Source organism: Loxodonta africana, unplaced genomic scaffold, assembly GCF_030014295.1.
Source record: "Loxodonta africana isolate mLoxAfr1 unplaced genomic scaffold, mLoxAfr1.hap2 scaffold_167, whole genome shotgun sequence".
In the NCBI taxonomy this organism is placed as follows: domain Eukaryota; kingdom Metazoa; phylum Chordata; class Mammalia; order Proboscidea; family Elephantidae; genus Loxodonta; species Loxodonta africana.
This window is the reverse complement of record NW_026974915.1, coordinates 362,607-434,695: the sequence shown is the minus strand read 5'-3', so window position 1 is coordinate 434,695 and position 72,089 is coordinate 362,607. Positions and strand designations below refer to the sequence as shown.

The 72,089-nt window shown below is 41.4% G+C and overlaps 1 long non-coding RNA gene across 1 annotated transcript; it reads left to right on the top strand.

The window, feature by feature from the left end:
• The first annotated feature begins 14,133 nt into the window (after positions 1–14,133).
• On the top strand, positions 14,134–69,544 carry LOC135229216 (uncharacterized). The gene is made up of 5 exons (XR_010319999.1): positions 14,134–14,213; positions 57,559–57,706; positions 64,739–64,913; positions 68,973–69,090; positions 69,269–69,544. It is a non-coding gene; the product is annotated as an uncharacterized LOC135229216 (long non-coding RNA).
• Positions 69,545–72,089: the final 2,545 nt, after the last annotated feature.

Below are 72,089 nucleotides of genomic sequence, written 5' to 3'. Positions count from 1 at the left end.
GGATACAAGGTGAGAGTTGAAAGGACTTTGCATTCAGACTTGCCCTTTTGTTGCTCTTAAAGCCTGAGAACCCATGGGAACGGACCCAGGCCAGCCTGCTGGATGATGGGAGACCATTGGAGAGAGGATCCAGCAGTTTCACTGAGTTGATTTTAGATGAAATGGCTCCTAGCTGACCTGGAAGCGAATTGTAGACACATGAGGAAGGCCTGCTGCGAGTCACTGTGCCTGGCCCAGATAGGAAGATCCCCAAATTGACAACCAGAATAACTCTGAGCTTAGTAAGTGGTTGTTCTTTTAAGTGCTACATTTTGGGGTCATTTGTTACACAGCAATACACAACTGATACAACGGTTAACTTGGCTCTTTCTCTGATCAGGCAATGAGGGACCTTCTCTGAGTTATCTTATCATCAAGAGTACATGGCATAGGGTCTGACATGTAGTCAGTATACAGTGAATCTTTGTTGACTTAATGGATAAATGAATAATATGAATCATAAGTGTGAATCTGCATAAAATCCTGTGTGAAAAAAAGCATGATATTTCTTTAAATAAACTGAATTCCAGCTCAGAGCAGCCTGCTTACCAAATTGGGGGGTGGGGGGGGGACGGGGTGGTGGATTTTCACCTTACTTATTTTTAGATTTCCTCCTCATCCAGATATGCAATAATTCCTGGGGTCTAATGAAGGACCAAGGTTTGGAGACAGGCTTCAAAACACCCATTGCCCCAGCCTACGTGGGTGATTTCTCTAGAAGTATTGGCTCTGCTCCTTCCATTCCTAGCTGGAGCAGGAGAACCTTGGCAGGGCTGCGAACACCATGATGGGGTTTGTGTACCTATGTGCCTGCATTATCCTTTGAGGTGCTGCCGTCTACCCCAGGCACTGTCAAGAAGCAGGGCCAACCCCTTTCCTATTTCTAGGACTCTGCTATCCGACTCTCACTCCTCCCCTGGGTTTCAATTCACGCAGTGTGATTACTCCAGTGAGCTGAGGCTTTTACAACAGGCTCTTCAGGGTCTCAAAGTTTCAGAGGTTCAACCCTGTGAGTCCAACTACCTCCTTGAAATAAGATAGAGAAGGAAGAAAAATATAGGAAAATTTCATTTTGAATTTAATGTTTCAATAAATTTTCTTGCCATGTGTTTTGAAAGCGTCCTGCCTAAAAATTCCCCCTGTTCTCTTACAATTTGCAAGACAGTGAAAAGGGAATGTTTGATTGTGTCATAATCTGCAGAAGATGTAAAGCACACATGGGGAATACTATCTCTCTATGTCACACTAGAGCACCCCACCCACTTGGAAATTTCTGCAAGTATTTCGGAGTCCCTCACACATCCACAATGAACAGCTTTCAAATTCTCCTAAGCAGGAATTATTACTGTCACAGCCTGTGACCCAATAAGCAAGGTTATGCATGGGTCCAGTTGTGCCTTCCCACTAATCTACAGCGCACCATTTCACCTGTCAACCACCACATCAAAGACGTAGTGAAACCCATGTGAAATTGCTCGCCGTACATTGTTGCTGTTGTGTTGTTGTTGTTAGGTGGGTCTAATCAGTTCCAGCTCATACTGACCTTATGGACCACAGATGGAAACACTGCCCAGTCCTGCGCCATCCTCACAGTTGTCACCATGTTGGAGACCACTGTTGCAGTCACTGTGTTAATCCATCTCATTGAGGAACTTCCTCTTTTTTGCTGAGCTTCTACTTTATCAAGCACGATGTCTTTGTCCAGGGACTGGTTCCTCCTGATAACATGTCCAAAGTACGTGAGACAGAGCCTCATCATCCTCGCTTCTAAGGAGCACTGTGGTCATACTTCTTCCAAAACAGATTTGTTTCTACTTCTGGTAGCCCATGGTATATTCAATATTTTTTTGCCAACACCATAATTCGAAGGTGTCAATACTTCTTCGGCCTTCCTTATTTATTGTCCCAGCTTTTGCATGCATGTAAAAAAAAAATGCATATAAGGTGATGGAAAATACCATGGCTTGGGTCAGGCCCACCTTAGACCTCAGAGTGTCATATTTGCTTTTGAACACTTTAAAGAACTCTTTTGCAGCCAATCTGCCCAATACAATAAGACATTTGATTTTTTTGACAGCTGCTTTCCTGGGTGTTGATTGTGGATCCAAGCAAAACGAAATCCTCTACAACTTCAGTCTTTTCTCTGTTTATCATGATGCTGCTTATTGGTTCACTTTTGATGATTTTTGTTTTCTCTATTTTCACCATACTTATTCAATCTGTACGCTGACCAAGTAACCTGAGAAGCCAGACTGTATAGAAGAATTTGGCATCAGGATTAGAGGAAGACTCATTAACAATCTATGATATGCAGATGACAAGACGATGCTTACTGAAAGTGAAGAGGACTTGAAGCACTTAGTGATAAAGATCAAAAACCACAGCCTTCATTATAGACTACACCTCAACATAAAGAGAACAGAAATGCTCACAACCAGGCCGGTAAGAAATGTCATGATAAAAGGAGAAAATATTGAACTTGTCAAGGATTTCATTTTACTTGGAGTGACAATCAAAGCAGCATTCAAGAAATCAAATGACGTGTTACTTTAGGCAAATCTGCTGCAAAAGCTTTCCTTAAAGTGTTAAAAAGCAAAGATGTCACTTTAAGGACCACGGAGTGCCTGATCCAAGCCATGGTGTTTTCAACAGCCTTATATGTGTGTGAAAGCTGGACAAGGAGTAAGGAAGACCAAAGAAGAGTTGGTGCCTTTGAATAATGGTTTTAGTGAAGAATATTTAATGTACCGTGGACTGCCAAAAGGAGAAAAAAATCTGTCTTGGAAGAAGTACAGCAAGAATGTCCTACTGAGCAGTTACATCTCTCTTATAGGGTTGCTGTAAGTTGGAATCAACTCAATAACACTGGGTTTCATTTGGTTTAAGTGGCGTTCAAGGCAAAAATGTTTTATATAAATATCACAAAATACATTTCCTAAATCTAAATTGATAATTTATATTTAGGAAATGTATAAATTTTGTTGCATTTTTGATTTTATAAGAAAATAAAATTTATAACTCTTCAGGGTTATACTTTATCTATATTAATGGGGTGCCAATTATACTTTCTGAGCATTCTTTTTAGTTTATATGATTTTTCAGTTGAGTCTAATAGTGTTTCAGGTTGATTATATCATACGTAAATACCATTCATTTTTGCTAGCTTTTCAAAGGTAAGATATTTTTAGTTCCAGTGTTGATATCAGATCTACGATTTCCAAGAAAAATGTTGAGTATTGGATCCTTAATGTTTGATTCTAACATTGATGGAAAACATTAACAGTGTTTTATTTTCCATTTAAAATATGTATGCATTTTATCATATTACAGATTTTTTTTCTGCCTCTTCTAGACTATTAAAAAAAATTAGTATGTTTGTATTTAGTGTTCTATGGGAATTTGTATTATTTTTTACTCAAAATGTTTCTCCTCCACTGATGTGATGTCAGGGTTTTTCTCTAATCTGGAGTATTCATGGACTTCTCTCTTTCTCTAACATCTTATATACAACACTTTCTGTTGGTTGTATCTTCAGAATAGATTCCATATCTGCCCACTTCTAAATTACTCCCTTGCCAACACCCTGGGCCTGGCTGCCATTACAGCTTGCTCAGACACTGTAAGGGCCTCCTAACTGCTCTCCCAACCTTCAATTTTTCCCTCTAGAGTCTAATCAGACAACAACCAGGTGGAAGTTCTCAAAACATTACTCAGGGGACATGTCTCTCTGATCAAATCTTTTCAAAGATTTTAAATAAATCCAAGTCCTTTAGGCTGCCATGATAATCTTTTGGACATATCTCTCACCTCACTACAGAGCACCCCTCTCTCCCTTGATTTCTGCTGTGCATCCTCCTTGTTTTGTTTCATTGCCTCCAGGCCTTTGGACTGGGGTTGGTTCTCTCTCCTAGTATTTTTTTTTTTTTTTTTTTTTGCATATTTTCCTGTTGGTTGTCTCTCCCCTTTCATTCAGATCTCTGCTCAGATATCACTCTTAAGAAAGGACTTTGCTGACCAACTAATTTAACCTATAAATTAACATTCTACTTCAATGCCTTGCTCATTTTGTAAGCATTAGCATTACTTTGAATTTTACTGTATCTCTATTTGTATATGCATTTTTTGTGTATTTCTACATTGGAATGTAAGTTTCTGATGGGCAGAGAATTTGTCTGATGGTTTACTTCCATTTCTATGGGACCTGAAACAGCAGTTGACAAACAATATGCACTTACTTAATATTTTTTAATGAATGGATGATTGTACTGGTCCTATTGTAGGACCATCTTAGGAATTTTGTGATTACAAATATATGTTTAAAATACAGTATCTTTTTATTTACTGATAGCACACATTTTCTGGGATTTTATTTATGATATTAAATAATATGCATAAGTGAGACTTGTCCAACTTTATATTTTTGTTCTCTTTGTTATCAAATGTTTCAGTGATAATGCCATAAATATTCATGATATATTGATAACAATTAAGTAGCAACTACAATATACCAAGCAGTGTTCTACACATTTTGTTTATAATAAGTCACTTAACTTTCACAGGGAGTCCCTAGTTGCACAAATTATTAAGCTCTTTGCTGTTAACCAAAATATTTGTGGTTTCAATCTGCCCAGAGGCACCTCAGAAGAAAGACCTAGTGATCTACCTCCAAAAGGCCACAGCAATTGAAAGCCCTACAGAGTACAGTTCTGCTCTGACAGACATGGGTTTGCCATGAGATGAAATTAGTTGGATGGCAACTCGTTAATCCTCACAACGTCAAGACCTATTACTTCTATTGAATCTGTTACTGTTATTACTGCCATTGTACAGATGACAAAGTTGAGGCTCAGAGAGATTAAGTAACTTGTTCTTGGTCATGCAACTAGAATTTGTATGATTATTATTAATCACAGGGTTTTGTTCTATTTTATATTCTCCATTGTCTAAACAGAAGCATAGCAAAAGGGGGGCAGAGGAGGGCACATGCACCAGGGTCCAAGTCCAAGGGTGCAGCAGACAAGGTACAGAATGCTTTTAGGTGCCACAAATATGAAAGCCAGACAAGAGGGGGAGACATTTCTGCTGACTCATCAACATCTATTTGTCTTGAAATTTGGGATAGGGAAAGGCTGAACTTAGAGATTGGCCCTGGAAACTCCTTACCCTCACTATGCCCTGTGTCTGAAATTTATTACAAAGTATAAGAATTGCAAGTTTCTTGCTATTTTGATAAAAGTAACATAAAAATTATATGACAGTGATTTGCTTTGGATTTTAATGGTTCAGTAGCTTTCTAGTTTAGGTATTTTCTATTCAGTATTTTTTTGGTATTTTATTGATTATATTTTGTTAATGTATATCTTTGAACAGACTTACACGCATGTATATGAACACACACATGCATGCACACACTCCTACACTCATGAACACACATATCCACTCAAGGATTTCATGGATAAAATTATAATATTGACATGAAGGTAGACCTCAATAATTCTTGAGATATAGAAAGTTAATGGTTAAGAAGACCAAATTCAACCAATACTGTTTATATATTCTATGCAAATCTAATAAAAATCACAACAAAATTTGTAAAGAAAATGACAACCTAATTCTAAAACTTATGTAGGTATGTAAAGGCCCAATAGTAGCTAGAGTAGTACTAAAAAATAAGTAACAGCCCCTACCAGATACCTGACATTTTGTAATAAATGAACAGTGCTGTGTCCTTACCTAAATAAACAGACTTCTCATTTGACTAAATCTAGTTTATGTCATTGTTTAATTTCTATCTCTATGCTTACAACTACCAAATTTATATCTCCAAATAGAATCTCTTCCCTGAAATCCATGGTTGAATATCAACTTCCAAGTTAATCTCTCCATGAGGTTATATATTAAGTATTCAAAATTGACTTATTTGAAGTTTAAAGGTTGATTAGGCTCTCCAAGATATTTTCCTGCCCAATCTTCATCCTATCAATAAATGATGCCTTTATTCAACCAAAGCTTTAGTAGCATCCCTGACTCCACTGTTCTCTCAAAGAATGCATTATTCAGCATTTGCTCATTGTCTTCAGGATTTTGCTACTTTTGCTATTTTCCATACTTGATGGTTCAAGTCATCATACTTACTCACCTGTACTTTTGTAATATCTATCTAAATGGTCTTACTGTGCCCATCTTTGTACCATGTGCTTTATGGTACATGGAATAATCCATTTAAAGTATGTTAGATTTTATTAAGGTTCTATTCAATTTTACAAAAACCTGAGTTGAATGGAAAGCTCTTAAAAAACTCAAGGCCCAACTCCACCTGGCCTCCATTATTGTATGCTCCTCAATTCCTATTACATCACTGGGCTCTTTCATTGTATTACAGCTATATTTTGCTGAGGTTTCTTCTATTTTAGGGCTTTAGCCAGTTCATTTGCTTTGAGCAGTCTGCTTCTAGAAATGATAGAGAGACTTCATCCCTGAACCAGTTACTATCTTGTCCTTTTACCCTACTTTTTAAATTTTTCTTCAGATAGCAAGGCACCATCTAACTATATATATGTAATTATGTGTATCTATTTCTGTCTATCTACTACTAGAAAAAGAATTGATGCATGCAAACTCCAGCGTTGATGAAGAATGTTGAATATACCATAGACTCCCAATAGAATGAATGTTTACTCATTCAGTCTTAGAAGAAATACAACCAAAATGTACCTTAGAAATTAGGATGGTGTCTTAGTCATCTAATGCTGCTATATCAGAAATACCACAGGAGGATGGCTTTAACAAAGAAAAATTTATTCTCTCACTGTCTAGCAGGCTACAAGTCCAAATTCAGGTCGTCAGCTCCAGTGGAAGGCTTTCTCTCTCTGTCTGCTCTGGAGGAATGTCCTTGTCATCAATCTTCCCTTGGTCTGGGAGCATCTCAGTGCAGGAATCTCAGACCCAAAGGACATGCTCTGCTCCAGCACTCCTTTCTTGGTGGTATGAGGCTCCCATGTCTCTCTTCTCACTTTGCTCTTTTGTATCTCAAAAGAGATTCACTTAAGACACTACCTGATCTTATACATTTCATCAACATAACTTCTGCTAATCCATCTTATTACATCATAGTGATAGGGTGTACAACACTTACGGAAACCACATCAGATCGTAAAATGATAGGCAATCATAGAATCACACAAGGTAATCATGACCTAGGCAAGTTGACAGATATTTTCGGGGGGGGGACACAATTCAATCCATGACAGACGGTGAGACTTCAAATTGCTTACTTTGAACATGTCATCAGGAAAAACCAATTGCTAGAAAAAGGTACCATGTTTGGTAAAGTAGAGAGCCAACCAAAATGGGGGAAACCCTCGTGAGACGGATTAACCCAATAGCTGCAACAACGGACTCAAAATAACAAAGATCATGAAGATGTTACAGGACATGGCAATCTTTCATTTTATTATGCATAAAGTCACCGTAACTCGGAACCAACTTGATGGCAGCTAACAACAACTAGAATGCATATACTTTGAATCCTGCTTTGGTATCTGAAAAAAATATTTGTGTCCAGAAAGTATTTCTTGGATGAGTGAATGCAACTTGTGTAGATTAGATTATTAGTCACCAAATATTGACATTATTCCCCTGCTTGCCCCCACACACATAGATCTACACTGTCTCCGTGGGAGGAGTATATTTCCTGACCCACTGACACTAGTCTTGGCCATGGTACTTGGTTAATGGAATGTGGATATGAGTGTGAGTGTGGTGTTTCCCAGCCTAGTCTGTAAGAGACTTCTCCTCTGAAAGCTTGAAGTTCTACCATGAGATGAACATGCCTCAAGTGTCTGCTGCCCCTTCAACTTGTCCAAGGAAATTAAGAGATGCATGGAAACAACCTGAACTCAAAACCTAGCTGATCTGTAGAGTTGCATGAAATACTTTTTATTACATGTCACTAAGATTTTGTGGTTGTCTTTTATGCATCATTATTGTAGTAAAATTCTGACTAATATCCCAACCCAGTGCCTTCGAGTCGATTCCATGACTAATATAGGAACGTGATATGGAAGCCAAATACAGACCTAATGGTATATGAAATATATGATTAATTCACTATACCTAGAAACAAGGGAAAGGGTTATCCTTGGTGCATCCTGAGTAGCGGGGTATTTCTCATCTCTTTCACGTCAGGATTTGCCATATGACTTGCTGGGCAAATGGAATATGAGTGAAGTGAAAGATTCCACATTCAAACAGAAGAATTAAGTGCCATTTACCTGGTTCCATCCATATTCCTATGCATTTGCCATGATAGTGACTAACATAAGAGCTGCTAACCAGAAATGAAATAGGAAAGATGATAATTCAGAGCAGATTTGCACTTGACTCACACCCAAGAGGTATTATAAATGAGAAATATCCCCACATTTTAAGTCAATGAAATTTGTGGATTGTCAATCAACTAGGATAGAGTTCAAGCCCAGTTCTAAGGATATAACCTAACCATTTCACCAATAACAGTAATCCCATTTGTCGTGATTATTTCTGGAGCATGATTTAAACCAGATGTTGTCTAATTAGGTCAACTGTTTATTTATTCTAGAAGGGGTTCATGCACCTGTAATTATTACACAAGTTTGAACTCAGGTTTTTTTTTTTTTTAACCCAGTTAACACAAATTTTAACTGATTTAGTGATAATGCAAAAAAAGTGCTGCTGCTGATGATAATGGTGATGATATACACCCGTCCCAACCCATATGTATTTTATATAATTAATACTGACAGAAGCTTGGGTGAAACTTTGACTTGCTCTACAAGCATGACTAGAAACCAGTGAGATATCACAGGTGTCTCCTATGAACAATAGGCATATTGGTTTTGACAGACCCTAAACCAAAGATGTCCCTATAATAGCTGACTTGAATATCATATTTTTAATACCATTAGGTGACCATTTATATATATATATTTATTAACTTTTATTGAGCTTCAAGTGAACGTTTACAAGTCAGTCTGTCACATATAAGTTTACATACATCTTACTCCGTACTCCCACTTGCTCTCCCCCTAATGAGTCAGTCCTTCAAGTCTCTCCTTTCGTGACAATTTTGCCAGCTTCCCACTCTCTCTGTCCTCCCATCTCCCCTCCAGACATGAGATGCCAACACAATCTCAAGTGTCCACCTGATATAATTAGCTCACTCTTCATCAGCATCTCTCCCCCCCGCACTGTCCACTCCCTTTCATGTCTGATGAGTTGTCTTCGGGGATGGTTCCTGTCCTGTGCCAACAGAAGGTTTGGGGACCATGGCCGCCAGGATTCCTCTAGTCTCAGTCAGACCATTAAGTATGGTCTTTTTATGAGAATTTGGGGTCTGCATCCCACTGATCTCCTGCTCCCTCAGGGGTTCTCTGTTGTGCTCCCTGTCAGGGAAGTCATCGATTGTGGCCAGGCACCAACTAGTTCTTCTGGTCTCAGGATGATGTAGGTCTCTAGTTCATGTGGCCCTTTCTGTCTCTTGGGCTCTTAGTTGTTGTGTGACCTTGGTGTTCTTCATTCTCCTTTGCTCCAGGTGGGTTGAGACCAATTGCTGCATCTTAGAGGGCCGCTTGTTAGCATTTAAGACCCCAGACGCCACATTTCAAAGTGGGATGCAGAATGTTTTCATAATAGAATTATTTTGCCAATTGACTTAGAAGTCCCCTTAAACCATGGTCCCCAAAACCCCGCCCTTGCTCCGCTGACCTTTGAAGCATTCATTTTATCCTGGAAACTTCTCTGCTTTTGGTCCAGTCCAATTGAGCTGACCTTCCATGTATTGAGTGTTGTCATTCCCTTCACCTAAAGCAGTTCTTACCTACTAATTAATCAGTAAAAAACCCTCTCCCTCCCTCCCTCCCTCCCCCCCGTGAAATATTTCATAGCTTGGAGGAATCTGGAGGGCATTACGTTGAGTGAAATTAGTCAGTTGCAAAAGGACAAATATTGTATGAGACCACTATTATAAGAACTCAAGAAATAGTTTAAACAGAGAAGAAAATATTCTTTGATGGTTATGAGGGTGGGGAGAAAGGGAGGGAGAAGGATATTCGCAAATTTAAATAGTAGACAAGAACTATTTTAGGTGAAGGGAAAGACAATATACAATAAAGGAGAGGTCAGCATAACTGGACTAAACCAAAAGCAGTTTCCTGAATAAACCAAATGCTCCAAAGGCCAGAGTAGCAGGGGCAGCAGTGGGGGGACCATGTTTTCAGGGGACATCTAGGTCAATTGGCATAATAAAATCTATTAAGAAAACATTCTGCATCCCACTTTGGTGAGTGGCATCTGCAGTCTTAAAAACACTATCAAGCGGCCATCTAAGATGCATCATTTGGTCTCAACCCACCTGGAGCAAAGGAGAACGAAGAACACCAAAGATACAAGGTAATTATGAGTCCAAAAGACAGAAATGGCCACGTAAATCCAAGACTACATCAGCCTGAGACTGGAAGAACTAGATGGTGCCCGTCTACAACCAAAGACTGCCCCGACAGGGAACGAAACAGAGCATCCCTGATGGAGCACGAGAGCAGTGAGATGCAGACCTCAAACTTCCGTAAAAAAATCAGACTTAATGATCTGACTGACACTAGAGGAACCCTGGAGGTCATGGTCCCCAGACCTTCTGTTGGCCCAAGACTGGAATCATTCCCAAAGCCAACTCTTCAGACAGGGATTGGACTGGATTATAGGATAGAAAAAATAGTGGTGAGGAGTGACCTTCTGGTCTCAAGTGGACACATGAGACTATGTGGGCAGCTCCCGTTTGGAGGGGAGATGAGAAGGCAAGAGGGGGACAGAAAGTGGCTGAATGGACACGGGGAATACAGGGTTGAGAGAAGGAGTGTGCTGTCTCATTGGTGGGAGAGGAACTAGGAGTACATAGCAAGCTGTATACAAGTTTTTGTATGAGAGACTGACTTGATTTGTAAAGTTTCACTTAAAGCACACACACAAAAGATGGAAAGAATACACAGAGTCACAGTACCAAAAGAAATGGTCGACTCTCAGTCGTTTCATGAGGTGGCATATGATCAAGAACTGGTAGTAGTGAAGCAAGAAGTCCAAGCTACACTGAAGGCACTGGCAAAAAACAAGGCTCCAGGAACTGACAGAATACCCACTGAGTTGGTTCAACAAACAGATGCAGCACTGCAGATGCTCACTCCACCATGCAAAGAAATTTGGAAGCTAGCTACCTGGCCAACAGACTGCAAGAGATGCACGTTTGTGTCCATTCCAAAGAAAAGCAATCCAACAGAATGTGGAAGTTATCAAATGTAAATCATAGTATTAGTAAATATGGTAAACAAACAAAGAAACTCTATCTATTCTACAGTGAATATGACATTCTATCCCCAGGAGATCTAGTGAGTTTATGATGTTGTTGTTAGGTGCTGTTGGGTCAGTTCCAACTCATAGCGACCCTGTGTACAACAGAACGGAACAGTGCCCAGCCCTGGGCCTTTCTCATTGCTATGTCTGAGCCCACTGTTGCGGCCACCGTCTCAATCTGTCTCATTGAGGATCTTTGTCTTTTTCACTGACCCTCTACTTTACCAAGCATGATGTCTTTTTCCAGGGACTGATTCCTCCTGATAATATGTCCAGAGTACGTGAGACCAAGTCTTGCCACCCACCTTTCTAAGGAGCATTCTGGCTGTACTTCTTCCAAGACAGGTGTGTTCATTCTTCTAGCAGTCCATGGTATATTCATTATTCTTCACCAACAACATAATTCAAGTTTCAGTTCTTTTGCCTTCCTTATTCATTGCCCAGCTTTAGCTGCACATGAGGCGACTGAAAATATCATGGCTTGGTTCAGGCACACCTTAGTCCTCAAAGTGACATCTTCGATTTTTAACACTTTAAAGAGGTCTTTTGTAGCAGATTTGCCCAATAAAATATGTCGTTTGATTTCTTGACGGCTGCTTCCATGGGTGTTGATTGTGGATCCAAGTAAAATGAAATCCTTGATGACTTCAGTATTTTCTCTGTTTATTGTTCCAGTTGTGAGGATTTTTGTTTTCTTTATGTTGAAGTGTAATCCATACTGAAGGCTGAAGTCTTTGATCCTCATCAGTAAGTGCTTCAAGTCCTTTTCACTTTCAGTAAGCAAGGTTGTGTCATCTGCATGTCTAGGCTGTTAATGAGTCTTCCTCTAATCCTGATGCCCCTTCTTCTTCATATAATACAGCTTCTTGGACTGTATGGATTATACGTTTTTTTAAAGACACTCAGTTTTTGGTAATTTACTATGGCAGCCCTAGAAAATGAATACAGAGCCCTTCACCAAGAACAAGTCAAGTTAGCACCAAAAATGCTCCTGTAAGGGTAGCCGCGTAGCATGAGACATGGCAGTTTTAAAAAGTATGAAGTAAAACTCTCAGCTTTGACAGACAAAGAGCTCCTCTAAGACTAAGTTCATTGCTGTTGAGTCGATTCTATCTCATAGCGACCCTAAAGGACAGAGTAGAATTGACCCATAGGGCTTCCAAGGAGTGGCTGGTAGATTCGAACTGCTTGAATAAGTATTGTGAAAAAATACAACCCTGACACACAACTTTTCTGAGCTTAGTATTAAAACAAAACAAAACAAAACAAAGTCGCTATCGAGTGGATTCTCACTCACAGGAACCGTACAGGACAGAATAGAGCTTCCCCACAGGGTTTCCAAGGAGCGACTGGTAGATTCAAACTGCAGACCTTTTGGTAGCACCCAAATGCATAATCATCGCACCACCAGTGGCTTTCAAATCAGCTATAGGCTGATGATCTCCAAATTCTTAGAACCCAGAAAAGTACTCTACCTCAGAGTGGTATCCACAGCTGGGAACTGTTCTCCACACTTGGATGACCTCAGACATGCAAATCTAACATGTCCAGAAAAAATCTTTTGGTCATTTTCTCAAGTTTGTTCCTCCATGGTTTTCCACATGGTAGAGAATGGCTCTGGTGACCATGCGCTCATGGTAGCCTGAATTCTAGAAGTCACCTTTGATTCTCCATCCCCCTCATCCCATACGTCTGATCCACCAGCAATTCTTGGCAGCTCAAGCTCCAAAGTACACCTCAAGCCTGCCCACTGTTCCCCCCTGCACTACCACCATCACTCCTCACCCTGACCACTGCAGAAGCATCCTGACCGGTCCTCTGTATTTGCTGTCTTCAAGTTCTCCTGGGGTACAGTTAATTCCTGGGACACATTCTTTCTCAAGACCATTGAACAATAGGAGAAGGGCATTTAGTTGTATGCTACCTCCTCCGCTTGAGCTGCATACCCCTCAGAAATCACTTTTCACTGTCCACTCTATAATGTCTCTATTCCAATTTCCTGTCTTTGGCCGCACTGCTTTGATAGCGTGCATGCATGTGTGCTTCAGGGGTCATGTAGACAGCTGCTTGGAGGAATTTTTCTTAGTACAATCATGGTTGTGTGCCATCAAGAGATTCTGACTCATATCAACCCTGTACGACAACTTAGAACTGCCTCACAAGGTTTCCTAGGTTGCAGTCTTTATGGCACAGCCCTGGTGGCCCCGTGGTTAAGAGCTCGGCTGCTAACCAAAGGGTGGACAGTTCGAATCTACCAGTTGGTTCTTTGCAGAAAGACATGGCAGTCTGCTTCTGTAAAGACTTATAGTCTTAGAAACCCTGTGGGGCAGTTCTGCTCTGCCCTATAGGGTCACTATGAGTCAGAATTGATTCAACAGCAACTGGTTTGGATTTTGTTTGGTTAGAATCTTTATGGGAGCCCATCTCCAGATCTTTTCAACCCCTGAGCTGGTGGGTTCCAACGGCCCACCTTTCAGTTAGCCAAGCACTTAACCGTTGCACCTCCAATACTTAACTCTGCACGCGAGAGGGCCCTCTCCTGACGTCTCCCGTCTCCTCACCCCGCACACTTTGGCGTTGTCCTTGCTTCTAGACCCCGCCCTCCCCTCTGGAGGCCCAATCCCCCCACGCCCGCCCCACACCCAGGCCGCTGGGGGGGGCCGGCAGCCATGTTCCTCGCCGTCCAGCCAGTTAGTCCCGGAAGCGCTGGGACGGGTGGTGAGGGGTCCGGGCCGGATGGCGCGCCTTAGAGAGGATGCTGTTCGTGCTGCTTTCCGTGCCGTGTTTTCTGAAAGGTATGAAACTCCGGCAGCTGGACGGAGGGGCCCGCTCCCAGACTGAACAAGCCTGGCCCCTCGAAGGTGTGGAGGGAAGGCGCCAGGAGTGCGGGTCCCAGTGCCAGCATCCCGTGGGCTCCAGAGGTTGGGGAGTCCGGACGTTGGTTTAGCAGCTTGCATCGCCCCCTCCAGCGTACCCCGTCCCAAGTGATCCCCAGGAGCGGACGCGGCGTGGGGCCGGGTGGACGCAGCCACTCTAGGGGCTGCGAGAGGGAGCCTCTGGCCCGGGAGACGCAGCTGGTCTGCGAAATTTGCATCCCCATGGATTTGCGGGGGGGGTTCCAGCCGCGGGATCCAGCTGCGGAGTGCCCTCGGGCCTGGGGGCTTGAAGGGCTTGGGGAGAAAGTCCGTGTCCAGGGCTGCACCAAGGTCCCTACTCTGCCCGGGGCAGGTTTGCGGGCCAAGCTGGGTGATGGGCGCCTGCCCCCCCCGCCCCCCACCTGCTCCCTGTGCCAGGGGGGAAACCAAGGCCCAGAGTTCGCCCGGGGGGGTGAGACTCCAGACTGAGGGCGGGGCACTCGCCCCCATTCCTCCTCCCACCCCCACCAGACTCCGTAGGGTGCCAGGGACGGGGAGAGAGGGATCCCCCGCCCAAGGCCATGCTGCCCCTTACTGTTTTGGGCGCTGTGCCTGGGAGGCTGAGGCACCCCGCGCCCTCGCCCGCGCCCAGCTGGTCTACTCTCGGGGCTGGGGCGTCGGCGCGGCCCCACCGGGAAAGGAAGGGGTCCTGGGAATCTGTGGAGCAGCGCGGGGATCCTACTCCTTGTGGATGCAGCGATTCAGTGTCTGTTAACAGTGTGGATGCCGGGTCCCGCTCCCCCTCTGGGTGGCGGGGTGGGGGTAGCAGGAAGGGGTCCTGAGCAACCAGGTCATTTGTTAACTTAAACATTTGTGCAGCGCTGTGTACCGGTCGCTGTGGACGCGGTCTCTGGTGCTGAGGGGATTTGAGGGTTCCTCACACTGGCGGGATTTGGAGCCTCTACCCTAGTGGCAGTGGGTTCGTGGGTTACCCTGGTGGTGTAGTGGTTAAGTGCTAAGGCTGCTAGCCAAAAGGTTGGCAGTTTGAATCCACCAGGCGCTCCTTGGAAACTCTGTGGGGCAGTTCTACTCTGTCCTATAGGGTCGCTATGAGTCAGAATTGACTCGAGGGCAACGGGTGTGTTTTTTTTTTTTTTTAGGTTGGAGGAGATTAGGTGTCTCTCGGGCTGACACTTGAAGGTCTGGAGCTGGCCTTTTATGAGGGTTTATAAGGGTTTTAAGTGCTCCGGCCATGGGCGCCAACCCGATCTTCCAGCCCCTGCGGACGGGCGACCTCCCCCGCCCCGGGGGGATTGGCTGCTCTGGGACCCTGAGCCCAGAGGGCGGTGAGAAGCTGACAAACGTGAGTGATGTCGTGCAGGCTCCAGTCGGCGGGGCAGCCCTGCTCACATGATCTCAATATGGGCAGTGGGCTTCGTGCCTGGGGTGTGGTTTCCGATTGTTCACTCGTGTCCCCCCACCCCGTGCACGGCGACAACTCTCCTCTGGGCGGGGACCTAGTAGAGGCCTGCAGGGCATCAGGGTATGGAGGGGCAGAGCTTGGGCGGGGAGGGCGCGGCCCTGCAGGTTCCTCTACGTGACCACGGCAGGGGGGTGCGGGTCGTGAAGGCTGGGCCTGGTCGAGGACCCACTAGGTCGCGCAGAAGGAGTGGGTTAGGATAGTAACAGCATTAATTGGAGTATTGAGAGAGCGCCCTGGGGCGTTGGGTCCCTTGGGAAGAAAAGCTTCTGCTATCGCCACTGGAGCAGTACCCAGGTCAGTCCCGGCTTAGGTCCTGGAGGTTCCCATGCTCCGAGGGTCTGGTGGGCAGAACGGAACTGGCGGTGCGCGCGCCCTCTCGCGGCCTTGCACCGAATCGCTGAAGTTCAGTGTCAGGCGATTCTAAGCCATGGTTTTGGAACTGAATAGTGAAGCAGAGCAAATGATGCAGTGCCTTGATGGGACCGGTGGAGACAACAAGAAGCAAAGCACAGCTGAAACTTCAAAATTCCACTGAGTGTTAGTAGGATTTGGAGGAAGAAAATAGACGGAGAGTCGAGAGGCCCAGAGATGCAGAAGGGTTAGAGGATTAGGGTTAGGGGTTAGGGTTTGGTGTTAGGGGTTCAGGTTGGGGGGTTAGAGGTTTGGGAGTTAGGTTTAGGGGTATAGGTTTTAGGTGGTTGGGGGTTGGGGTTACTAGGCTAGGGCACAAGAGGTTTAGGGTTATGGTTAGGGTTAGGGTGAGGCTGAGGTTGATTTCCCAGTCTTGTGTACTGTCTCTTCCTTCACCAGAGTTACCACATATCTGTCGTTTGGTTGGAAACCCTGATGGCGTAGTGGTTAAGAGCCACCGGTGCTAACCAAAGGCCTGCAGTTCAAATCCACCAGGCGCTCCTTGGAAACTCTATAGGGCAGTTCTAATCTGTCCTGTATGGTCGCTATGAGCTGGAATCGACTCGACGGCAGTGGGTTTGGTTTTTTTGGTTATTGTTTAGTTAGCTTTTCTCTACCCGCTCTTCGTCTCCCTGGTGAACATCAAGGATTGTTCCTGTGCGTAAATGTTTTCATGAGTTTTTATGATAGTGGTCTCTTACTGTATATGTCGTTTTGTGACTGACTTAGTATGATGCGCTCCAGATTCATCCATGGCGTGAGATGTTTCGGAGATTCATCATTGGTCTTTATTGTCGTGTAGTGTTCCACTGTGTGTATGTACCATAGTTTGTTTATCCGTTCCTCTGTGGATGAGCACTTAGGTTGTTTCCATCTTTTTGCTACTGTGAATAATGTTGCAGTGAACACGGGTGTGCATATGTCTATTCCTGTGACTGCTCATGGAAACCCTGGTGGCTAGTGGTTAAGTGCTACAGCTGCTAACAAAAAGGGTTAGGGTTTGGGGTTAGGGATGTTAGGGTTAGGGTTGTTAGAGTTAGGGTCGTTAGGGTTTGGGGTTAGGGGTTGGGGTTTGGGGGTTAGAGTTTAGGGCTGGGATTTTTGGTTAGGGTTTTTGGGATGGGGGTAGGTGTTAGGTTTAGGGTTTGAGGTTAGAGTTCGGAGTTACAGGTTAGGTGTTAGGGGTTGCAGTTTGGGGTTTAGGGTTTTGGGGGTTTAGGGTTTTGGGGTTTAGTCATTAGGGTTTGGGTTAGGTTTTAGGGGTTTAGGTTTAGGCTTGGGGTTGGGTTTGTTTGGGATTTGTGGTTTGGGGTTAGAGGGTTGGGGTTAGAGGGTGGGTGTTAGAGGGTTGGGGTTTAGAGTTTGGGGGTTAGAGATTGAGGGAGTCAGGGTGAGGGGTTAGAGGGTGAGGGGGTTAGAGGTTGAGAAGATTATAGAGTGAGGGAGTGAGAAGGTGAGGATGTGAGGGGGTGAAGGTTAGGGTTTAGGGTTAGAGGGTTTAGGCTTAGGGTTCAGAGGCTTAGGGTTGGGGGTTAGGGTTTCGGGGTTCAGAGGTTGGGGTTGGTGTTGTGGTTAGGGTTAGAGGTATAGTTTAGAGGTTTAGGGTTACGGGTTAGGGCTAGGGTTTAGGGGTTCAGGTTTAGGGGTTTGGGATGGGTTTGGGGTAAGGTTTTGGGGTTTAGGGTTAGAGGGTTAGGTTTAGGGCTTAGGGCTTAGAGTTTAGGGTTTTAGGACTTAGGGTTTAGGGTTTAAGGCTTAGAGTGAGGGTTAGGGCTGGGGGCTGGGGTTAGGGTTTAGGTTTTAGAGTTAGGGTATTAGGGTTAGAGGGTTAGATGACTTAGGCTTTAAGTTAGGGTTTAGGGGTTAGTGGTTGGGGTTAAGGGTGTTAGTGTTTAGGGTTTTGGCATTTAGGATGTTAGGGTTAAATGTGTTAGGGCTAAGGGTGTTAGGGTTTTAAGTGTTATGGTTTAGGGTTTAGGGTTGTGTTAGGGTTAGGCTTAGGCTCATTCTTAGGTTTAGGGCTAGGGATTTGAGGTTTAGTGTTTGGGGTTGGGTTTGAGGGTTGGAGGTTGAGTTAGAGGGTTAGGGTTTCAGGTTAGCCTTAGAGGGTTAGGGTTTGAGGGTTAGGGCTAGAGTAGTTAGGGTTAGGGTCGTTAAGGTTAGGGTGGTTAGGGTTTAGGGTTAGGTGTTAGGGTTTAGGGCTTACGGTTAGGTTTTGGGTTTGGGCTTTGGGGCTTGAGGTTTGGGTTTAGGGTTTGGGGCTTCGAGTATAGGGTTTAGTGTGTATGGTTTTTGTGTGTAGTGTTTTGGGGTGTAGGTGTTTAGATTGTAGGGTTTAGGGTATATGGTTACAGTTTGGGTTAGGGTTAGAGTTTAGGGCCTTGGTGGTTAGGACCTAAGGGCTTAGGGTCTTAGGGGCTTTGGGGCTCAGGGCTTAGGGGCTAGAGTTAGAGGGCTAAGGCCAGAGGGCCAGAGGGCCAGAGGGCCAGGGTTATGGTTTGATTCCTGGATGGCAATTTTTTTCCTTCAATATTTTGTATAAGTCATCCCATTGCCTTCTTGCCAGCATGATTTCTGCTGAGTAGTCCAAGTTTATTATTATTTACTTTCCTTTGTTGGTGACTTCTTTTATCCCTAGCCTCTCTTAAAATTCTCTTTATATTTGATTTTGGCAAGTTTGATTATTATATGTCTTGGTCACTTTCTTTTGAGATCTACCTTATGTGGAATTCGATGAGCATCTTTCATGATATCAGGGAAGTTTTTTGCCAACAAATCTTCAACAGTTCCCTCTGTATTTTCTGTTAGCCCTCCCTGTTCTGGTACTCCAATCACTCATACTTATTTCTCTTGATAAAGTCCCACATGATTCTTTGGATTTCTTCATTTTTTAAATTCTTTTATCTGGTTTCTTTTCAAATATATTGGTCCCAAGTGTTTTATCTTCAATCTCAGTAATTCTGCCTTCCAGTTCTTCAATTGTGCTCTTCTTACTTTCAGTTGAGTTTTCTAACTCTGTAATTTTATTGTTTATCTTCTGAATTTCTGATTGCAGTCTCTCTATGGTTTCTTGCTGCCTATTAAATTTTTATTATGTTCTTGGGTAACCTTTTTAATTTCTTCAGCTGCTTTATCTGTGTGTTCCATGGCTTGTTCTGCATTTTGCCTCATTTCCTTCCTGATGTCTTTGAGAGTTCTGTATATTAATCTTTTGTATTCTGCATCTGGTAATTCCAGGATTGCACCTTCATCCAGAAGATTCCTTGAGTCTTTGTTCTGAGAGCTTGTTGAAGCAATCATGGGTCAGCTTCTTTTTTTTTTATTTTAATAATTTTTGTTGTGTTTTACGTGAGAGTTTACAAATCAAGCCAGTCTCTCACATGAAAACTTATACACAACTTCTTACATATTCCCAATTACTTTCCCCCCAATGGGAGAGCCCACTCCCTCCTTCCACTCTTTCTTTTCGTGACCATTTTGCCAGTTTCTAAGCCCCTCTACCCACCCATCTCGCTTCCAGGCAGGAGATGCCAAGATTGTCTCAAGTGTCCACCCAAACCAAGTAGCTCACGCCTCACCAGCATCCCTCTCCAACCCATTGTCTAGTCCAATCCATGTCTGATGAACTGGCTTTGGGGATGGTTCCCATAGTGGGTAAACGGAAGGTGTGGGGGCCATGATCACTAGAGTCCTTCCAGTCTCAGTCAGACCATTAAGTCTGGTCTTTTTATGAGAATTTGGGGTCTGCATCCCACTGTTCTCCTGCTCCCTCAAGGGATCTCTGTTATGTTCCCTGTCAGGGCAGTCATTGGTTGTGGCCCAGCACTATCTAGCTCTTCTGGTCTCAGGATGATGTAGTCTGTAGTTCATGTAGTCCTTTCTGTCTCTTGGGCTCGTTATTATCTTATGTTCTTGGTGTTCTGCATTCTCCCTTGATCCGGGTGGGTTGAGAATCATCGATGCATCTGAGATGGCCGCTTGTTAGCATTTAAGACCCCAGACGCCACATTTCAAAGTGGGATGCAGAATGTTTTCTTAATAGATTTTATTATGCCAGTTGACTTAGATGTCCCCTGAAAACATGGTTCCCAAACATCTGCCCCTGCTTTGCTGACCTTTGAAGCGTTCAGTTCATTCAGGAAACTGCTTTGGTTTAGTCCAGTTGTGCTGACCTCCACTGTGTTGAGTGTTGTCCTTCCATTCACCCATAGTAGCTCTTGTCTATCTCTTGTTGTCCTTCCATTCACCCATAGTAGCTCTTGTCTATCTCTTTAGTAAATACCCCTCTCCTACCCTCCCTCACGCCCCCCCTCATAACAACAAAGGAATATGTTCTTCTCAGTTTAAACTATTTCTCAAGATCTTATAATAGTGGTCTTATACACTATTTGACCTTTTGCAACTAATTTCACTCAGCATAATGCCTTCCAGGTTTCTCCATGTTATGAAGCATTTCACAGATTCGTCACTGTTCTTTATCGAAGTGTAGTATTCCATTGTGTGAATATACTATAATTTATCCATTCATCCATTGATGGGCACCTTGGTTGCTTCCATCTTTTTGCTATTGTAAACAGTGCTGCAATAAACATAGATGTGCATATATCTATTTGTGTAAAGGCTCTTATTTCTCTAGGATATATTCTGAGGAGTGGGATTCCTGGGTTGTATGGTAGTTCTATTTCTAGCTTATTAAGGAAGCGCCAAATTGATTTCCAAAGTGGTTGTATACCATTTTACATTCCCACCAGCAGTGTATAAGTGTTCCAGTCTCTCCACAGCCTCTCCAACATTTATTATTTTGTGTGTTTTGGATTAATGCCAGCCTCGTTGGAGTGAGATGGAATCTCATTGTAGTTTTGATTTGCGTTTCTCTAATGGCTAATGATCGAGAGCATTTCCTCATATATCTGTTAGCCGCCTGAATGTCTTCTTTAGTGAAGTGCCTGTTCATATCCTTTGCCCATTTTTTAATTGGGTTGTTTGTCTTTTTGTGGTTGAGTTTTAGCAGAGTCGTGTAGATTTTAGAGATCAGGTGCCAGGGGGAGATGTCTTAGCTGAAAACTTATTCCCAGTCTGTAGGTGGTCTTTATACTCTTTTGGTGAAGTCTTTAGATGAGCATAGGTGTTTGATTTTTAGGAGCTCCCAGTTATCTGGTTTCTCTTCGTCATTTTTAGTAATGTTTTGTATTCTGTTTATGCCATGTATTAGGTCTCCTAATGTTGTCCCTATTTTTTCTTCCATGATCTTTATCGTTTTAGATTTTATGTTTAGGTCTTTGATCCATCTGGAGTTAGTTTTTGTGCATGGTGTGTGGTATGGGTCCTGGTATGGGTCCTGTTCCATTTTTTGCAGATGGATATACAGTTACGCCAGCACCTTTTGTTAAAAAGACTGTCTTTTCCCCAATTAACTGACACTGGGCCTTTGTCAAATATCAGCTGCTCATATGTGGATGGATTTATATCTGGATTCTCAATATTGTTCCATTGGTCTACGTGTCTGTTGTTGTACCAGTATCAGGCTGTTTTGACTACTGTGGCGGTATAATTGGTTCTAATATCAGGCAGAGTGAGTCCTCCCACTTTGTTCTTTTTTAGTAATGCTTTACTTATCCGCGACTTCTTTCCCTTCCATATGAAGTTGGTGATTTGTTTCTCCATCTGTTTAAAAAATGTCATTGGAATTTGGATCGGAAGTGCATTGTATCTATAGATGGCTTTTGATAGAATGGACAATTTTACAATGTTGTCTTCCTATCCACGAGCAAGATATGTTTTTCCAATTACGTAGGTCCCTTTTGGTTTTTTTGCAGTAGTACCTTGTAGTTTTCTTGGTATAGCTCTTTTACATTTTTGGTAAGGTTTATTCCTAAGTATTTTATCTTCTTGGGGGCTGCTGTGAATGGTATTCATTTGATGATTTCCTCTTCAATGTTCTTTTTGTTGATATAGAGGAATCCAACTGATTTTGTGTGTTTGTATTGTAATCTGAAACTTTGCTGAACCCTTCTATTAGTTTTCTTGAGGATTCCTCAGGGTTTTCTGTGTATAAGATAATGTCTTTGGAAATAGAGATAATTTTATTTCTTCCTTACCAATCTGGATGCCCTTTATTTCTTTGTCTAGCCCAGTTGCTCTGGCTAGGACCTCTAGCACAATGCTGAATAAGAGCAGTGATAAAGGGGATCCTTGTCTGTTTCCCGTTCTCAAGGGAAATGCTTTCAGGCTCTCTCCATTTAGGATGATGCTGGGTATTGGCTTTGTATCAATACCCTTTATTATGTTGAGGAATTTTCCTTCTATTCCTATTTTGCTGAGAGTTTTTATCATGAGTGGGTGTTGGACTTTGTCCAATGCCTTTTCTGCATCAATTGATAAAATTACGTGGTTCTTGTCTTTTTTTTATGTGGTGGATTACATCAATTGTTTTTCTAATATTGAACCAACCTTGCATACCTGGTATAAATCCTACTTGGTTATGGTGGATTATTTTTTTGATATGTTGTTGAATTCTACTGGCTCGAATTTTGTTGAGGATTTTTGCATCTATGTTCATGAGGGATATAGGTCTGTAATTTTCTTTTTTTGTGTTGCCTTTAGCTGGTTTTGGTATCAGGGTTATGCTGGCTTCATAGAAGGAGTTAGGTAGTATTCTGTCCTTTTCTATGCTTTGAAATACCTTCAGTAGTAGTGGTAAGTCTTCCCTGAAAGTTTGGTAGAACTTTGCAGTGAAGCCGTCAGGTCCAGAGCTTTTTTTTGGTGGGAGTGTTTTGATTACCTTTTCAATCTCTTTTTTTGTTATCGGTCTATTTAGTTGTTCTACTTCAGTGTGTGTTAGTTTAGGTAGGCAGTGTGTTTCTAGGAATTCATCCATTTTTTCTAGGTTTTCAAATTTGCTAGAGTACAATTTTTTGTAGTAATTTGATATGATTGTTTTAATTTCAGTTGGATCTGTTGTGATATGGCCCGTCCCATTTCTTATTCGGGTTATTGGTTTCTTTTCCTGTATTTCTTTAGTCAGTCTGGCCAGTGGTTTATCAAATTTGTTAATTTTTTCCAAGAAGCAGTTTTTGGCCTTGTTAACTCTTTCAATTGTTTTTCTATTCTCTAATTCATTTAATTTTGCTGTAGTTTTTATTTTTTGCTTTCTTCTGGTGCCTGACAGTTTCTTTTGTTGCTCTCTTTGTGTTTGTTCAAGTTGTAGGGACGGTTCTTTCATTTTGGCTCTTCTTTAATATGTGTGCCTTTATTGATATAAATTGACCTCTGAGCACTGCTTTCACCATGTCCCAAAGGTTTTCATAGGAAGTGTTTTCAGTCTTGTTGAATTCTGTGAATTTCTTTATTCCCTCCTTAAGGTCTTCCATAACCCAGTCTTTTTTGAGCAGGGTATTGTGCAGTTCCAAGCATTTGATTTCTTTTCCCTAGTTTTTCTGTTATTGATTTTTACTTTTATGGTCTTTCATTCAGAGAAGATGTTTTGTAATATTTCAATGTTTTGGGTTCTGCAAAGGCTTGTTTTATGACCTAATATGTGATCTATCCTAGAGAATGTTTCATGTGCACTAGAAAAGAAATTATAGTTTGCAGCTGTTGGGTGGAGTGTTGTGTATAAGTCTATGAAGTGAAGTTGTTTAATTGTAGCAATTAGATCTTCTGTGTCTCTATTGAGCTTCTAACTGCATTTCCTACCCTTCACCGAGAGTGTTGTGTTGAAGTCTCCTACTATAATTGTGGAGGTGTCTATCTCACTTTTTAATTCTGTTAACGTTTGTTTTATGAATGTTGTGGCCCTGTCATTGGGTGCATAAATATTTAATATGGTTGTATCTTCCTGGTAAATTGTCCCTTTAATCATTATGTAGTGTCCTTCTTTATCCTTTGTGGTGGATTTAACTTTAAAGTCTATTTTGTAGGAAATTAATATTGCCTCTCCTGCTCTTTCTTGATTGTTGTTTGCTTGATATATTTTTATCCATCCTTTCAGTTGTAGTTTATTTGTGTCTCTAAGTCTAAGGTGTGTCTCTTTTATGCAGCATACAGACTGATCGTGTTTTTTTATCCAGTCTGCAACTTTCTGTCTCTTTATTGGTGAATTTAGTCCATTTACATTAAGTGTAATTTTAGATAAGTATGAGTTTTTTTTTTTTATGAGTTTAGTGCTGTCATTTTGATGCCTGTTTTTGACAATTTCATTTTTCCATTTACTTTTTTGCGCTGAGTTTTTCTTTGTAGAATGTGTGTTCCTCCTTTTTATAGTAGTTGAATTTATTTTGCTGAGTCGTTATGTTTATCTTGGTTTTTATTTTGAAGTATGGAATTGTTAGACCTCATTGTGGTTACCTTAATATTTACCCCAGTTTGACTAAGTAAAAACCTAACTTGTTTCACCCTATATCACCTTGGTTTCCTCTACATATGTAAGATCTATGTCTCCTGTATTTAGTCCCTCTTTTTTGTCTGTTGTAATATTTTACATAATGACATCAATGATTCCCTGTTTTGAGTAATTTTTTTTTAATTAATCTTATTTTGTTTTTGTGATTTCCCTATCTGAGTTGATATCAGGATGTTTTGTTCTGTGACCTTGTGTTGGTATCTGATATTATTGATTTTCTGACCAAAGAATTTCCTTTAGTAATTCTTGCAGTTTTGGTTCGTTTTTTGCAAATTCTCTAAGCTTGTGTTTATCTGTAAATATCTTAATTTCACCTTCATGTTTTAGAGTTTTGCCGGATGTATGATTCTTGGCTGAGAGTTTTTCCTCTTTGAGTGCTCTATATACGTCATCCCATTGCCTTCTTGGCTGCATGGTTTCTGCCGAGTAGTGCAAACTTATTGATTCTCCTTTGTAGGTAATTTTTCGTTTATGCCTGGGTGCTTTTAAAATTTTCTCTTTATCTTTGGTTTTGGCAGGTTTGAGGATATGTCTTGGTGATTTTCTTTTGGGATCTATCTTGTATGAGGTTCGATGAACATCTTGGGTAGATACCTTTTCATCTTTCACGATGCCAGGGAATTTTTCTGCCATCAGATCTTCCACTATTCTCTGTGTATTTTCGGTTATCCCTCCCTCTTCCGGAACTCCAATCACACGCAAGTTATTCTTGATAGAGTCCCCCATGATTCTTAGGGTTTCTTCATAGTTTTAAATTCTATTTGATTTTTCTTCAACTATATTTGTGTCAATTGCCTTATCCTCCAGCTCCCCCACTCTGCATTCCAGTTCCTCGAGTCTGCTCCTCTGACTTCCTATTGAGTTGTCTGATTCTGTGACTTTATTGTTAATATTTTGGATTTCTGAATGCTATCTCTCTATGGATTCTTACAGCTTATTAATTTTTTCACTATGTTCTTGAATAATCTTTTGGATTTCTTCAACTGCTTTATCCGTGTATACCTTGGCTTTTTCTGTAGATTGCCTTATTTCATTTGTGAGGTCATTCCTGATGTCTTGAGGCATTCTGTATACAATTTTTTTATATTCTACATTTGGCAATTCTAGGAATGTATCTACATCCGGGAATGATTTTGATTCTTTGATTTGGGGGTTTGTAGAAGCAATCATGGTCTGCTTCTTCATGTGATTTGATGTTGACTGCTGTCTCTGAGCCATCTATAAGCTATTGTAATATTTTCTTTTATATTTGCTCACTGAGTCTTGTCTTCTTGTTTTGTTTTGTTACAATACACCCAGATGGGCTACTAGATTGTGGTATCGTGATTGCTGTAGCTTTTGAATCACTTACGTCCTGTTACCAGCTTGCCTGAGCTGTTCCCAGGTATGTAAGTGTATGAGTCCATTCACTATTCTTGAATAGAATCAGCTCAGGTGTCCTGATAGCTGGTCACCTAGTGTGTGGTGTAGGCTCTCACCTATTATCTTAGAGGAGTAGTGGTGATGGTTGTATGCACCAGTTTCTATTAGTGGCAGGGGGTCACATTTCGAGGAGGGCAGGATGCTGACAGCCTTCCTTCAAGTGTCAGTGAGGTAGGTGTGGCTCTATTCTCTAGAGTGCTCTGGTGGGTGAGCTCTGCAGCTGTATCTTAGGCACCCAATGCTAGGGTAGACATCACTATTCTCAGATCCCTCTAGCAGGTGGCTAGGTGGTGTGGGTGGAGTCTCAGCCCTCTTTTCACTGGTGTGGACCAGTGAGGTCTCTGTTTAATAGGTAGAGAGGTATCTGACCTCCAAAACTTGCCTTTCCACTGCTGAGCTAAAACAATTATGGTCAGATGTCTATCAGAATTGCCTTTGCATTATAATAGCCACCTAGTTACCTGTAGGGTGAAAGCCAAAGACTATGGGTCTCTTAATGCCTGGATGGAGCTGATTCTGTATTGTTAATTGCAGTTTAGGGAAGTCAGGGAAGGATTTTTTCTTTGATTGCTAAATGGTGCTTTTCTCAGGCCAGGAGAACGGGTTAGAAAAGAAAGAAGAAAAAAAATCGAGCAGTGCACTTCACTCTCTGGCACAGGGAATTCCAGTCTTAATGAAGCTGGCTGGGGCAATGAGGGGTGGAATCAGATATATAGAAGAGAGTAGCCTGGCAAAATATACAAAGTTACTTATGTTGTTTGGTGAGGACTGTTTTTTTCTGAGATTCCAGAGCGTTGTGTAGCTTGCGTGTGCTGGCTGTATCCCTGCTGAGACTGTCCCAGAGGGTTAGGGTTGCATCCATGCTCACACCATCTCAGGAAGCTGCAATCAGCTCCCCCACACTTAGTCCAACGCCCAGCACCAAGGTTTCCTTTCTGGGGTGCTGCACTCCAGGCTCCAAAACCAGTCGCTGCTTCCCCGTGGTTTTTCATTTCCCTGCCAGCCACGTCTGTGTGGAGCCTGCGTGTGCTGCCTGGGTCCCCTCCGAGGTTGGTCCTGAGGGTTAGGCCTACATCCGTGCTTCCCTGTCTCAGTAAGCCACAATCAGCCCCACCACTCTGGCACCAGGAAACTGCGAGGGCTCAAGGCTGTGGCGTGGGACACTGGCTCCGGAAGCGGTCGCTGCTGCAGTGTGGCTTTTCACTCCCCTGTCACTCAGGTCAACTCCTTAGTTCTGTGTTTGATGGTCAGGGTTTGTAGATTGTCCTTTATGTAATCAGTTCACTTGTTTTTTCGAGTCTTTGTTTCAAGAGGGATAAGCGGAAGCTTCTACCTAGTCAGCCATCTTGGTCCTGCCCCCGTGTCTGCCTCTTTATGTGATTTGATATTGACTGTTGTCTCTGAGCCATCTATAAGTTATTGTATTGGTTTATTTTATGCTTGCTTTTTGTATCCTAGCTTCTTGCTTTGTTTAGTTTTGGTATACCCAGATAAGCTGCTTGAGTGCACTAGGTTGATTATTTTCACCTTTGAAGCTCTAATGTACTATCACCAGATGGCTAGCACTGTTACCAGGTATATGAGCCTAGGAGTTCATTTACTTTTCTTGTATGGATTCAACTCAGGTGCCCAGGTAGTTGGTCATAAAGTGTAAGGTACAGGCTCTGTCCTACAGTCTTAGAGGGGCAGGGGTTATTGGTGTAGGCAGAAGTATCTGGCTGCAGTAGGGGGTCAGGCTCTGATCAAGGCAGGGGTCTGACAGCTGTCCTCTGAGTGTCTGTGAGGAAAGCACATCCCTGTTCTGTAGAGCACACGGGTGGGTTCTGCAGAAGGGCGATGGGTACCCAATGCTTTTGGTTGTAAGTTCTGGGCGGTACTACTTATCCTTGGAGCTCTGTCACAGGTGGCCAGGTATTGTGGGTGGAGCCAGCAGTCCTTAGGCCCCTGATGTGGGTAGGTGAAGACGCCGTTTAATAGGCAAAGCAGTGTCAAACATCAAACACCCATCTTTCCACTGTCCAGCTGAAACCATTGCAGTCTGGCAACAAGGGCCTATTCTCCTGAAATGGGCCCACACAGGTCCATGCTGGGGTGAAAGGTATTCAAAGCCCATGGACCGTTTGTGCCTGAACAAGAGCTACTTCTGTCCTGAGCTCCCCAGCTTAATTGAGCTGGCAGATTACCTTTCCCCCAGTTGTGAACTTATACCTTCTTCAAGGACGGAAGAATGGCTCAGAGTGGTACCGGGGCCTATCTCAGGCCCAGGGAAATTGACAGCCACTGAAGCCAGCTTGGGGGTTGGGGGCGTGGTAAAATAAACACAAGTAATTAGCTTTTGCTGCGAGTGCCATTCTTCTCTTGTTCTGGAGGTGTGAGTAGTCTGTGCAACTTGCTGTCTTTCCCTGAGTGAAGCGCCTCTGGAACGCTACTGCCAGCCCCACTGCACTCGCTCCAGGGAACGGTGCCTGAGGGTTCCTGGCTATTCAGGTCCAGTAACTCCTCTCCACTTCTGAATAGTCTCTCCCTCCCCCTGCCGTTGAGTCCGTTTTCTAACTTTGCCTTTGATGTTCAGGGCTCCTAGCTTGTCATAAATATAATTGCTTCACTTGTTTTTTCGGGTCTTTTTTCTAAGAGGGATCACTGGCAGCGTCTCACTACTCTGCCATCTTGGCCTCGCCTCTCTAATATAATCAACAATTTTTTTAAAAAAGAAAGAAAAGAGTGAAACCTGTAGAAACAACAAATAACAGAATGAGATCCACAGAAAAACTAGATATTGGAGCTATCAGACAAAGACACTGAAATAACTCTATTATGTTCAAAGAAATAAAGGCAAGACTTAGAAATTTGGCAAAAAACTAGAAACTACAAAACAGATCAACTTAGAAAGTCAACTGAAAACTATAGCTGAAGTTAAAATCTTAATGTATGTATATAACAGCAGATTACAAATGCTGAAGAGAGATTTAGTGGAAGACATGTTGGAAGAAAATAGAGGCATAGACAAAAGGAAAAATATATATAATATAAAAACAAATAAGATACAGAGAATACAATGAAAATATCCAGCATAAGATACTTTAAGAAGGAAGAAAAAGAATGAGGCAGAAAAACTGAGATTATGGCTGAGAAGTTTCCTCAAATGATTAAAGATATCAAGTTACAGATTCTAGAAGACTTACAAAACCCAAACCAAAAAAAAAAAAAAAAAAGGAACCAAGCCACTGCCGTCGAGTCGATTCCGACTCAAAGCGACCCTATAGGACAGAGTAGAACTGCCCCGTAGAGTTTCCAAGGAGCGCCTGGTGGATTCGAACTGCTGACCTTTTGCTTAGCAGCCATAACGCTTAATCACTACGCCACCAGGGTTTCCTTATAAGACCCATGTAGGGTAAATACAAAGAAATTCATAGTAGGACTGCTGAAGCTAAAGACAAAAAACTCCACAAAAAGCAAATAATTGAACACTACTAAAGAATGGAAGAGATTATCTTTAAAGGACAAACAAAAAAACTGACCGATGACTTCTCTACAGAAATAGTGAAAACCCTAAGACAATGAGATGATATATTTAAATTACAGAGAGAAAATCCATGGCAACCCAGAACTCTATGCTGAGGAAAAACATCCTTCATGAATGAGCAAAGACCTTTGTTTTCAGACAAACAAAACCTAGATAAGTTAACATCAGCATGCCCACATTAAAGAAAATTCCAAAGGTATTCTTCAAGCAGAAAGAAAATAAGGTGAAAGGCTTAAGATGCAAGAAGGAATGAAAGTTAATGAAATGGGTAAAAATAGAGGATTACTGACTGCATAACATAATAAGAATAGACTTTATTGGGTCTAAAATATGTAAGAAATTAAAATGTATGAGAACGACAGCATTTTGACTTTTATGGCTTTATGGTCAGGAAACATGCTGTGTAATATTTTGATGTCTTGGATTCTGTTAATGCTTGCTTTGTGGCCTAATACGTGGTCTATTCTCAAGAATGCTCCATGAGCGTTAGAAAAGAAAGTTTCCTTGACTACCGTTGGGTGAAGTGTTGTGTTTAAGTCTATGAGACCAAGTTGGCTGATTGTGGTATTTAGATCTTCCGTGTCTTTATTGAGCTTGTTTATGGATATCCTGTCTGTCATCAGAAGTGGTATGTTGAAGTCTTCGACTATTATTGTGGAGCTATTTCTCTTTTCAATGCTGTTTGAGTTTGTTTTATGTGTTTTGGAGCACTGTCATTGGGTATGTAAGTATTTATTATGATTTTGTCTTCCTGGTATATTGACCCTTTAATCATTATATAGTGTATTTCCTTTTCCTTTGTGGCGGATTTTACTTTAAAGCCTGTTTTATCAGAGATTAATATTGCCACTCTTATTTTTTATTGTTGTCTGCTTGATATATATATATATATATTTTCATTCTTTGAGATTTAGTTTGTTTATGTCTTTGAGTCTATGGTGTGTCTCTTGCAGTCTGCATACAGACGGATCATGGTTTTTAATCCATTCTGCTACTCTCTGTCTCCTTATTGGTGCAATTAAACCATTTACATTTATCGTAATTATTCATAGTTATGAGTTTAGTGCTGTCATTTTCGTCTTTTTTCTGTATGTCTTTTTGACATTTTCCTTATTCCACTTAATTTTCTCTGTTGAGTCGTTGTTCTTTGTGCATTTTCTTTCCATCCTCTTCATTTTTGTTGCCTTTGTATTTACTGCTAATTAATTTTTTCTGTGCTGAATCGTTTTTCTTTTTAGTCTTTCATCTTTTTCCTTGTTGTTGCTTTTGTATTTGCCGAAAATTTATGTTTTCCTTGTTTTTTTTTTTTATTTTAATGTGTAGGATTGTTAGTTTCCTTTGGGTTACCTTAACATTTACCTCTGTTTTTCTAAATTTAAACCAATCTTTTATTTCTTTATATCGTCTTGACTTCCTCTCCATATGAAAGATCTATGACTACATTATTTAGTCCCTCTTTTTTGTCTTAATGTTGTCATCTTTTACAGATCGATGTCTCTGTTTCTACATTTTCAGTGTTTTAGCTTTGATTTATTTGTGACATCTCTACGTGGGTTGCTATCTGGTTGTTCTGTCCCGTGTTCTAGTCTTGGGTTGTTAGCTGATGTCATTGATTTTCTAACTGGAGAACTCCCTTTATTATTTCTTGTCATATTGGTTAGGTTTTTAAAAATTCCCTAAACTTCTGCTTATCTGGAAGTGTCCTAATTTCACCGTCATATTTGAGACACAGTTTTGCTGGATATATAGTTCTTGGCAGGCAATTTTTTTTTTTTTTTTTCCTTCAGGGCTTTGTATATGTCCTTCTTGCCTGCATGGTTTCTGCTGAGTAGTCCGAGCTTAGTCTTACTGACGCTTCTTTATAGGTGACTTTTTGTTTATCCCTAGCTACTCTTAAAATTCTCTCTTTATATTTGGTTTTGACAAGCAAGATTATAATATGTCCTGGTGACTTTATCTTGGCATCTACCTTGCGTGGGGTTCAGTAAGCATCTTGGGTAGATATCTTCTTATCTTTCACAAGATCAGTGAAGATTTTAGCCAGGAAGTCTTCAACAATTCTCACTGTGTTTTCTGTTATCCTCCACCCCCCACCCCGATTCTGGTGTTCCAATCACTCTTGATAGAGTCCCTCATAATTCTTAGCGTTTCTTCAATTTTAAAAAATTACTTTATCTGATTTTTCCTCAAATAAGTTGGCGTCAAGAGCTTTATCTTCAGTCTCACTAATTCTGACTTCCAGTGCCTCAATTCTGCTCCTCTCATTTTCTATTGGGTTGTCTAATTCTGAAATTTTATTGTTACTCTTTTGGATTTGCTTGCTATCTTTCTATGGATTTTTGCAGCCTGTTACATTTGTCATTATAGTCTTGTGTAACTTTCTTAAGTTCCTCTATTGTTTTATCTGTGTGTTCCTTGGCTTGTTCTTCATTTTGCCTGATCTCCTCCTGGATCTCTTGAAGGGCTTGGTCTATTAATCTTTTAAATTCTACCTCCAGTAATTCCTGGAATTTTTCTTCATTTGGAAGATTTCTTGATTTGTTGTTTTGGGAGCTTCCTGAATCCATCATGGTCTGCCTCTTTATGTTATTTGATATCTACACTTGTCTCTGAGCCATCAATAAGTTATTATATTCATTTATTTCATGTTTGCTTACTGAGTCGGAACCTACTTGATGGCACTGGGTTTGGTTTTTTTTTTTGTTGTTGTTGTTGTATTGTGTCCTAGCTTCTTGTTTTATTTTAATATGCCCAAATAGGCTGCTTGGTTGAGCTAGTTTGATTATTGGCACTCTTGAAGCTCTTACATCCTGTCACCAGGTGATCAGAGCTGTTAATAGGTATGTGAGCCTAGGAGCCCTTTTACTTTTCTTGTATGGATTCAGCTCAGTTGTCCATGTAGTCGGTCACCAAGTGTGTGGTTTAGGCTCTCACCTACAGTCCTGCATAGACAGGGTTGATTGGTGTAGGTACAGGTGTCTGGCTACTGTGGGGGGAATGACTGCCCCTGAGTGTCTGGGAGGAAAGCATGTCCCTGTTCCCTAGAGCACATAGGTGGGTGGGTTTTGCAGCCAGACCATGGGCACCCAATGCTGTTGGTTGTAAGTACTGGGATTCACCACTTATTCTTGGACTCCTGAATTGGGTGGCTAGGTGACGTGGGTGGAGCCACCAACCCTCAGGTCACTGATGAGGGTAGGTGAGGACCCTGTTTAATTGGCAGAACGTTGTAAAATATCACGAACCTGCCACTCCACTTTATAGCTGATACAGTTGAAAATAAAATTTTAGTGTGCTAATGAGGGCCTACGCTGTTGAAATGGGCCCACACAGGTCTATGCAAGGGTGAAAGGCATTCAAAGTCCTTGGACCCCTTATGTCTGTGCCTTCCCTGAGTTCCTAGCTTAGGGAAGCTGGCAGATTATTTTTTGTTGTTTGTTCCTGCTCCAGGGCATGTGATAGTTCCTACTTCTGGCCCAGAGGATCCAGAAATAGCCGAAGCTGGTCTAAGACTAAAAACAGAGAGGGAGGAAGCAGGTAAATGGGAGAGATGTTCTTCCCAAAGGGGATGATTTTTGATTTGTGTGGCATTTTAAATGCATGTACTTATCTTTTGCCAACTTGGCACTGCTTTTCACTGGTTCTGGAGGCTTGTGTAGACTTTCTACCACTCGGTCTCTTCTGATGTGAAAAACATGTCCCAAGCGTCACTGCTTGCGTCACCGCACATGCCATCCGATCCAGCCTGCAGGGTGCTGGTTTCTGCCGGGTCAGATCTGTCAACCTCTCACTGCTTCTGAACCACATCCCCCTCCCCCTGCCACTAAGTCCAATTCTGTGACTTCACCTTTGATGTTCAGGGCTCCTAGATTGTCATATATAATCGATTTACTTCTCTGGGTCTTTGTTATAAGAGGGGCTACACAAAGCATCTGACTATTCTGCCATCTTGGCCCCACCCCTACAAGAGACATTTTTCATCACATTCCTGAATCTGACACTATCACAGAAACTTATCTCTGAGAAAATGAAATAGGGATGAGGCAGTAGGCAGAACAAACCTGCTGGGTTGGAGTCCATTCTGATGCATAATGACCCTATAGGTCAGAGTAGAACTGCCTCATAGGGTTTTCAAGGAGCGGGTGTTGCATTTGAACTACTGGGCCAGAGTATATTTGGAGCACTGGTGGTGCAGTGGTTAAGAACTCAGCTGCTAACCAAAAGCTTGGCAGTTCGAATACATTAGCTGCTCCATGGAAACCCTATGGGGGCAATTCTACTCTGTCCTATAGCGTTGCTATGTGCTGAAATCAATTCACCAGCAATGGGTTTGGTTTTTTGGTTTACACGCCTACATGAGTAAAATTTGTCTTGAATCTCTAAACTTAATTCTAATGTGAGAATGAAATTGTAGCACTTCTCCATGAAGGTTTATCTTAAGTCATCAGGATAAAAACGAAACCCACTGCTGTCGAGTCGATTCTGACTCATCCTGCCCCTATAGGACAGAGTAGAACTGCCCGATAGAGTTTCCAAGGGGCACCTGGTGGATTTGAACTGCCGTCCTCTTGGTTAGCAGTCGTAGCACTTACCCACTGTGCCACCAGGGTTTCCTCGTCAGGATAAGCCTGTGCTGGTTTATTGGGTACCTTCAGGAATTCTTCATCAGTTATATTCACATTAAGAAGGAAAAAAATATCAGAAGGAACTTCATACATCTTCACCCTTCATTTCATGCAAGATTCAAGTGTGTCAGTGAGGATGGTTGTGTGAAATTGATCCCTGGCACTCAATACTTCTGGAGCATTTCTGTCATTTACTTGTTTCTTTTAATGCTTCTGCAACAAGGAACTGCTTGATAATCAGTATTTGGCAGTATTTGTTTTATTGTGTTTTCAAAATATTCTCTTATGTAAATATCTTGTTAATAGCTGGTAGAGATCTATGCATGTCTATAAATTTATTTCTGAATCTTGGAGAATTGACTCATCAAATGAAAATGATGCTATATATTATTATACATAACAAACATAAATATATGGGCTGTGTTTACATTTTGTTGGTGACGTTTTAAGCTTCTGTTCTGGTATCTCCTTTTTGTGACTGGTCTTCAGCAATATTCTCTATGGAACCTAGAATCTGAGTGTGTGATTCCAGGATTGCATTCGTTGCTATAGCATGTGCTTCCCAGTGGGTATTAGAAAGACATTTTAATGCTGATCATGGCCTATGAACAGCTCATCGGTGAATAGAGATGGCAAAAAATTTGTAAAATATCTGAATAGAAGAAAAAAATCATTTTTTGGACAAAAATCCATTGTGATACATCCTACAAAATTAAGTGAATATGCAGCACCTTGGTATGAAAATGGCATATTCATTACATTCCAGAATTTTCTGTTGCATGCCTTTATAATGCAGTGACATTTCTCAGCATTGTCATAGGATTGGTCTCTGCACTTAGAAAAATCAATTTTGCAAGCTTCATCTAATTAGTGAAACACTTGGTTTGCAATGTCTTTGAGGGCTAATGCGATGTGTTCTCCTGACTCGCTTGGTGCATGTTATGCCTTCTTTCCCTCAAGTTCTTCAGTTTGTAATGGAAATGTCTAGCTTGTTCCTTTTATGCCATTGTACCTTTGGAAGCAGATAACTTGTGTCCTAGATTTCACAGATGAAGAGGGGTTTTTGAATTTTGGACTTGGACTTGATTTAAGACTTTTTCAATGCTATGATGGGATGAGGAAACCCTGGTGGCGTAGTGGTTAAGTGCTACAGCTGCTAACTGAAAGGTTGGCAGTTCGAATCTGCCAGGCGCTCCTTGGAAACTCTATGGGGAAGTTCTACTCTGTCCTATAGGGTCGCTATGAGTCAGAATCGACTGGACGGCAGTGGGTTTGGTTTTGGTTTGTGATGGGATGAATATGTTTTCCATTTGCAAGAATGTGATTTTGGTGGGGCCAAAGGGTAGAATGTCATGGATTGAATTATGTCCCCCCAAAATGTGTGTATCAACTTGGATAGGCCATGTGAGGTTGTCCTCCATTTTGTGATGGTAATTTTATGTTGAGAGGATTAGGGTGGGATTTTAACACCTCCCTGATTTGAGATACAGGGAGTTTCCCTAGGGCGTGGCCTGCACCACCTTTTATCTCCCAGGAGATGAAAGGATAGAGAGTTGGGGACCTCATACTACCAAGAGTAGAGCATGTCCTTTGGACCCGGGGTCCCTGCGCCTGAGAAGCTCCTTGACCATGGGAAGATGGAGGACAAGGACCTTCTTCCAGAATCAACAGAGAGAGAAAACCTTCCCCTGGAGCTGATGTCTTGAATTTGGACTTGTAACCTACTAGACTGTGAGAAAATAAATTTCTCTTTGTTAAAGCCATCCACTTATGGTATCTGTTGTGGCAGCACTAGGTGACTAAGGCAGCGATGATTTTAGCTTCTGTTTTGGAGTTTCCTTTCTGTATCTGGTCTTCAGCAATATTCTGTGTGGCGCCTAGAATTGTACTTGTTGCTATAGCATGTGCTTCCCAATGTGTATTAGACATTTTAATGCTAAATCATTGCCTGAATGTGTTTTAAGAACAGCTCATCAGTGAGTAGAGGTAGCAAAAAATTTGTAAAGTAACTGAATATTAGAAAAAACATCAATTGCTTTTGGACAAAAAAAATCTATTGTGATACATCCTACAAAATTAAGTGAATGTGCAGCACCTTGGTATGAAAAGGGCATATTAATTTCATTCCAGAATTTTCTGTTGTATGCCTTTGTAATGCAGTGACGTAATGGCAGCATTGTCATAGGATTGGTCTCTGCACTTAGAAAAATCAATTTTGCAAACTTCACATAATTAGTGAAACACTTGCTTTGCAATGTCTTTACCAGTATGATTTTTTAGATTTTTTAAGCTAGCAAATGTGATAAATCACCACACAGGTTTTCTATCTGTTGGAGATACGGATCTTTAAACAATCCTTAGCTGGCCTGTATGAGAAGGCTCAGAAGTGGAATCCACAGACAAAATCAAATATCGAGCTATACTTATTTCACTGACAGTAGTTGATTGAACTTCATCACTTATCAAGATTATAAATTTTTTACACATTATTTTAGAATTATGGGATGGATTGCCCTTTCCTGTGTTACCGTGTTTTGAGATGTGACTTGCTAAAAATAGATCAAATGAGCAGCAAGTTGAAGCCAACTTTAAAATTTTCCATTTCGTGGGGACCCAAAGACTTCATTTCTTTTTCACGAAGATAGTCCACTTTCAGTGATTGTTATGACAACAACGACACATTACAAAATGGCTTTTCAATACTGATGTTCATTAATTTGTGATTCCAGTTCATAAATTAAGCCAGAACAATGTGTTTGGTTTAAATATGATAACATAATCTCTGTGAATTGAACTATTTTCATGTTTACCGATCCTATTCAATTTGCACCAATTGCTAAATTCATCTGTAACAATTCGAGAATTAAATGAGGATGACGGGTTTGTTTGTTTGGTTAGTAGGTTTGCAAACAAAGCAGTACACAGAGCTGACTGATGGAGATTGCAGTAGCCACTCCCTCTTATAATTTTCATCATTAACTTTGCACTCTAGAAAAAATTCTGGCTGCAGAACTTTGTTTACCGTCCAGGAATTTTCAACACGAATTTACAAGTGGACAACTGTGATGTTGACAATCACTTGGGCCTCTTTTGATCCAGTAATTTACTTCATTAGAAGAAAATTATTCCACAAGGCAGGATCTGCATTTCTGTTATTTATGGGGTCTGCAGATGTGACAATTTAATATTCTTAGTTTCACTTTCTAGATCATTACTAATTTCTTTTTTTTTTACTACAGCAAGAAATGGATGCAGAATTTGGAACAAATTCTGTTATATTTGTATTGCCATCGTTAATTTCAGCACTAGTGGTACTAGTAGGATGATTCCCACCCATTAAGCACGTACCTTTAATGGAAGAAGTCTCTGCTGATTTATTACATTCTAAAAACGAATTTTGGAATAGTCTTTAGGGATTCACAGATCATTTTCTTTTTATCTTCTGCAGGCTTCCATTTTTGCACTGCACTTAGTTATTGCCGTTTCATTTTGCCTGGATTGAAAATTATGTCACTTTTTAAATTTGATTCTGCCATAACAATAAATTTGAATAATAGAAAATAAATTTATAAAACCAGAAGTTTATAAAATGAAATTTACTTTAGAATTTAGACATTAACACAAAAAAATTTATATTTGAAAATTAAATAACTCATTGCTGTGGATTAAATTTTAACTAACAGTGACCCTATTGGACAGAATAGAACTGCACAGTAGGGTTTCTAAGGAGAGGCTGGTTGAAACCTTTTAGTTTCAGCCAGGCTTTTAACCACTCTTCCACCAGGGCTACATTTGAAAATTAGTAAGTAAAAACGTTAATTTGGACCATGAGATTTTGTTCTTCAGGTCTTAGATAGTCCAAAGAAATAGTACATGATATCCTTCTCCATGGACTAATTCCTTCTGAAAACATGTCCAAAGTATGTAGGATGTAGTCTAGCCATTTTGCTTCTAGGCTAGGGTACATTCTGGTTATACTTCTTTCAGGATAGATTTTTTCGTTCTTTTGGCAGTTCATGGTATATTCAGAATTCTTCACCAACACAATTAAAAGGCATCAATTCTTCTAGAGTCTTCCTTATTCATCGGCCAGCTTTCCCACACATACGAGGCCACTGAAAACACCTTGGCTTGGATCAGTTGCATCTTAGTTTTCAAGGTGATGTCTTTGCTTTTCAACACTTTGGAGGTCTTTTGCACCGATTTGCCTGATGGCAGTGCATCTTTTGATTTCTTAACTGCTGTTTCCATGGGTGTCGATTGTGGATCCAAATAAAATGAAATCCTTGACAACTTCTATCTTTTCTCCGTTAATCATGATGCTGCTCATTGATCCAGTTGTGAGGATTTTTGTTTTCTTTATGTTGAAGTGCAATCTCTACTGAAGGCCGCGGTCTTTGATCTTCATCAGTAAGTGCTTCAAGTCCTCTTATCTTTTAGCAAGCAGGGTTGTGTCATCTGCAAAATGCAGGTTGTTAATGAGTCTTCCTCCAATCCTGATGTCGTGTTCTTTGTATAGTCCAGCTTCTCAGATTATTTGCAGATTAAATAAGTATTGTGAAAGGATACAACCCTGACACACACCTTTCCTGACTTTAAACCACGCAGTATCACCTTTTTCTGTTTGAACGTCTACCTCTTGATCAGGTTCCTCATCAGCATAATGAAGTGTTCTGGGATTCCCACTCTTCGCAATGTTATCCATAATTTGTTATGATCCAAGCAGTCAAAGGCCTTTGCATAGTCAATAAAACACAGGTTTAAACATCTTTCTGGTATTCTCTGCTTTCAGCCAGAATCGATATGACATCAGCTGTGATATCCCTTCTTCCATGTCCTCTTCTGAATCCTGCTTAAATTTCTGGCAGTTCCCTGTCAATGTACTGCTGCAGCTGCTTTTGAATGATTTTTAGCAGAATATTACTTGCATGTGATATTAATGATATTGTTTGACAATTTCCACATTTGGTTGGATCACCTTTCTTAGCAATAGGTGTAAATATGGATCCTTTCCAGTTCATAGGCCAGGTAGCTGTATTCCAAATTTCTTGGGATTAGACAAGTGAGTGATTCCAGTGGTGCATCCATTTGGTGAAACATCTCAGTTGGTATTCCGTCAATTCTTGGAGGCTTTTTTTTCTCACCAATTCCTTCAGTGCAGCATGGACTTCTTCCTTCAGTACCATCGGTTTCTGATCATATGCTACTTCCTGAAATGGTTGAAGGTCGACCAATCCTTTTTGGCATAGTGACTGTGGGTATTACTTTCATCTTCTTTTGATGCTTCCTGCGTCGTTTAATATTATACTCGTAGAAACCTTCAGTATTGCAACTCAAGGGTTGAATTTTTTCTTCAGTTCTTTCAGCTTGAGAAATGCTGAGTGTTCTTCCGTTTTGGTTATCCATCTCCAGATCTTTACACATGTCATTATAATACTTTTTCTTCTCAAGCCACCCTTTGAAATCTTCTGTTCAGCTCTATTACTTCGTCATTTCTTCCTTTCACTTTAGCTACCCGACATTCAAGAGCAAGGTTCAGAGTCTCTTCCGACATCCGTTTGGTCTTTTCTTTCTTTCCTGTCTTTTAAAGGACCTCTTGCTTTCTTCATGTGTGATGTCCTTGATGTCATTCCCCAACTCACGTGGTCGTCAGTCGTTAGTGTGTAACATGTAAAATGTATTCTTGAGGTGGTCTCTAAATACAGGTGAGATATACTGAAGGTTGTACTTTGGCCCTTTTTGACTTATTCTAATTTTCTTCAGTTTCAACTTGAACTCCCATATGAGCAATTGACAGTCTGTTTCACAATCGATCCCTGGCCTTGTTCTGACTGATGATATGAGTTTTCCCATCTTCTCTTTCCACAGATGTAGTCAGTTTGATTCCTGTGTATTCCATCTGGTAAAGTCCACGTGTATAGCTGCCGTTTATGTTGGTGAAAAAAAAATAGTTGGATGAGTCACTGGTCTTGCAAAATTCTTTCATGAGATTTCTGGCATCATTTCTATCAGCAATGCTGTATTTTCCAACTACTTTTCCTTCTTTGTTTCCAACTTTAACATTCTAATGACCAGTAATTATCAATGCATCTTGATTGCATGTTTGATCAATCTCAGGCTGCAGAAGTTGTTTAAAATCTTCAATTTCTTTGTCTTTGGCATTGGTGGTTGGTGCATAAATTTGAATAGTCATATAAACTGGTCTTCCTTGTAAGTGTATGGATATTAGCCTATCAGTGACAACATTGTACTTCAGGCTAGATCTTGAAATGTTCTCTTTGATGATTAATGTAACATCATTCTTTTGACTCTGGTGGAATATCCGTGTTTGTAAGACTGCTCACAGACTGTTTCACCAGAGAGTTTTCTGGTACTGCAATATCTACCACTAATCTCTGTGATCCCTGTGAATTGGCAAAATAAGAATAGTGCTATAGATTTCTTCCAAATACGGAAAACATAAGTATGAAAATGTTCTTGCTATTGATTATGTTCATTACCAATCTGTTCGTATGGGATTTTTGATACTTCACTCGAAAAATGAGTCCAAGGTACTGTGATGTGATTGTTTACTTTGTGTGGCCTTTCTAGCCATGGTCTTATAACATCCACCCTGGTGCTTGGGCAGGACTGTGTGATAGGGTAATTGTGGCTCACCAAGGGGATTGTTTAGTTTTCCCTTCAAAGAGAACCAGTTCCAGAGCAAAGAGGAGGATTCAACTCCCATCAAGGAAGAACAGCCAGGAGCTGAGCATATATTATGGACCTGAGATCCCTGCACTGAGAAGCTCCTAGAAGCAGAGACTGAGATAGAGAGAGGAAGCTGTAACCCTGAAGACGGTAAGATGCCATGGCAGGAGAGACCAAGCAACAGGGACCCGGCTATAGGAGATGATGGCCCAGGGAGAAGGAAAGCTGAGTGCCTTTGGAGAGAGGCCCAAGGCCAGGCAGAGGCACACCTATGAGCACAGGAGGGGAGAGGCTGTCCCAATAGAAGAACTGTATTCTGAGTGTCTTTGAGCCTGAGTTATAACTGTTACTTCCCTAATAAACCCCATAATCATGAATATGGACTGTGAGCTCTGTGTGGCCGTTGCAATGAATTATTGAACCCAGCAGAGAAGTAGGGAGTGCTGTGTGAGGGACAGTTGGTGTCAGAGTTAGTGAAGATGGTGGAGAGAGGATAGTTTTTTCACCAATGCCTTCAATGCAGCTTCGATTTCTTCCTTTTATACCATCAGTTCTTGATCTTATGCTACCTCTTGAAATGGTTGAAAATTATCCAGTTCTACTGCAGTACTATATTAATATCAGACAAATTATACTTCAGAAAAAGGAGTATTATTGGGAATAGGTAGGGACATAACATAATAGAGGTTCACTTCTCCAAAAAGATACAACCATCCTAAATGTGTACATATTTAACAACAGGGCTCCAAAATACAAAAACTAATAAATCTGAAAGGGGACATGGACAAATACGCATTTGTAATTGGTATCAGTACTTTTCTATCAATAATTAATAGAGCCCTGCTAGTCGAAGTCCAAAGCATCTGTATGAACCACTCATGGATGTCTATGTGTCTGTGTATGTATATAGTATAAAGACAAGTAATACAGAAATAAACATAGAGTCCTTGGGAGGTGCAAACGGTTAATGCATTCAGCTGCTAACCAAAATGTTGGAGGTTTGAGTCCACCCAGAGGCACTTCGGAAGAAAGGCTTGGCGGTCTACTTTTGAAAAATTAGCTGTTGAACTGACACACTTGAGTGTCACTACTACTCTGACACACATGGGGGGAGGGGTCACCATGAGTCAGATCAGCTTGATAGCAATTGAATGATTTTTTTATTCATTCTGCCAGTGTTTGTCTTTTAATTGGTATCTTAGGCTGGGTTCTCTAGAGAAGCAAAACCAGTGAGATATATATATGTATGTATTTATATATAAATAGATTTATATCAAGGAAATGGCTCCCAAGGCTATAGAGGCTGGTAAGTCTCAAGTCCATGGGTCAGGCTGGTGGCTTCTCCTGACTCACATAGATGCAGGGACTGCAGAACTCAAGATCTGCAGGTCATACAACAGGTCTGTGGCTCACAGGCTGCAAAGGCTGACAAATCTCAAGATCGGCAGGTAAGCTGGCAGGCCGTGCCTCACAGACTGCGGAGGCTGATGAATCCCAAAATTGGAAGGTAAGCTGAGAGTTCGAGTCCCAAAAATTTGAGATCAGATGACGAGGAGCCAGCTGCAGGATTCAGAGTGAGCAAAAGCTCAAGAGCCTTGCCAGAAAGTCCACCTATATTGGATGCAGTCCACACCCCTGAGGAAACTCCTTTACATCTGATTGGCTACTCACAGCAGATCCCATCATGGAGGTAATCACATTATATCACATCTCATCATGGAAGTGATTGCATCGTTTTACGACTGCTAAACTACATCATAACTGCCAAAGCACTGAGAATCATGGTCCGACAAAGTTGACACACAACTTTAATGATCCCAATTGTGAATTTAATCTATTTATATTTAAAGCGATTAATGATAAGGAAGGACTTATATCTTCTACTTTGTAATAGTAGGTCATATACGTACTTTGTTTCTCATTTTCTTCACTACTGTCCACTTTTGTGTTTGACTGATTTTTTTTTCAAGTGTACAATTTTGATCCTCTCCTTGTTTCCTTTCCTTATATTTTTTAACTTCTTAGTGGTGAGCATGAGGATTACAATTAATATCTTATATTTATAACAATCTTCTTTTAATTAATACAAATTTAGCTTCAACAGTATAGAAAATTCTGCTTTTATTCAGCTCAGTTACCTCCCCTACTTACGTTGCTGGTACAAAAATTGCATCTTTATACATTGTGTGTCCATTAAGAGAGATGTGTAAGTATTTTTATGCATTCGTGCTTTAAATCATATATGAAAAAAAGAGAGGCGTGATATAAAAATATTACTGACTTTGTTTTATCTAAGTAGTTACCTTTACGGAGTCTTTGTTTCTTTTTATGGCTTCCAGTTACTGTCTAGTGTCCTTCCATGCCAGCCAGAATGATTCCCTGTAGCGTTTCTCATAAGGCAGTTCTGCTGCTAACACACTCCCTCAGGTTTTGTGTATCTGGGCATGTCTTAATTTCACCTTCATTTTTGAAAGATAGTTTTGCTAGATATTGACATCTTGGTTCATAGTTTTGTTTCTGTATTTTTTTTCCAGTATCTTAAATACATCATCCCACTATTTTCTCATCTCAATGGTGTCTGATGAAAAATCAACAGTTAAACTTGTTGAGACTCTCTTCTTGTACATTAGGGGTCACTTATCTCTTGCTATTTTCAAGTTTCTGTCTTCGTCTCTTGACATTTTGATTATGTCTCTCTGTGGATATCTATGTATTTATTGTCCTTTGAGTTTATTGAGCTTCTTGGATATCTAGATGACATTTGGGAACCTTCCAGTCATTACGTTTTCAAATATTCTTTCTGTCCTTTCATCTTTCTTTCCTTTCTGGGACTCCTTAATGAGTATATTGGTATGCTTGATGTTGTCCCGCAGGTCCCTTAGGCTCTGTTCATTCTCTTCATTCTTTTTCCTTTATGCTCCTCAGTTAGAACAATTTCAGTTGTGCTTTTTCAAGTTTACATTTTCCTGCTTTCTTGCTCAAATCTGCTGTTGAGCTCCTCTAATGAAAATTTTATTTCAGCTATTCTACTTTTCAGCTCTATAATTTCTATTTGGTTCTTTTGTATAATATTTCTTTATTAATATTTTCTACTTGTTCATGCATTCTTTTGGTTTCCTTTTTTTTTTTGTCTATGGTTTCTTTAGCTCTTTGAGGAAATTTAAGACAATTGGTTTAAAATCTTTGTCTAGTAATCCCAATATCTGTGTTTCCTTAGGGATGCTTTCTGTTCATTCTCTTCTTTCTTTCTTCTTAACAAATGAACCATCCTTTTCTTTTTCCTTTTATGACTTAAAATAGTGTGTTGAAAACTGGATATCTTAAATATTATAATGTAACTCTGGAAATCAGAGTCCCTCCAGTCATTAGGGTTTGCTTTTTTTTTTTTTAATTGTTGAGGACCAGTCATCCATTTGCTTAGTGATGTTTCCAAACTATTTCTGCAAAGATTGTATGTCTTCTCATGTGTGGACACTGAAGTTCTGTTCTGTTATGTCAGCAGTCAGTTCATGACCTGACAGTGATTTCTTTAAATGCTTGTAGCCAAAAAGAAAAAGGAACATTATCCCAGTCTTTGCAGATTGGCTCTGAACTGGGGTGTTCTTTCAGTGCTAAGCAAAAGCGCCTAAAACTCTGCCTTAGCCTTCACTTCCTGCCCCCGTGGAGCCCAAAGATCAGCCAGAGGTGCAAGCCTAAAGCTTTGTCAGGATCTTTATGAGCATGTCTTCATCCTTAGGCAAGAATATTGCACTCCAGATTCCTCAGTATATGTGGTAGCCCTTCAAAGCCCTTAAACCACCAACCATTGTCCTCTCAGCCCCCTTTTTTCCAAGCTTTTGGATGTCTCTGCTGTTTTCTCTGTCCTTCATCCTTTGACCCTGGAGGTAGGACCAATTCTTATACCTTCGTACTGCTCAGTTTCCATCACATCATACATTTTTTCTTATGTGCTGATGAGTCAATTCTGACTCATAGTGACTATAGGATGGAATAGAACTTCTCCAAAGGGTTTCTAAGGCTGTAATCTTTATGGAAGGAAATTGTCATATCTTTCTCCTGTGGAGTAGTTGGTGGATCAAATCAAAAGGTTTAACAGCTGAGTGCTTAACCACTGCACTACTGGGGCTCCTTTTGACATCATGCATCATAATAGATTTTTAACACACCCCTCAGAAACATAGAAGTCCATAAATTGTCAAGGGTACAGAAGATTTAACATGTATAAAAATACCAAATTGATATATGTGTATGTGTGTGTATTATCTAACCACTAAAGAATATACATTCATCTCATGCACATACATAGTGTTTATAAAAATTGACTGTATACTGTGTTATAAAGCAAGTCTCAACAAATTTCAGGAGTCTGCAATAATATAGAGGATACTGTGTAAGTACAGCATAATTAAAAAAAAACATATTAGAAAAAGAAAATACAAAATCTCCATGTGCTTGGATATTTTAAAATACTAGGCATTAAAAAAGACATCATAATGAAAATTAGAATATATTTTGAAGTGAACAATTATGAACATAGTGCATATAAAAATTGGTGCAGTACAGACAATATAATATAGGAAACTTATAGCCTTAAAAATATAATTGGAAAGAACAAATTTTGAAAAATAAGTGAGTTAAACATCCATTCAAAATGTTGGGAAAAAAAACAGAAACAAACATTCATAGGAATTTTTGTTTCTATTAATGATTGGATACATGCAACAGACGATCAACAAAGACTAAAGTTGATTCTTAGAAAATGCTGGTAAAATTGACAAACTTTAGGCAAGATTGATCAAGTGAAAAAGAATGAAGGTATAAATAACGAATATCAGGAATTAGAAAGAAAATGACTACAGATCTTGCAGAACTTAAAGATAATGTGAGAATGTTATGAACCATATTAGCTAATAAATTTGCAAATTTAGGTAAAGTAGGCAAACGTATCATACCATGTAAGTTAATAACAACGATTCAAGAAGAAACAGGAAGCAAAAGTAATTCCACAATTGTTAATAGAATTGAATTAGAGCTCAAACTATTCTCAAAAAGAAAACTTCATGTCAGATGGCTTTTCCTGCAAATTCTGCCAAATATTCAAGAAATACTTCACAAATTCTTCAATATAAAATGAAATATATGCCCAAACTCATTTTATAAAGCTTGTAGAATGAATATTGATACCAAAACCTGACAAGAGCAGCACAAGATGGGAAAATTACAGGCCAATGTCACTGATGAACATAGATGCAAAATATAAAAAGAAATAGGCAAAACAAATCCAGCAATACTCTAAAGAAGAATATAGTATGACCAAGTTGGGTCTATCCCAAGAATTCAAGGTTAGTTTAACATTCAAAAATGAATCAGTATAATTTGCCATATGTACAGGAAAAATAAATGTGGTTATATTAATAGGTGTAATAAAATAAGTATTTGATAACCTCCAGCATCCACTCATGTTTTTTAAAAGAACATCTAGCATGCCATGAGACCAGAAGAACCAGAAGATTCCCGGCTACTGTCACTGAACATTTTGATCAAAGAGTCCACAGCAAAGCCCTGATCAAAAGGGGGAAAATGCAGAACAGAATTTCAAATTCTCATGAACCCTAGACTTTTTGGAGCCATTGAGGGTGAATGAACTCCTGAAACTATTGCCGTGAGATAATCTTTAAACATTACACCAAAAGCATTCCCTTGAATCATCTTAAAACTGAAGTATAAAAAAGAAAACACCATACTGTTGCTGTTGAGTTGATTCTGACTCAGAGACCCTATAGGACAGAATAGCACTGCCCCATAGAGTTTCCAAGGTGCAGGTGGTGGATTCAAACTGCTCTTCTTTTGCCTGGCTACCGTATCACTTAACCACTGTGCCACGAGGGCTCCAGAACATTAGCTACTTAACTAATAAAAATGGTCTACCTTGAGCATATGCTCTTTTAAGAACTGTCTATATGGCATCAGATTGACAACAGCTACTGAAAAGATTAGATAGGAACCTTAAGGAGCAGTGGGTTTATGCTAATGACAGAGGAACTACTCAGAAAAGGAGGGTGAGAATGGTTGCACAACTTGAATGTAACCGATGTCATTAAATTGTACAGGTAGAAACTGTTAAGTTGGTGTATGTTTTGCTGCATATATTCTCAACCACAAAAAACACATTTACAGGTAATAATTAACAAAAAATGTCAAGGACGGCTAAATATTTTGAAAATAAGACAGAGTTGCATGTGAGGGAATGAGTGGGGTGAGCTGTTTTAGATTAATAGTTAGTAAAGGCTTATGGGATCAGGATATTTGAGGAGATAACTGACCTATATCAAAGGAGAGAATAGCTGTATGAAGTTCTGGAGGGAGGATATTGCCAATAAAGGAAAGAGTTGTTTCTGAGGCCCTTAAATAACCAAGTGTTCTGGCATGTTTTGAGGAAGCTCAGGAAATAAGTCATGGCTAGTGTGGAGTGAACCGAGGGAAGACTGTTAGGAAATGAGGTTAGTATGGTGGGCAAGCCCCGCATCATGAAAGACCATGGGAAGGATTTGGGAATTTTTCCTAATTGCCATGAGAAGCCACTGAGGTGATGCTGTTATGTAGACTGTAAGAGGGAAGATCGGTGGCATGGAGTCCAGTTTTAACCAAGAGATGATGGTGGCTGTAAGGTGGAGGTAGTGAGAAGTGGATAGAGTCAGGATTTATTTTAAGGTAGAGCCAAGAGTCCAGAATATGTGTCAATGGATTGGATGCAAGATTTGAATAAAGGAGAGAAATCAAGGATGATTTCTAGGTTTTTGTCCTGAACAACCCAGAGGATAGTGAGAACATTTGCTGAGATAAGGAAGACTGGGAGGTAGATAAGACACTTGGACGAAGAATTTTATTTGAACCACATTAAGTTTGAGATGCCTAGTAGACATTCAAGGGAAGATGTGAGGTCAGCCATTGGTGAAGGAACAACAGGGCAGAGTATGTAAATGAGGGTATCCTAGGGCTCAGGTGGAATTGACTGCCATGAATTGGCTCAGATAACCTAGATAGTGAGAAGTAATGAATGATGTTACTTAAACAGGGCATGGAAATCAATGAAAAAGGTTTGGGAGTGGCAGGGAGGCTAAGGTAGAGAATTTTCTCTCTTCCTAAACCTGATTGGCTGGATTTGAAGACATCATAAGTTCGTGTATGAGAAATATCCAGCAAATTACCAGTTGATTTAATAAATTGATAACAAAGTCCACCTTTCAGCCAAAGATTGAAAAACAAACAAACCAATTGCCATCCAGTGAATTCTGACTCTTAGCAACCCTCTAGGACGGAGTAGAACTACCCCATACGGTTTCTAAGGAGCAGCTGTTGGATTCAAACAGCAGACCTTTTGGTTAGCAGCTGAGCTCTTAACCACTGCACCACCAGGCTCAAACCAAGAATAACACAGATGAGGAACTTACTCCTTAGTTCAATCAAGTATGTAGAAATTCAAATTTGTGATTTTGGAGATTCCCCCTCTTTTTTTTCAAAGTGGGGGGCATTGAGATGGAGGATTTTCCTATGACCACCATCCTAAGGGATTTAATTAACCCATAGTTGAGACATTGTAAACATCTCAAGAAATTATTACCTTTGAGAAACTTGAGGGTGAGTAGGCATATCACCTGGCTCCTCTTAAACTCCTTTTAAAAACCTGACTTGAAGACTCACCTGCCTTTTTGAATAAGTGCCAGCTTGAATAGGCAGGGTTCAGGGAATTGCCAACCAAAGGTATGGTTTCTCCAGAGGCCTCCAAGGGGTGTAAAAGAAGAGTGGAGCCAGACCCCGCGCTTGGGACACACCCTTGGTAGGAAATATTTGAGTGTGTGTGTGGTGAGGGGAGCACTCGGTGTGGGAGAGTGGGGTGGGTGGGTAATAGGGAAATGCCTGTTTTTTTTTTTTTCTGGTTTTAAGAAACAGTTTTTTACTTTTTTTTTTTTTTAATTACAACGAACAGTTCAGTGGAGACATGTTCCTTATCTGCAGGGGCTAGTGGAATTGCTGATAGCTGAGAATGTAGCCTGCTCTCCAAGTGCGAGTTGGCATTTTGGAGAGAAAACTTGATATTTGGAGCACTGACTGGCACTGCGTTTTCTAAATAATTAAGGGTGGTGGGGTGGTGGTGCGAGAAAGAGGATGGTCTATGAACACTGACCCTGGAAAATTAACTCCCGAGTGTGTGGGTTGTGGATAACAGGAAAAGAACATCACCCGCAAATGACAGCAGTGCCTTTATTTATTTATGCTTCTTTTTAGTTCTGAGTTGTTTTTAAGCCACAAATTAATGGGGCCACCATGAGTTTTCAGAGAATGAGTTTTACAAAAATCTAAGTGTTTTAAATATTGCAAGGATTTACTTATATATGCTGTATATGAGAAAAGTCCTTCCAGTTATAGGGAGGAGAAAGAAAGTATATTCAGGAATTAAATTTTCACAGTTCTCTGAATTCTTATATTTCTCTTGTTGTCCATTTTTCTTTTTTTGTCCTTCATCCACCCCTTCCACCTTGACCCACTGTCTTCATCATCTAGTGCTGCCGTAACAGAAATACCATGAGTGGATGGCTTTAACCAAGAGAAATGTAATACCTCACATTAAAGTAGGCTAATAGTCCAAATTCAAGGCATCAGCTCTAGGGGAAAGCTTTCTCTCTCTTTCGGCTCTGGAAGAAGGTCCTTGTCCTTAGCCTTCCCATGGTCAAGGAGCTTCTCAGGTGCAGGGACCCTGGGTCCAGAGGACATGCTCTGCTCCTGGTGCTGCTTTCTTGATAGTCTGAGGCCCCCAACTCTCCGCTTGCTTCCCTTTCCTTTTACCTCTTGTGAGATAAAAGGTGGTGCAGGTCACACCACAGGGAAAGGTGACCTGAGTGAGGGTGGTGTTACAATCCCACCCTAATCCTCTTACAGTAAAATTACAATCACAAAATGAAGGACAACTAGGCAATAGTGGGAATCATGGCCTAACCAAGTTGAAACACACGTTTTTTAGGGTCATAATTTAATCCAAACCAAATCAAACTTGTCACCATCAAGTTGATTCCAACCCATAGAGACCCTAGTTGATATTAACTCATAGAGACCCTATAGCATAGAGTAGAACTACCTCATAGAGTTTCCAAGGTCTAGTTGGTGGATTCGAACTGCTGACCTTTTGGTTAGCAGCTGAGCTCTTAACCACTATGCCACCAGGCCTCCTCTTGATCCACAGTCCACCCTAATTCACCACTGTGTTAGAAAAAGGTTTTGCTATTCTGAAATAAGAACTTTTTACTATACTTTTGTGTTCGTGGTTGCTTTTGGTATGTCTTTAAGCACTGAACAGTTAACTCATACCCATTAAAAACCCATTGCCACTGAGTCTATTCCAACTCATAGCGGCCCTATAGGGCAGAGCAGAACTGTGCCATAGACTTTCCAAGGAGTGCCTGGTGGATTTGAACTGATGACCTTTTGGTTAGCAGCCATAGCTCTTAAACAGTACACCACCAGTGTGGGAGGGGTTTAATTGATAACATGATGTCTGGGCTCCAAGGGAGATGGAATGGATGTGCAGGAGAAGGGCATGCAGAGTCAGCCTGTATAGTCCCCTGAACTCTGTTCAAGATCATAACACACCTCAGTAATCACTTGAATCTAAACATACAACTTTAACAGTTGATATAAATGACTTTACACATGAATTTTGGAACGCAACTATTTCTCAATGGAAGTTTCTTCAACTAAGCTGTTTGTATTCCCTTAATAATTGTGAAAGCTAACATTTATTGTGTTCATTCTGTGTGTAAGGCCTTTTTCTAAGTGCCTTGTGTGTTTTATTTAACCTGCGTAACAACCTTTTGAATAAGACCCATTTTAGAAACGGGAAACTGAGGCAGTGAGAGGTAAAGTAACGTGCCCAGATCAACCAGCTGATAGATTGAGTTAGGATTTAAACCCAGGCAGTTTGTTTCAGAATTTGCTTATGTAATCACTGTACATGACAGCAGTGAGCCCTAGTGGCTGTGTGGCTAAAGAACTTGGCTGCTAACTGAAAGGTCAGTGGTTCGAACCCAACCGCCTCTCTGCAGGAGACAGATGTGGCAGTCTGCTTCAGTGAAGACTTACAGCCTTGGAAACCCTATGTGGCAGTTTTACTCTGTCCTTTGGGGTCACTATGAGTTAGAATCGACTTGATGACAGTGGGTTTTGGCACATAATACTAATGTGCAGTGTATTCTGTATGCCGTGTATATGTTCAGAAACTAATTTTCCGAACATTTATGCCATATATAGATTACCAATCCAGTTGCCGTTGAGGAGATTTTCACTCCTGAGGACCCCGTGAGTTTTCAGAGTAGGACTGCCCTCCATACGGTTTTCAACAGCTGTGACCATTTGGAGGTAGATTGCCAGGCCTTTCTTCCAAGGCAACTCTGAGTGGATTTAAACTGCCAACCTTTCAGTTAGTAGCTGAGCACTTAACTCTTTGTGCTACCTCATACATATATATACTAGGAGGTTTTCCTCCTTATTTGTACTTTAACGTTTTTTAGACTGTTATGAATACATGTTCCTGGCAGTTAACTACATGCTAAAGAACAGAATAGGCACATGTAACCCTCTCTCACCTTCTCCCTCCCCTCTTTCACAGAGATGAAATGAAAAGGAATTAATGAGGACAGATTATTGGATTAGGGCCCATACTCAGGGCTCTAACAGCATGGGGAGTTTCTCCTGTCACTTCAGTTCTTGTTCAGGAATTGGCACCTGCTTTTTGTGAATCACAAAAACCAGTGCTTTATATCAAGCCATTTAGATTTGGGCTATGGAGCAGTGACTTAAAAAAATTAAATTTTATTTTCAGAGATTTTTTCTATTAATTGTTTACATTTATTTTAATTGTATATTCTGAAACCGCTACAAAAAGGCATGAAATAATTGTTTAAATTTTAATTCGTATGGGTCTAAATGTATGTTAAACTACCTATCGTCGCCGTCACAGTCGTTGTTATGTTTGAGCCGATTGTTGTGGCCACTTGTTACCAAGTATGACTTTCTTCTCCAGGGACCGATCTTTCCTGACAACGTGTCCAAAATATGTGAGATGAAGCCTCGTCATTCTTGCTTCTAAGGAATATTCTGGCTGTACTTCTTTCAAGACAGATTTGTTCATTCTTTTGGCAGTCCGTGGTATATTCAATATTCTTTGCAAATACCGTAATTCAGTGCCTTCAATTTTTCTTTAGTCTTCCTTATTCATTGCCCACCTTTCGTGTGCGTATGAGGCGACTGAAAGCACCATGGCTTGAGTCAGGTGCACATTAGTTTTCAAGGTGACATCTGTGCGTTTGAACACTTTAAGAGGCCTCTGGCAGCAGATTTGCCCAATGCAATGTGTCGTTTGATTTCTTGACTGCTGCTTCCATGGGTGTTTATTGTGGATCCAAGTAAAATGAAGCCCTTAGTGATGTCAACATTTTCTCCATTGTCATGATGTTGCTTATTGGTCCTGTTGTTAGGCTGTTGGTCTGTAGTCTTTGATTTTCTTCAGTAAATGCTTTAAGGCCTCTTCACTTTCAACAAGCGAGATTGTATCATCTGCATATCTCAGGTTATTAATGAGTCTTCCTCCAATCCTGACGCCTTATTCTTCTTCAGACAGTCCAGCTTCTCGGATTATTTGCTCAGCATACAGGTCGAATAGGTATGGTGAAAGGATACAATGGAGACGCATACCTTTCTTGACTTTAAACCATGCAGTATTCCTTGTTCTATTTAGATGACTGCCTCTTTTTCTATGTACAGGTTTCTCATGAGAACAATTAAGTGTCCTGGAAATCTCATTCTTTCCCATGTTATCCATAATTTGTTATGAGCTGGAGTAGGTCTCAGAAATAATGTGCCATTTCTTCCAGTTGGTTGTGCACGGCTGCCTACTTCCCTAGGTGGTAGCAGGTAAGGCCTGTCTCAGAAACACTCCCCTCCTCACTAAGCATGATTCTTCACACTGCTCCATCTTCTTTCCCGTGTGTGTCTCCTGCCCTCCTCAGTGGCCGGGGAAACTGATAGTAGTCCACTATGAGATTTATTCTTTTATTATACTTTATTTTATCATTTGTTTTTATAACATAGTTCCGTTAAAATCAAGGGTAATAAAAATGTTTGTGTGATGGAAGTGGATAATCCCACCCATTGTGTCCATCTAAAGTTTCATGAGAAAACTGTGCCCACAACAGAGGGCTCCCACTCCTCTGGCTCACTGTATTTTCTCCTTGTTTATTTGCTCTTCCCTCTTTCCTGATGCATGCATGGGACCACTGAGCTTCAGGACTCCACAATTCTCCTTTTCATACCAGTGTTACTGTAATCTTGGGTTCATGGGCTGCCTTGCCACAGATTTACTCATTCTGTTTCTGTTAATTATTTCATTACTTAAAAATCTCTCATGAATTTTTCCAGAAGTACATTCTATTCCTCAAAAACTTGGAAGCAATGGGAAAGTATGCAATAAATAACAAGAAAACATACGTAATGCATAGAATAAATTATTAACGTTCCGATATGTCTGTTATCTTACTTACATTGGCATGTATGTGTATTAGAGTCTCTGGTTGATGCAAATGGTTAATATCTTGAGCTGCTGACAGAAAGTTGGAGTTCAGGTCCACCCAGAATTGCTGTGAAAGAGAGGTCTGGCAGCCTACTTCCGAAAACCCAAACACTGAAACCCCTATGGAGTACAGTTCTACTCTGGCACACTGGTGTCATCATGAATCAGAACTGACTCAGTGGCAACTGGTTTTATGTGTGTATTAGCACACACATTTATGTATATTAACACAGATATTATATCCTGATATTTTCGTTCATCATTAGTCTTTTCTCATGATAAATTTTTTTTGTTTTTTTTTAATGAGGGCATTAAATTACTTTATAATATTCTGTGTGCATGTAGTATATGTTTTTTAACGATTTGACTATAGTTGCAATAATAAATGTGCATGTTTCTAGTAATCTTCAACCTATACTTACATCTTTTTAACATACATCTCTGCCATTAAATCTCTTTGTTTAATTATTGTTTAACACTCTTTACGCCTAAGAGATGGTCTCAGAAGCAGCCCTGATCAGTTTTTCTCCCTCTTACTCATGAAGCCCCTTAATGTATCCCAAGGTATCAACTACGAAGGATTTTACGTACTTATCGTTTGTTTATTTTTCTTTCAGTCAGTATATTCCATGGGCCAGAAATAGTCTATGTTATGCAGATACAGTGGTGAAAGGTACACACTGTCCCTGTCCTCATGAAGGGGACAACCCAGTGCAGGTGGGAGGAGCACTGGGGAAATGCAGCTGAGAGCAAGGACAGACAACCCTCCAGGAACCACACTGGACTTCAGAGAGGCTTGTTGGCTGCTGTTCACCTGGCAGGCTTCTAGATACCCGAGTACCCTTGGGCTTGGTGCCTGCTCCTCTCTCTATTGACACCCTCCCTCTAGGATGCCTCAGTGAGTTCACTGCTGTCTATTTGTAGCTAAGGACCTGAGGTTTATACCTCGATCCATTCAAACTCCTCCTGGGTCCAGACTCATATATTGAAATGTCAGCCTAACTCTCTGTATTGACCTCTTTATGCATTATAATGATACATTCCTCATATGGCCATCATGAAAAGCAAACATGAAAGGAAAAGCACAGGAGTGCCTGGCACCAGTGTAGGTACTCAATGAACATTAGCTGTTGGTATTATCCTTGACATCCCCGTGTGGGGTGAAGTTTTATTACCTGACATCTCCATGTGAATATCTAACACCTACACCATGTTATCTAGGCTATGAAACAATTCTTTGTTCCAGCCACTATTCTTTTCTTATCCATGAATTTCTCAAGGCTTCGGTGATGGGATTGTGTGTTTTTCCACACAATGGATGTGATTAGGAATGGTTGGCCAGGTCCTACACAATAAATTGCTCCAGCGTTCCTTTGGGTGACCATTGAGACAAGTTTCAGCCAACGAATGTAGCAAAGAATTGGAACCACTCTGAGCTGTTCATGCGAGTACTCTCAATCCAGAATATCTGGTAAATCGACTGTTAGGGATTGAATTGTGTCCCTCCAAAATGTATGTGGAAATCCTAACCCCTGTACCTGTAAATCTGACCTTGTTAGGAAAGAGGGGGCCTGCTTTTATTATGTGAATGAGGTCATACCAATGTAGGGTGGGTCCTAAGCCTAACTCTTCTTAGTTATAAAAGGAGCAGAATACACACAGACACAAACAGGTGAAAAGGAAGACAGACAAAGAAGACAGATGCTTCTAGAAGGCCAGGAACACAAATGATTGCTGGCATCTACTAGAAGCTGAGGTAGACAAGGAAGGACCTCCCACTACAGCCATGCCCTGAATTCGAACGACTACCTGCTAAACTGTGAGAAAATAAATTTCTGTTCTTTAAAGCCATCCAGTTGTGTTATTTTTTGTTATGGAGGGACTAGGTAACTAACACACATACCCGTTCTTATAAGTTCAGCCCAGTGCAGAATAATTTTCTTCCCTCCTTGGTCTAGACCACCCGAACCTGCTCTTTCCCTATCAGTGTCCTTTGCTTTCACCTAAGAGCTATGACAGAGTCAGCTCGATGGTGATGCATTGAAATTTCAATTTATTTTTTATTTATGATTACTATTAATTCCAGTATTTTCTACAGTTTTCAATGGAGACAGTCCTATAATCTATGAATAGCAGTTATACTTTTTCTCTTTTTGTACTAGCTTACACTTCCAGTGTTCAATGTTTAATAAAAGTAATGATAGAAGCACCCTTATTTTATTGTTTATTAATTTTAAAGAGAATGTCCCACACGTCACCATGAACTATCGTGCTAGTTGTAGTTTTCCATGTTCGGGAACTCCTTTTCTGTTCCATATTTGCTCCTAGTCCTTATCTCTCCGTGTGATTGGATTTTATCAACCTGCTTTGCCCCCATCTCTTGAGGTGAGCATATGTCTTCTCTTCTTTCACCTATGCATGTGGTGAATGAAATTACTAAATCTTTAACGTTCACTCAAATTTGTATGCCTACAATAAAACGCCTTGATCATGGCATGTTACGTGGTTTATCCTTTGTTGGATTTCCTTTGCTGGCATCTTACATAGGGTTTTGCATCTCAGTTACTGAGTGTGTTTGTCCTCTAACTCTTCTTCTACCATCCTTCTCTAATTTGTTATCATTTTTAAACTAGCCTTAAGGATCAAGTTAGGGGAGTATCTCATGGTTTTCTAATCTCTGTTGACTATGTACAAGATTAAAATGACTGTTTCTTGCATGTTTGCTGGAACCTGACTGGAAACGATCTAGGTCTGCCGTTTTCTTTGTAGGGAGATCTTGAACTACTGACCCATTTTATTTAGTGGTTAAAGGCATCTTCTGGTGCTAATTTACTTAGAAAAAATTCTGATGCATGTTCTAGGTTGCTCGAATCTCATCTTCAAATATTGATTATCAGGGCTTGTAGCCTCATGGAAGGCAATTCATCAATCCCAGATTTCCCCAAAGTCAGGCTCTGCAACTCTTCCCGGTACCAAATTCCCTCATTTAAGACTTATTTGCAAAGAGACAACAGTATGCTATCTGCGCAGTTGTTTATCCACAACCTTCTTGAGTCCATAATGTGAGGATATAGTCTTCTAATACTTTTTTTGTAATTGTTCTCTTTCTTATTTTTTTTTTTTCCTTTTTTCACTGCCAATACCCCTGCCCCCCGCCAGTCTAGTAGTTTTAAAGTTGTGCGTTTCAGGTTCAAGTCTGTAATCCAACTGAGCTTCTGTGTGTGCTGCATGTGTGCATCAAAAGAACACGCTTCTAGAAGCAGAAAGCAGGCAGTGCGACTGTTGGGTGGTTGGCGGGGGAGGGGGAGGGGAGCTGCTGCTCAGAGAGGGCGCCCGAGGGAGGCAGGAGATGCCGGGCTGCCGGCCGCAAGCCTGCAGGCTCCAAGGAGGCGGAACCCGCGTGCGCCATGAGCCTTTTGAGACAGGCCCAAGCCCACCCAGCCGGGTGCTAACCTCGCATCCGCCAGGCTTGCAGGTTCCACCAGGACTAGGGGAAGCCTAAGGCCAAGGAGGGCAAGGTCTAGGGTCTGGACCTGAGAACTGGTTCTGCCACTTGTGATCGCAGCGCTTATGCTGGAAAGGAGGGCAGGAAGCATACCGCAACGTGTGTCCGGACGATGACCCAGAAGGGGGGAGTTGTGGTCACCCACGGACTCTGGGTCTGCATATGGAGGCCCCCAGGGTGCAATTCCAGGAGCAGAAGGCAAAGCCACAGAGGCCAAAGTGCACCTCGCCGATGCTTCCCAGGGGCATTTCCCCAAATATGGGGAGCAGTCCCTCCTCTGGGCTAGGGACTTTGTTTCCTCCATTGTCATCACTGACTGTGAGCAGACTCTAGTCTATGCAGACTAATGAGGAGTTATCAAAATGAGCTCCAAACTCCGGATTTGAGTTAAGGATCATAAATTAACACAGAGAAATACGACTTTAGCAATAAGTGACTGTTTGAAGCCCAAGTTGCCTTAAAACACGGACTTTCAGTCTTTCAGCTCCTCTGCTAATCTAGTGACTAAGAACAGGATCTCACTGGAGCTCAAAGATGTGGGGCACTGGGAATACTCTGGGTCTGTCTGCTCACGGCTGATTGCCTGATCCCAGTTTTATTATACAGCTTAAATACAGACCAGAAGAGGAGTTTGGGGCTTGACACCTGACATCTTAACACCAGTTCCTGTTTCTTGAGGAAGGAAGAGGTAAAATAAATCAGCATTTACTGTGTCCTTCTCCATCCCCGGAAGTCTTCATGAAGACCCTCTCAGGTAAGGATTGACAGGGAGTGGCTTGGTTTACTATTCGACTTTGTCCTTCAGTCACTTTGTTTATGTCCTGCATGTAAACTATTATGCATTGACAGAAGCATTCTAATTCTTATGCAGAATGACTAGACCTGCTGCAGAATGACTATATTGTGCCTCCCTTGGGCACCCCTGTCTGCGCAGCACCCCCCACCCCCAACTGCCCAACCGCCTCTCTCCTGGCATTCTGCTTCTAGAAGCATGTTCTTTTGATGCAGAGATGCAGCACACACAGAATCCCAGCTGGATTACAGACTTGAACCTGAAGACCTTATGCAGAATGACTATTTATGAACCCCTAAGCTTAGTACTAAAGCAGGTACTTACTCCTCAGAGAAGGCCCTGGGGGAGGTTGACACCTGCATTCCCCAGCGCTCCTGCTGCTCTAGAAGTGCCTGAAATGCCTCTCTGGGAAAGGCCTTCAGATTAGGCTCATGGCCCACGTGGGAATTCAGGCCTATTTTTCTGTTAGAACATCTCATTTCGCTCTGAAAATTTTATTATCCAGTTTATTCACCAGACATGAGTACAGACATCTCATATTTTCAAAATAATCCCATTCTCTAATACTAATTTGCCACCAAGAGTATATTCCAAAGTGTTTCCAATAGGCTAGCAAGTCTTTCCAAAGAGGGGAGTCCTGCACCATGTTGTGCAGTGACAGCAGGGTTGGCATAATATGTTTACCCAGATACCTACCACTTTTTAAAAATTTTTTATTGTGCTTTATTTGAAACTTTACAGAGCAAATTACTTTCTTGTTCAGCCATTTATACACAATTGTTTTGTGACATTGGTGGCAATATTCATGATGTGTCAATATTCTCTTCTATGCTCCGGTTCCCCGTTTCCATCCGCCATGATTCCTGTTCCGTCCTGCCCTCTTTTCTGTGCTTTTGGGCAGGTTTTGTACTTTTGGTCTCATACACACAATTGAACTAAGAAACACTTTCTTCACGTGTGTTATTGTTTGTTTTATAGACCTGTCTAATCTTTGGCTGATCGGCAAACTTCAGAAGGTACTTTCGACTTTGTTGCTTTCCATAACTCCTGAAATTCCAAGTCTACCACCTGAAGAACTTCCTTAGTGTTTCATTTAGAACAAGTCTGGTGGCGATGAATTCTCTTAAGCGTCCTTCACCTGAGAATGTCAATATTTTTCCTTTACTCATGAAAGAAGTAACAGCCTATAGAACACTGGGTTAATGTTTTTTTTCTTTCAGTGTTGAAAAAATGTTGTTTTCACAGCCTTTTGGCCTCCATGGCTTCTGATGATGAATACGGAGTCATTCCAATTGTTTCTCCTGTGTGAAATGAGTTGTTTTCTCTCTAGCTTCTTTGAAGATATTTTCTTGGTCCTTGTTATTCCACAATTGACAGTGAGGCATTTGGGCGTAAAATTATGTGAGTTTAACTTGCTGGAGTTTGCATAGCTTCTTGAATCTGTAAGTTTATGTCTTTCAACAAATTGGGAAAGTGTTCAGCCAGTATTTCTTCAGATACTTTTTTCTACACCACATATTTTCTCTACACCTTATGGAATTCCAATAAATAAATGTTAGATATTTTTGGATTTTTTTGAGGCTCTGTTCATTTTTTTTTCAATATTTGTCCTCTGTTTTCAGATTGGATATTTTCAATTGAACTATTTTCATCTCATTGATCCTTTTGTCTGTCAACAGCATTCTGCTGATCAAGTGAATTTTTTATCTCTATTTTTCCTGTCTAAAATTTTCATTTGTGAATGGTTTCTATGTATTTTTCTATTTTTCTAAGGTGTGCCTGTTACTTCTTTGAGCGTGGTTAAAGTAGCTTTTTAAAGTTTTTGTCTATGATTCCAAGACTATGTCTTACTTCAATCTTACAGAAAATGTTGATGTTGTTTGTTTTAGCAATCACTTGACCCAGTTATGTTCAGGCTGCAGGTTCTTTCCCAACTTCTGGATGCTGTGGCTCAGATGTCAGTTCAGATTTTGAAGACTTTGCAATGATATTTGGATGTAATCTATGGGAGTGTCACTCAGTCTGGGACCTTGTTGGTGTTCTAACCCATAATGCAGTTCTCAAAGGATTGATCTACTTCTTGGGGTCAGAGCAAAGCATATGCAACTATGGGAGTGGAGGGGGGTATGAAAAACAACTTTATGGTATCCCTCTCTTGAGCCGCCTGGTCTCTGTCTCTCTGAGGCTCTCTGATGTCTGAGCAGCTACCTTCCTGTTCCACTGGCAAGAATGTTGGGGCTTTAATCTCTTCATTCTGCCGTGCAATTAAGTGACTGGGTCTGCCTATGAGGCCAAATAACGGTAAGATGGAGAAAATGTAACAGAGATTCCTCTATATTATTTGGTCCTTATATACTTAGGTCAGAGAGAAGGCACACTGTTTCTGGTGATACTTCCAAACAGGTATGGAGAAAAAGGCATTAACAGGTCGATAGCTGCATACTAGGTGTTACGGATTAAACTCTGTCTTCCCAAAATGTATATATCAGCTTGAATAGGCCATGCTTCCCAGTATTGTGCGATTATCCACCATTTTGTCAGCTGGTGTGATTTTCCAATGTATTGTAAATCCTACCTCTATGATGTTAATGAGCGAAGATTTGAAGCAGTTATGTTAAGGAGGCAGGGCTCAATCTACAAGATTAAGTTGTGTTTTAAGTCAGTCTCTTTTGAGATATAAAAGAGAAAAGAGCAGAGAGACAGGGGGACCTCAGTACCACCAAGAAAGAAGTGTCAGGAGCAGTGCATACTTTGGACCTAGGGTCCCTGTGCTGAGAACCTTCTTGTCCAGGGGAAGATTGGTGACAACGACCTTCCCCTAGGAGTGACAGAGAGAAAAAGTCTTCCCCTGGAATTGGCACCCTGAATTTGGACTTATAGAGCCTCCTGGACTGTGAGGGAATAATTTTCTTTGTTAAAGTCATCCATTTGTGGTATTTCTGTTACAGGAGCACTAGATATCTAAGACACTAGGTACCAGGAGATGTCCATTTCCCAGCTCTTTCACTCCCAGGGCCACTATGACTAAGTAGCCATTGCCATAAATCCATGTGAGCAGACTATTCTGATTACTGCTTTGACTCTACTGTCTGTTATGGTAACCACACACACCTTGTCTTTGTTGATTGAGTGCCACCACTTGGCTGCTACCACCACGGGGTCCAGTCAACTGCATTGTAGTTAGGTGTCTTAATTCAGTTAGGGCAGTTCTCACTGTGGACTCTTACTTACATAAAATAGCAACCACAGAAGTCTTCAATAATGCTGGGGCTTGCTTCCCAAATTTGTACCTCACCGCTATGGTACAAAGAGAGCCCTCTGGGCACTCCGTGTGTGGATCTGTGGGTCCAGCCTAATAAATCCATTCTAACCTGCCAGTTTCCCTCAGCCTTTGGTTACCTTCTCCTACAGTATACAATGGCAGATCTGCCATTTCCACTTGATTTATTGTAGGCCACCACTTAATCCATGCTTCAGTAAACCAACCAAATAAACTATGAGATCCTTTTCTAACCTCTGAAGCTGAAACACTGAATGAAGAATCTATGCTTCCTGGGTCTATATCAATAAACTCAGACTAATCCACCTTTATGTCGCTTGCACCATTATCCCACACCCATAATAGCCATTCCCACACATATTCACCAGGTTTCTGTATGTATGTATGTATGTATTAGAAAAATCAAGCAGTTCTTTTGGAGTTTAGCATACTTTCTCCTGGGTCACACTTCATAGTTCACCTTTTGGGGCTTGTTGGGACTGAAGTCTAGGTATAGGTCTAGAAGCAAAAATGGGCAGTGGCAGTGGGATGTTCAGCCGTGTCTTATAAGACATCTGCCTAAGGTGATGCCCCAGGCAATGCCCCAGATACCACCCCAGGAGATTATTCAAACAAGACACTTCAGGCACAGCTGAGGGTAATCTCATTAGATGGAGGTGGAAGGGATAATTGTTTTACTGGGAAGGGTGCCTTAGCAGGCAAAGTTAGAGAATCTCTTCAGATGGGAGTAAGAGGTCTGGTTCTGTTAGGAAGAGTGATTCAACAGAAATTGGAGGTTCATTGTCCCCCACTTCCTGACTGTCTGCCCATATGTCCTCATCCCGAGTTTCAGGATCCCATTTCTTCCCAATCAGTACCCTCACTCTAACTTCAGACACCATTTGAGGCTGGATATTCAATTGGCGCTTTAATTCAGTCACTCTTATGATAAGAATCTGAGTTTATTTTTGGCAGCATTAGCCTTGTTACTATAAGAAATATGGTTTTCTTTCTGGGCACAAGTGGCAGCTTTCAGATCTTGTATGTGGTGCTTCAGCTTTGAGCCCATTTCTTTCATTCACCAGTGTGACTAGCAAAAGCAGGACTAACCAAGCAGCTTCCTTATTATTCTTATTCTGACAAAATTATAGAAAAGTATCAAATATGTAATCAGGCAGAGCCTTGTCTCTCACAAATATTTGATCCAGTGGTAGTAGTATTTTGCGTATTTCTATTGTCACCTCCCACCATGGATTAGCAATAGCCTGTTTACTACTGGAGACAGTCATCAGTGCCTTTAAGACTAGCCAGACTTGAGAATCAATTCAGAAAACTCATCCTTAAGATTTGGTTCCTCTAGAACCACAGTAGGTACCAAATGTCTTAGCCTGGGATCTCTAGAGATGCAAAACTAGTGAAGAGAATATATATATATATATATGGAAACCCTAGTCGCATAATGGTTAATAGCTATAGCTGCTAACCAAAAGGTTAGCAGTTCGAATCCACCAGGCGCTCCTTGGGAACTCTGTGGGGCAGTTCTACTTTGTCCTGTAGGGTCACTATGAGTTGGAAACGACTCGATGGCAATGGGTATATATATATACACACACACACATACACACATACATATATATATGCATACATATGTTAGTTGTGGATGTTAGATGCCATCGATCCTGTGTAAAACAGAATGAAACACCGCCTGATCCTGAACCATCCTCACAATCATTGCTATGTTTGAGCCCATTCTTGCAGCCAGTGTGTCAGTTCATGTTGTTGAGCGCCTTCCTCTTTTTTTCTGACCCTCAGCTTTTCCAAGCATGATGAGCCTCTCCTGGGACAGGTCCCTCCTGAAAATATGTCCAAGGCACGTGAAACGAAGTCTCGCCATCCTTGCTTCTAAGGTGCATTCTTGGTGTACTTCTTCCAAGATGGTTTTGTTTATTCTTCTGGCAGTCCATGGTACATTCAGTATTCTTTGCCAACACCATATTTTAAATGAATCAGTTCTTCGGTTTTCCGTATTCATTGTCTAACTTGCTCAAGCATGTGAGGTGATAGAAAATATCATGGCTTTGCTCAGGCACACCTTAGTCCTCAAAGTGACATCTTTCTTTCTCAACACTTTAAGGAGGTCTTTTGCAACAGATTTGCCCAATGCAATACATTGTTTGAATTCTTGACTGCTGCTTCTGTGGGCATTGATTATGGATTCAAGTTAAATGAAATGCTTGATGACTTCAGTATTTTCTCTGTTTATCATGGTGTTGCTTACTGGTCCAGTTGTGAGAATTTTTGTTTTCTTTATGTTGAGGTGTAATCCATACTGAAGGCTGTAGTGGTTGCTCTTCATCAGTAACTGCTTCAAGTCCTCTTTACTTTCAGCAAGCAAGGTCGTATCAGCTGCATATCATAGGTTGTTAGTGAATCTTTCTCCAAAACTGATGCCATGTTCTTGTTCTTCGAAACCAGCTTCTCAGAATGTTTGCTCAGCATACAGATTGAGTAAGTATGGTGAAAGGATACCACCATGACACATAACTTTCTGATTTTAAACCACACAGTATCCCCTTGCCCTACTCAAATGACTGCCTCTTGGTCTACGTAGATATTCCGCATGAATACAGTTAAGTGTTCTGGAATTCCCATTCTTTGCTAAGCTATCCATAATTTGTCATGAGCCACACAGTTGAGTGTCCTTGTATAGGAAACAAAAACAGGTAAACATCTTACTGATATACTCTACTTTCAGCCAAGATCCATCAGACATCAGAAATGATATCCCACATTCCATGTCTTCCTCTGAATCCAGCTTGAATTTTTGGTAGTTGCCTGTCTGTGTACTGCTGCAACTGTTTTTAAATTATATTCAGCAAAATTTTTCTTGCGTGGGATGTTAATGACATTACATTGCTCGATAATTTCCACATTGCGTTGGACCACCTCTCTTTGAAATGGGTACACATATAGATCTCTTTCAGTCATTTGGTCAGGTGGCTGTCTTCCAAATATATTGGAATAGTCAAGTGAGTGCCTCCAGCACTGCGTCCCTGTGTTGAAACATCTCATTTGGTACTCCATCAGTTCCTGGAGCCGTGTTTTTTGCCAATGCCTTCAGTGCAGCTTGGAGTTCTTCCTTCAGTACCATCAGCTCTTGATCCAATGCTACCTCCTGAAATGGTTGAATGTCGACCAATTCTTTTTGGTGTATTGAGTCTGTGTATTCCTTCCGTCTTCTTTTGATGTTTCCTGTGTTGTTCGATATTTTGCCCATAGAATCCTTCCTTCAGTATTGCACCTAGAGGCTTGAATATTTCCTTCAGTTCTTTCAGCTTGAGAAATGCCAGGTGTTTTCTTCCCTTTTGGTTTTCTAACTCCAGATCTGTTCACATTATTATTATCATACTTTGTCTTCTCCAGCTTCCCTTTCAGGTATTCTGTTGAGCTCTTTTACTTTATTTTTCCTTCCATTCTCTTTAGGTACTGTACATTCAAGAGCAAGATTCAGAGTCTCTTGTGACATCCTCTTTGGTCTTTGCTTTCTTTCCTGTCTTTCTAATGACTTTTTGTTTTTTTCATATATGATGTCCTTGTTATCATCCCACAACTAATCTGGTCTTCGATCATTAGTGTGCAGTGCATCAAATCTATTCTTGAGATGGTCTCTAAATTCAGGTTTGATATACTCAAGGGCATACTTTGACTCATGGACTTGTTTTAATTTTCTTCAGCTTCTACTTGAACGTGAATATGAGCAACTGATCATCTGTTCTGCAGTCAGCCCCTGGCCTGATTCTGACTCATGGTATTGACCTTCTCCATCATCACCTTCCACAAATTTGATTCCTATCTATTCTGCCTGGAATGGTTCACGAGTATAGTCACCATTTATGTTCCTGACGAAAGGTATGTGCAATGAATAAGTCATTGGTCTTGCCAAATTCTATCAGGTAAGCTTCATTGTCATTTCTATCATCAATACCTTATTTTCCAACTGCTGATTTGTCTGCTTTGTTTTCAACTTCGCATTCTAATTACGTAATTATCAGTACATCTTGATTGATGAATGCATCACGTTTGATCAGTTTCAAACTGCGGAACTTGGTAAAAACCTTCAACTTCTTCATCTTTCACATTCATAATGTGTGTGTAAATTTGAATAATAGTCTTATTAACTGGTCTTCCTGGTAGGCCTGTGAATATTATCCTATTGTTCGTAGTGTTCTACTTCAGAAAAGATCTTGAAATGTTCTTTTTATCGATGAATATGATGCCGTTCTCTTCAGTATCTCAATCCTGGCATAGTAGAACATATCATTGTCTAGTTTAAAAGGTCCAAAACCAAGTTATTTCAGCTCACTAATGCCTTGGATTACTGACCTTTATGCATTCCATTTCATTTTTGATGACTTCCAATTTCCCTAGATTCATACTTCCTTCATTCCACGTTCTGATTATTAAAGGATATTTGCATCAGTTTCTTCTCATTATGAGTTGTGCCCCATCAGGAAACGTCATTAAAGTGGGATCTACTTTGAGGAGGTAGCTCTTCCCCACTTGTATTTTGAGTGCCTTCCAACCTAAGGGGTTATCCTCTGTCATTCCATCAGACAGTGTTCCAGTACTATTTGTAAGATTTCACTGGCCAGTTGTTTTTAGAAATAGGTCACTAGGTCCTTTTTCCTAGTCTGTCTAAATCCAGAGCTCCACTCAAACCAGTCTACCATCAGTGAACCTGGTGGTATTTGAAATACCGGTGGCATAGCTTCTAACATCACAGCAACATGCAAGCCACCACACTACAACAAACTGACAGAAGAGTGGTGGGAGTTAAAAATGAGAAGAACCAAAAAGAGTGCTTCTTCCATGTCTGCTGATTTAGAGGATCCATGAAAAATTGTCAAGTGAAGAGTGATTCAGAGAAAAACATGGGTAGAATGTGACCTAATTTCCATAAAAACAAACAAATGAATGTACTTACACGTGTCCCGGCAAAAAGAAGTGTGTAAAAGGGTACATATGTATCTTTGGACACTGGACACTTTGGGGGAGCAGGTACAATATACTTATGTGGGGATGGCTCTTATTATCACTTCTGTATACAAATCTCTGTTGTTAAATGTGTTATAAGAATGTAAAACCTTTTAAAGTTTAATAACATCATACGTGTGTGTGTGTATTTGAAACATTTTTTTTTTACTATTTTATATATGTGTTTTTTAGTTATCTAGTGTGGCTATAGCAGAGATAGCACAAGTGGATGGCTTTAACAAACAGAAACTTATTCTCTCACAGTTTAAGAAGCAACAAGTTTGAAGTCAGGGCGCCAGCTCTAAGAGAAAGCTTTCTCTCTTTGTGGCTCTGGGGGAAAGTCCTTGTCATCCATCTTCCCCTGGCCTAGGAAATTCTCAGCGCCTGGACGCTGGGTCAAAAGGACATGCTCCACTCCAGGCACTTCTTCCTTGGTGGTATGAGGTCCCTCTCATTTCTGCTCACTTTTCTCTTTGTATCTCAAAAGAGACTGACTCAAGACTCACCCTAATCCTGCAGATTGTGTCCTCCCTCATTAACCTAACTGCCTCTAATCCTGCCTCATTAACATCACAGAGGTTAGAATTTACAACACATAAGTAATCACATCAGATCACAAAATGCAGGACAACCACACAATACTGGGAATCATGGCCTGGCCAGGTTGACACACATTTTGGGGGACACTATTCAATCCATAACAATAGAGAAAACACTGTCTTCAATGCCAGATTCAGAGACTTTTATCCATCTATGAAGGGCAAACACAGAAATTGAACAAAATTCAGACCAGCGAATTATTGCTTGCTCTTGTAACTAATGACTTCTTCTGGTCTCTATGCCTCGAAATGGCCAAAAAGAATTCTGAGGATTAATTCAGTTATTGCTAAAACATCTACTGAATTTGCATGTCTACAGGTAAGGAAGAATGCTTGACACCGTGTGTGATTCATTAAGTAACACAGGGACCCTTAGACTATTGTTCTCCTTCTCTGATATGCCACTATCACCTTCTCCCCTTGTTGCTCTCCTGAAAAACCCACACTTGTATATTCTAGGCTTTTTTTCAGGATTGAATTTGCAGGAAGTTAAAGATATATCTTTGAAAGATAAAGAAGACTTTGGCCACGTTGTCTTTAGACAGTCGAACTTCCCAGCCAACCTCTGTGCAGGATGGGAATTCACAATCCCTCCTACTCAGTACCTCTGAGCAGGACGGGATTTCTGTTTCATTATCAGGCGACTGTGGAATTCACCCCTCTTCAGAAAACTTACTTTCCTTTGCCTCAAACTGTCCCTCTCAGGATCTGTCACGGTCACTCTGAGAAATTCACATGGGCAGCCTGTATGGAAGTGCCCATCCTAGAGGCCCTGCCCTCCCTTCCTTGCTCCACAGGGCTTCCTCTGACACTTGGGGTCGCATCTCCCAGGGAGTACACACCTCTGGCACTTCCAGGGATTCCCAGGCCCTGGGATACTGTGGATGGGACTTGGAACTCAATCTGTTTCTTCCCATCCTCACCTTTGGTTATCTGTGTTCTGTCTTCACCAGATTTAGGAGGCCTTGTCTTCTCTTTGCTCGTTTCATCTCAGTCAGGCTTTTCTATTCCAACTCTCTGATCTCAGAACAGATCAGGTTAGACCACAGAAAAGAGAAAGACCAAGCAAACATCACTGATCTGTGCAGAAGCTGCTGAGAAGGGATTCGATTCTCATTGGTTTAGGGTTTTATGCCCACTGCTCACCGGCAGGCAGGTTCCCCCCAGAGTCTGGCTTCTGTCTGGTACCTTGTACTACAAAGAACTCAGTGACCAGACCACCTTCACAATCACACCTCCCTTAGAGCTATCTTTGCAGAGGCTCTTTGTCAGACTTCCATATCCCACTGAAATCCTATTTCTCTTTCCTTACAAACATTATGCTCATTCTCAGGGCCCTGAGACCTCATCTGCAGATGAGTCTTGTCCTCTTCTCTCCTTGGCGGGGGAAGCTTTTGAGTGGACCTCATGTCTTCGGACAGCTATCCTGGGGCTTCTTCCACCCTGGTGCCGTAGGGCTGCATCTCTCTTTGTACTAGAAGGGGTGTGGAAGGGGCACAAGGCTAAAAGAGGATGGATTTTCCAGGTGAGGTGGGTTTAAGAAGCTTGAATGAACTTCTTCCCTGAAGAGTGCATATTTTGCAGTCCAGACATCCTGCTTCTCTCAGTCTAAGGGTCCTAGCACGTCTTCAGGTGCTTTCTCCTTTGACCCTGAGGCCATGCCTGCACCCTCTGCAGCCAGGTCTCCCACATGTGTAGCAGCACCAGTAGGTGTGGTAGCCTGTTCAGCCCCTGTCTCCTCCTCCAGATGCTCCTGGAGGTGCCTGGCTCTTCTTGCCAGGACTCCAGGATGCTGACCAGGGACTCAGTGTTGGTTAAAGGATGTCGGCCAGTGACCACGTGTCCTCATTTCCTTTGAAGGCTTAGGCTAGTTGCCTGGGCAGAAGACAGCCAAGGTCAGTCTGAGCCTAGACACCTAGTGACCGACCTGTGACACTGCAGCGAGTGATAGATGTTAATTTCCATACTCAGGTATCCGCAGGTGGTGGATTCAGAGTGGTCGGAGGAGAAGTGTAACTAGAGATAACACACTCATGAGGGCACGGGCCAAAGGTCAGGGAAAATAGCTGAGGTCGTGGAGCTCTAGCGGAGCCAGTCTAGGGCACAGGCCTCCCTCCTGTATGTGGCAAAGAGGCGATCCATGTGCCGCCTTCTGCAGACTCTGGACTGCTGGGGCCCTGGTTGTCCAGAATTCGGCCTTGTCTTTGGAGAAGTGACGCGCATGCAGTGTGCCACCGGGGGCTGTGGCCCAGCAGAAGCAAAATCTTGACAATGGGGGCTTCAGTTGACTTTGCCTGTGCTCTCCTTTGGCTGAGTGACATCGTGTGTTTCCTAGCAGGTGAAGGCATTCGTGGAGAGAGGCGATTTCCATGCGTGCAGCAAAGTGTGTGCTGAGATGATGAGTCGCTGGAGACCGGGGTGGACTCTTCAGACCCAGGATAGGCCTCTGGCAGGTATGTGTCAATGTTTTCTGCCCATGGCACTCACCCGGGTATTTGCATAGAATGTCGTCAGCGGAATTAGTAGTCTCCGGAGAGGCTGCCACATGTCAACAAGCTTCACCTGGCCAGAGTACACCCGTGATGTACCTCCCCAATCAGTCACCTTCCCCCTTTGCTCTTTCGTCTCTAGGCACTCTATCAGGCACTCCAAGCTGTGAAGTGACTCAGGGAGAGAAGGAAGAGATTTCAGAGAATGAACACATACAGAGAGAGAGGCAAGAGATGCTGAGTGAGGATGTCTTGCGTACTGATATCCTGAGGAAAGTGGGAAAATTGGACCCTGGCCTGCTCTGCCAATGCCGTGAAGCAGTCCGCACCAGGGGCTCCCTTGTGCCTGCGTAGCCTTTCCCAGGGTGTGCTCAAATCCTGTGGCCACTAGGTGTCCTAGGTCACAATGGAGGACCCTGTGTCATTTGCCTGGTGGACTGGATCTCTGCCATTGGCTGAGTCTTGTCACCAGGCCCATCATAAGCTCTGCCCACTCTTCCGGTGGGGAGACTCTCTCCATGGTGATGGCAAAGAAACCTTAGTCGCGCCCACCTGGCCTTGACTTCACCTACCTGGCCTGCTGACCCTCACTCAGACCTCTGTGTCGATCAAAATGAATGTTCACCAGTTGCCCGGTGTCAGCATCTGGTATAAAGGATTCGGGACCTTGCCTGAGGCAGAAGGCAGCCTAGGTCTGCGGGTACCTGGAAGTCTAGTGACTTGTGACGCTGCTGCCAGTGAGAAATGGTGACTCCCATACTCACATATCCCCTGGTGGCAGAATGATAGTGATGGGTGGAGAAACATGGTTCCGGAGCACACGTTCAGTCGGGCACCGGCCAAATGCCACGGCCAGGAGTGGACGTTGTGGAGCTGCATGGCGAGCCAGTGAAGGGCCCAAGGATTTCTCCAATGAGGCAAAATGCAGATCAAGCCAAGGAACATAAAGATAAAGCAGCTGAAGAAATTAAAAAGGTTACTCAAGAACATAGTTAAAAATTTAATAAGCTGCAAGAAACCATAGAGAGACTGCAATCAGAGATTCAGAAGATTAACAATAAAATTACAGAGTTAGAAAACTCAATAGAAAGTAAGAAGAGCACAACTGAGGAATTGGAAGGCAGAATTACTGAGATTGAAGGTGAAACTCTTGGGACTAATATATTTGAAGAGAAAGCAGATAAAAGAAATTTAAATGAAGAAATCCAAAGAATCATATGGGACTTTATCAAGAGAAATAACTATGAGTGATTTCAGTACCAGAACAGGGAGGGCTAACAGAAAATACAAAGGGAACTGTTGAAGATTTGTTGGCAGAAAACTTCCATGATATCATGAAAGATGCTCATCGAATTCCACATAAGGTAGATCTCAAAAGAAAGTGACCGAGACACATAATAATCAAACTTGCCAAAATCAAATATAAAGAGAATTTTAAGAGAGGCTAGGGATAAAGGAAGTCACCAATAAAGGAGAGTAAATAATAAAAAACTTGGACTACTCAGCAGAAATCATGCAGGCAAGAAGGCAAAGGGATGACTTACACAAAATATTGAAGGAAAAAAATTGCCAGCCAGGAATCAAACCATAACCCTGGCCCTCTGGCCTTCGGGCCCTCTGGCCTTAGCCCTCTAACTCTAGCCCCTAAGCCCTGAGCCCCAAAGCCCCTAAGACCCTAAGCCCTTAGGTCCTAACCCCCAAGGCCCTAAACCCTAACCCTAACCCAAACCCTAACCCCTATAGCCTAAACTCTACAACCTAAACACCTACACCCCAAAACACTACACATCAAAACCCTACACACTAAACCCTATACTCTAAGCCTCAAACCCTAAACCCAAACCTCAAATTCCAAACCCTAAACCTAACCGTAAACCCTAAACCCTAACACCTAACCCTAACCCCTAACCACCCTAACCCTAATGACCCTAACCCTAACCCTCGAACCCTAACCCTCTAACGCTAACATGAAACCCTAATCCGAAACCCTAACCCTCTAACTCTAACCTCTAACCCTCTAACCCTAGCCCTAATCCTAACCCCAACCTCCAAACCTAACCCCAAACCCTAAACCTCAAATCCCTAGCCCTAAACCTAAGAATGAGCCTAAGCCTAACCCTATCACTTAACTCTAAACCCTAAACCATAACACTTAAAACCCTAACACGCAAAACCCTAACACCCTTAGCCCTAACACATTTAACCCTAACACCCTAAACGCCACAACCCTAAACACTAACACCCTTAACCCCAACCCCTAACCCCTAAACCCTAAACTTAAACACTAAACCGTCTAACCCTCTAACCCTAATACCCTAAACCCTAACCCCAGCCCCCAGCCTTAACGCTCACTCTAAGCCTTAAACCTTAAGCCCTAAACCCTAGGCTCTAAGCCCTAAGCCCTAAACTCTAAATCCTAAAACCCTAAACTCTAAGCCCTAAGCCTAACCCTCTAATCCTAAACCCTAAAACCTTACCCCAAACCCATCCCAAACCCCTAAACCTGAACCCCTAAGCCCTAGCCCTAACCCCTAACCCTAATCCTCTAACCCTAACTCTCTAACCCTAACCACAACACCAACCCCAACCTCTGAACCCTGAAACCCTAACCCCCTAACCCCAAGCTTCTGAACCCTAAGCCTAAACCCTCTAACCCTAAACCCTAACCTTCACCCCCTCACACCCTCACCTTCTCACTCCCTCACTCTATAATCTTCTCAACTTCTAACCCCCTCACCTTCTAACCCCTCACCCTCTAACTCCCTCAATCTCTAACCCCCAACCCTCTAGACCCCAACCCTCTAACACCGACCCTCTAACCCCAAACCACATATCCCAAACAAACCCAACACCAACCCCAATCCTAAACCTAAACCCTAACCCCTAAAACGTAACCCAAACCCTAACGACTAAACCCCAAAACCCTAAACCCCAAACTGCAACCCCTAACACCTAACCTGTAA